Source organism: Humulus lupulus, chromosome 4 (genome assembly GCF_963169125.1).
Source record: "Humulus lupulus chromosome 4, drHumLupu1.1, whole genome shotgun sequence".
Taxonomy (NCBI): domain Eukaryota; kingdom Viridiplantae; phylum Streptophyta; class Magnoliopsida; order Rosales; family Cannabaceae; genus Humulus; species Humulus lupulus.
The window spans coordinates 7,399,062-7,471,150 of NC_084796.1; the positions used below are offsets into that span (position 1 = coordinate 7,399,062).

Here is a 72,089-nt window from a genome sequence, read left to right on the forward strand (position 1 = left end):
CTCGGGTACTATCACCGAGCAATCTAAATCCTTGGAGCAGCAACATGCTGAAGAACTCAAAGCTGCCAAAGCGAAATATGCCAAATAGCTTGCAGCGGTGCTCGAGGAGAAGAATAAATTGACTGAGGAGTTGAGGGAGAAGCAAAATTCTCTGGACAAAGCCATCGAGCAGAGGGACCAGTTCAAGGAGTCTAACCGCGTCAATTACCGCGCGGCTAAACAACTCGAGGAGGACTTGGCTGCGAGTAGACAAGAGACTACAGCCTTGGAGGGCTGGATCGAGGAGCTTGAGAAATCCAATGCCAGCAATTTGGAAAGGTACAAGAATGCCACTCTCTGATGCTTCTACGATTTCTGGAAGCACAACCAGGGTGCCAACTTCAATTACCTTTCTGAGAATGCAAGAAACGCCGAGCTCGCTCGCTGTGCTGCTCGACTGGCAAAGGAAGAAAGAGCGAGGATTCTTGCTTCCCCTGAGATCTCGCTGGCCACTGGGATGGACGGAGGAGAAGCTGATGCTGAAGAAGTGGTCAACCAGGATGCTCCCCAAGATCCTCCAGTCCCTTAGTCTTTTTCTGTTTTTATTTTTATCTTTTTAATTGCACGACTTACGGGTCGTGATGTAAAGACAATATATTTTTTATTACTGCATGGGTTACCTTTACATTTATTTGAACAATTACATATGAGTAGCGACTGCTCGCGGTGTAAAATAATACATTTTGATATTATAATATATTTGCATATTATTATAACATATGTTCGCATGACCGAACTTAGCATAGCACTTTGGTTTAATTTAACAAAATAACAAAATTTTGAAAAATACTCTAAGTACCCTAGCATGCTTTCACTTATTTTGCTCATGTGTTTACATACCTTTTAACGATATGCTTTGCTTACTTGTACCTTATATGCCCCCCAAGTGATCGAGGAGCTTTAGGTCCTTGGTCACTTGCCTTGACCAGAACCTGTTCGAACATTACTGCTCGTAGCAATATGATTAGAATTATAATACAGCAAAACAACACACGTAATGAGAAAATACTTGTAATAAATACAATAATTGGCAAGAAATGACTGGCTGCGCACAGTCCCTTTTATTTCTCGTAATAAATGGACTAAACATGTCTGTACGAGTGATCAATAAGATCTTACACTTATAAACGACCAGTCACATAAAATGACCAACCCTTTTTCAAAACTTATAAAAAGTAAAATTGATACAAGCAAATTCTTTAAGAAGAATTGTTTATTGGTAATACTTGCGCAGGTGTTCTCCATTCCAATAGCGAGGAACGAGATCTCCATTTAAGTGTGCAAGTTTATAAGTGCCTGGGTGAAGGACCTCATCAATCTAGTATGGCCCTTCCCAATTAGGTCCGAGTAATCTAGCAGCTTGGTCGCGGGTGTTTAGAAAAACTCTTCGGTGTACAAGATCTCAAACATTGAATTTTCTTTCTCGCACTTTAGAATTGAAATATTGGGCGACCTTCTGCTGGTACGCAGCTACTCGGAGTTGGGCTTGTTCACGCTTCTCATCGATTGAGTCCAGGGATTCCATCAATAGCTGGCTATTAGAGTCTTGGTCATATGTTAATCTGCGATGCGAGGGTGGATCCAACTCAACAGGCAATATAGCTTCATACCCGTATGCCAAGGAAAACGGGGTATGACCTGTAGCTGTTCGGTGGAAAGTCCTATACGACCAAAGAACTTCAGGCAACTGCTCTGGCCATGCTCCCTTAGTCTTTTCAAGTCTTTTCTTCAAGGTATCCTTTAAGGCTTTGTTAACTGCTTCGACCTGCCCATTCTCTTGGGGATGAGCGACTGAAGAAAAGCTTTTGATAATACCATGCCATTTGCAGAAGTCCGTGAATAGATCACTGTCAAATTGGGTGCCGTTATCCGAGACAATCTTCCTTGGCAGTCCATAACGACAAACGATGTTCTTGACTACGAAGTCAAGCACTTTCTTGGTCGTTATGGTTACGAGTGGCTCGGCCTCGGCCCATTTGGTGAAGTAATCGATGGAAACCACTACATACTTTACACCACCTTTTCCTGTAGGCAAAGACCCGATTAGGTCTATTCCCTAAACTGCGAAGGGCCATGGACTCAGCATTTGCTTTAACTTGTTGGGGGCTGCTCATGGGATTTTTGAAAATCTCTGACACTTGTCACATCTCTGCACGAACTCCATTGAGTCTTCATTCATGGTTGGCCAGAAATATCCTTGCCTTAGGATCTTTTTTGACAAACTTTTCCCCCAACGTGGTCCCCACAAAAACCTCTGTGGACCTCTTTCATCAACTCTTTGGCTTTCTCCTTTGTAATACATCTGAGGAGTGGCAGTGAGTATCCCCTTCGGTACAGGATTCCATCGACCAGGATATACGTAGCAGCTTGTCGCTGAAGGGTCCTGGCTTTATTTCTATCTGCTGGTAGCACGCCGCTTGACGGATACTCTACATATGGTGCCATCCATGTATCCGCTATCTGGATTACCATAGTGGTTTCTGCCGCATGGATGCTTGGTACCGATAGTCGTTCGGCTGGTACTATGTTTAGAGTATCAACATCCTTCGCACTTGCCAATTTTGCCAAAGCGTCCACGTTGTAATTCTGATCACGAGGTACTTGCTGGAGACTATACTTGTCGAACTGGGCTAATAGATCCTTTGTTTTGTTCAGATAGGCAACCATCTTTAAGCCTCACGCCTGGTACTCTCCTAAGACCTGATTCATCACCAGCTGAGAATCACAATAGATGTCAAGCACTTTTATGTTCATATCCTTGGCTAACCGCAATCCAGTGAGTAGTGCTTCATATTCGGCCTCATTGTTAGAAGCAGTGAAGTTAAATCTGATTGCACAATGAAATTGATGCCCTTTTCGGTGTTATCAATATCACTCCTGCTCCTGCGTGGGATTCGTTGGATGAACCGTCTATGAACAATTTCTATGAGGGTGCTTGGATTTAACACTCAGGCTCGTTGGGCTTTTCAGTTTGCTCGCCACCCCTGAGCTCTGTGAATTCCGCGATGAAGTCAGCCAAGACATGTCCTTTTATCGCTGCTCGCGACAAGTAAGATATGTCGAACTGCCCGAGTTCGACTGCCCACTTTAGCAATCTACCTGCAGCCTCTGGCTTTTGCAGGACTTGTCGAAGAGGCTGGTCGGTCAAGATCGTAATTGGATGAGCTTGGAAGTAAGGCCGCAACTTCCTAGAGGCCAAAACTAAACAATAGGCTAACCTTTCGATGGGGGGATACCTCAACTCTGCTCCAATCAGCCTTTTTCTTACATAATAGACAGCCTTCTGCACGCCTTCTTCTTCTCTTACTAGAACATCACTAACAGCGTATTCCATGATTGTCAGGTAGATGAATAGAGTTTCTTTATCGACTGGCTTTGAAAGGATGGGTGGTTGCGCCATATGTGTTTTTAGTGCCTAAAAGGCCTGTTCACACTCATCTGTCCATTCAAATTTCTTATTTCCTCTTAGTAGATTGAAAAACGGAACACACTTGTTTGTCGATTTCGAAATGAATCTACTGAGAGCAGCAATCCTCCCGATTAGGCTTTGGACATCTTTAATCTTTACTGGCGATTTCATTTCGATCAGGGCTTTAATCTTCTCGGGATTGGCTTCAATTCCTCTTGAGTTAACTATAAATCCCAAGAACTTCCTTGATCCTACTCCGAAGGAGCATTTAAGGGGATTTAACTTCATCCTATATTTATTCAGGACGTTGAAGCATTCTTGCAAATCCCTTATATGCCCTTCTGCTTTCTCCGACTTGACCAGCATGTCTTCGACATAGACCTCCATGTTTGTGCTGATTAGCTCCTTGAACATGTGGTTGACGAGTCTCTGGTAAGTCGCACCAGCGTTTTTCAAATCGAAGGGCATCACCTTGTAACAGTAGAGCCCTGTATCGGTTCGAAAGCTAGTGTGATCCTCATCAGGGGGATGCATACTGATTTGATTATACCCGGAGTATGCATCCATGAATGAAAGGATCTCATGCCCGACAGTGGCATCGACCAGCTGGTCAATCCTCGGGAGTGGGAAACAATCTTTAGGGCAGGCTTTATTTAGGTCTGTAAAATCCACGCACGTACGCCACTTGCCATTCGGCTTGGGCACTAGTACGTGATTAGAGAGCCACGATGGATAAAACGCCACCATGATGAACCCATTCTCCTTCAGCTTCTCGACTTCCTCTTTCAAGGCCTTTGATCTATCTTTGTCGAGCAGCCTTCTTTTTTGTTGCATTGGTGGAAAGCTTTTGTCGATGTTCAGGACATGGCTAATGACTATGGAATCTATCCCGACCATATCTTTGTGCAACCAGGCAAAGACCTCCTGGTTCCTCCTTAAGAACTCCACCAGTGCTTGTTTTGTTGTTGTCTCTAAGTTTTTACCGACTTTCACAACTCTAGTCGGATTTTCCTCATTGAGTCGGACCTCTTCAAGGTCCTCGATGGGCCCTACTTCTTCTTCAAAATCCCCAAAGCGAGGATCTAAGTCCCTATCCTCACTTTGGGCAACGCCCTATTTGGTGAGATTATCACCCGAGTGGGCTTGAACATCAGTCGCCATTTGCAACTCCTTTCTGGTGGCATCTCTCGATACACCCTTCTTTGCCTTGGTGATCGAGGTGTTGTATCATTCCCTCGCTTCCCTCTGGTTTCCCAACACGCATCCTACCCCTGCGTCCATTGGAAATTTCATAGCGAGTTGCCATATAGAGGTGACGGCTCGTAGGTCGACCAAAATTGGCCTCCCTATCACAGCGTTGTACGCCGAATGACAATCAACTACTATAAAAGTAGTGAGTAATGTCCTATTAGCAGGTTCAGTGCCTGCTGTGACTGGGAGTCTAATCGACCCTGTTGGGGCGAGCCCCTCTCCGGAAAAACCTTAAATGGTTTGGTTACATGGCTTCAGGTCTTTCACGGACAACTTCATCCTTTCCAGCGAAGACTTGTATAGGATGTTGACCGAACTTCCTGAATCGACCAACACCCTTTTCACCATCATGTTTGAGATCTGTACGTCCACGACCAGCGGATCGGAGTGTGGGAATCGCACGTGCTGGGCATCGTCGTCAGAGAAGGTGATCAGTCCCTCCTCTGTTCGAGCCTTTTTTGGTGCTCGATCCTCAACACTCATCCTCTCGATGTCCTGGTCGTGGCGCAGGGTTTGAGCATATTGTTCCCTCGCTTTCCCACTATCTCCTGCAAGATGTGGGCCTCTGCAGATGGTGAGTAGGGTACCGACACACGAGCTGGCTGTAAAGGTAGCGAGCATTGGCGTGCAGGCGTCGACTCGTTGCCACCTTGAGCCTCTCGCTGAGAACCTCCCGCGGCTCACACAAATCTTCTTAAATGTCCCTGCCTTATCAGGAACTCAATTTTGTCCTTCAGCTGGTTGCATTCATTAGTGTCATGCCCGTAATCGTTGTGAAAACGACAGAACTTCGTAGTATCTCACTTGGAGATATCTTTCCTTATGGGAGCGGGTCGCTTGTAGGGCACACTGGAGCTTGTAGCCTGATACACTTCTGCTCGAGATTCGACGAGGGCAGTGTAGTTGGTGAATCTTGGCTTGTAATGATTTCCCTTGGGACGCTTACTCTCGGAGGTCGAGGGTTCATTATGCGCCCACTTTCCACCATTCTTACCATTGCCATTCCAGTTGCCTCTGCCGTTGCCATTGGGCTTCGACCCGTTGGCGGCTTTGGTGGGTTCTTCCTTGGGCCCCTTGTCTTTTGTTGGCAATTTCCCTTCGTTGGCAATCGCGTCCTCGAGCTTGATGTACCGATCAGCTCAGTCTAAGAACTCCTGGGTACTTTTAACCCCATGCTTTCTGAGGCTACTCCAAAGGGGTGAATGACGCCTAACTCCTGCAGTTAGAGCCATCATCTTGCCTTCATCACCTACTGTTTTAGCTCCAGCTACTGCCCACATAAAACGCTGGACATAGTCTTTCAATGATTCCCCTTCCTGCTGACGTATTTCGACTAGCTGGTTTGCCTCAGTAGGATGTACGCGACCCGCGTAGAACTGTCCATAAAACTCCTTCACGAACATTTCCCAGGATACTATACTCGTAAGAGGGAACTTAAAGAACCACTCCTGGGCAGCATCAGAAAGTGTTGCTGGGAAGATCCTACAGCGAGCTTCTTCAGAGACTTTCTGAATATCAATTTGTATCTCAAACTTGTTGACATGAGATACTGGCTCTCCATACCCGTCAAAATTTGGTAGTGTTGGCATTTTGAACTTACTGGGGGTTTCAGCCACAGCAATCCTCTATATGAAGGGGGTGACTCTCCTTCGATCGTACTCAATGTGGGATGTTTGCCCCCCGACCAGCTGCTGCACCGCCTGGTTCAGGGCATCGATTTGAGCCTGAACAACTTCTAGGATTGTTGGGGACTCTGGTGTCGGGGGAACGTACTCATCGTGCCTTTCTCGGCGATCGTTAAGTATGTCCCTCAAATCATCGTCTCTTCGCCGCTGCTCACTGGCTCCGAGCCGACTAAAGACGTTATTATGCCTGGGCTGCTGTAACGCCCTGGATAGCCAAGACCATTACACTGTGTGTTTATAAAGTGCCATACTTGCTAATCAAGTCATTTAAATAAAATCGTGTTATTGAAACTATAAAGGATCTAGGGTTAAAAGCGTTTTGGTCTCAAAAGCCACATTTTCATTAATAAGCATCATCTGTTACATGGGATCCCAAAAATATTAAGTTTAAAGACCGTTTACAAAAGACACAGGGTTTATATACAACAACCGGCCATACTAAGGCAAAACAAGCGGTTAGGTGATCCCTGTTCTGGTCTACTCCTCGACCGTGGTGGTCGAACCGCTGGCTATGTGCATTCCACCTCGGAGCCCTCCACCTCAGGCTTGGTCCAGCTTTCCTTTGCCTTTACCTGCACCACGTAGCACCCGTGAACCAAGGCCCAGCAAGAAAAGACAACAACAGAGCATAAGCAACCAACAGACAAATCCATAACTCACATTGCATCATAAGTTCTCAAACATGTAATCATTCAGCATAACCAAGTATTCAACATGTTAAGCTCATCAATTCATTTCTCATATCACAACACAAATGATAACTAGGGCTAGCGCTCTCAGGCTGCTCCCTCCGTTATCCCACTGAATCCGACCTAATTAAGCCGAGCTCAGTGAATATTCTCGGCTACCAGTGGCCAAGCCGCGCTCTGTGCGCAAATACCATGTACGGCACTCTTAGTCCGCTTTTACATGTCCCATGGCGTAATACCAATGTTGACACGATACAATTCTTGGGAACACTTAGTCCCATCACAATCATACAACCGGGTGCAGTTTTCTTACCTTTCAGTTCACTAGCTTCCGATGCCCCAAAGCCACGAGCACGGTCCTCTACCCCGAGCCTCTCCAAAGACCTAGTCACAACACAATTAAAACATCCTTTGTCACTAACCAATCCAAAACTACCTCCCGGAACCAATCCCACACTCTCGGAATCCCCCAAATCCCTAAAACAATGCACCGAAGACATCCCCCGAACCCCTGGAGCAAAGGCTCAAAATTGCAAAATCCCATGCTTTAAAATTGGCCTAGCGCCGCGGCGCTGCCCTATAGGGCCGCGGCGCCCAGCAAGTCAGAGAGCTTGCTCTGCCCAGAATCAGCCTCGCGCCGCGGCGCTCCTTCGCGAGCCCAGAAATCTGGGTTTTCCCCTGCGTTTTTCCCGAACCCAAATCACTCCAAATCACCCCAAACTCATACCTAAGCCCCAAAACCAATTCAAAACCCCAAATAGACCATACAACAACCTATAAACATCATAATCTAGCTCAATTACACAACCATTCTCAAAATTCATACTTAAGTTTCAGATTCAAGCACTTAAACCAAAACTTGAGAAAAGTACAAACCATACCTCTAGATTCTTAAGCCATAACAGCTACGAGATTGCAAACATGTTTAATACCCTTACCTCAATCAGAAATTCAACTTGAGCTTCCTCCAATCCAAGCTTTAAACTGAATTTCCCCTTGACAAACCAGCTGAATTTCCATGCAAAACAAGCCATGGCTATCTTTCAATTCCTTCCAAAATCAAATTCAGAACTTAACAAACAAGGACTAAATCCTTACCTCAGTGTAGACCTTGATCTGTGTTTGATTCCACACCCTTAAACCCTTTACTAGTGTAACGACCCACTACTCTAGACTTTTTGGACCATTAACGAAACTATACATAAAAGTTACATTTTTGCGAAAATACCATAATTTATCATAAACTTGTAGAAACAAAGTTTACTTTCATAAAATAAGTAGGATATGGGCACCCATTGTCTTTTTAAAACAAAAATAACTTAAAAACTAAAAAGAGTTACATAGAAAATGCGGAAAATACATTTAAAACCATAAAAACATAAACAATACTACATCCTCGAATCGAATAACGCTCGGCCCCTTGACTCCATTCACCATCGATACACATCCTCTAAGCGTCACGAATCTTTCCGCCTCTAAAGCTTATTTTCCTGCACATAAAACAGAAAGGAATGAGCCTAATGCCCAGCAAGGAAAAATCTAACACATAGTCATAAACATAAACATAATTTCATAATAACGTAAAGACATATCATAACACATAATTCACTTATTATAATGGCCATTATTACTTGGGGTCCCATAGACTAAACAAGCTTATGCCCATGAGATTAGTGGGGTCCTACCAGCTAAATAGGCTTATGCCCACAATCTTTTTGGGGTCTTGTTAGTCAAATAGGGCATATGCCCAAGCCTACAACATACACATCAATAACATATTCATAACATATGAAAACATAACACATAAAATAGCATAAACATAAACATATAGATTCTAGCCTATTTTCCTTACCAAAGTTACCGGGATAAAATGGACTGAGTTGGGACTTTTGGAACACTCCTAAAACCATAATGAAAGAGTGAGTCTAAAGAAAGGAGATGAAATGAAAGAGAATAGGAAGACTAAACCATTAAAAGAAAATATGCTTACCACAACTTAAGTGCTTAAGAACTTGGATTCCCTAACCAAAATAAGAATGAGGTTAGGAAATTGAGTAGAAGACTAAGAGAAAGGAAACATAATACAGAAAGAAACTAGAGTTTTGGTTACCTCAAAGATTTGCAAGATCAATCTAACCTCCACCGAAATACTATAGAACTCACTTCCCAAAGTGTTTGATAAGCTTATGATGTTTAAGCTTATAGTTTTTCCCCAAACCAGGTGTTTACACTCTCACACTCACTTAACACTAGCAGCTTCTGAACTTAGAGCAAATGGTGAATAATGGCTGGGTACTAGGTCCTATTTATAGAGTTTGGGAATGAAAATATCTTGATTTTACTTGAATAAAAATAATGGCTTTTTAGGTGAAAATCATTTGAATAATCGTTCAACAGAGGCTGAAGACTCGTTCAAAAGATGCTGGACTTATGAAGAAGTTTGAATGGCTGAAAGGAAAAGAATTCAAAAACAATTGAACATATGCTGAAGGAGGCGATATATCGCCCCCTGTAGGCGATATATCGCCTGGGCCAGTATGCCCGAGGCGACCGTGCATCGTTTCGTGTTTTCCGTATCTATGTGCTGCGACATATCGCCCCCTATAGCTGCAATATATCGGCACTCGCTGAATATTTAAACACGAAATTACACATTTTTAGCTAAGTTTGAATGGAGTAAACAGCCTTGACTAAGCCCTCAACGTATTCAAAGCTGCTGACTGACCCTATAACATTCAAACTTTACCCTTATTTAATTTAATCCTCCAAAATACTTAATCCTTAATTACCATTCATAACATGTGCTTAAAATCCTATTGGTTGAAGTCTAAACCTTATAATATAATACATATAATCCTTAATATCAGTCACTTTAATCAAACCTTAGGTTATACTTAATATTCTTAAACTATAGATTAAACTTAGAAAATCTATAAGTACTACTATGAGTGTCCAAATAATTCCCGGTCTGAACCAAAAATCCACAGTAACAAAGATAATGCTATAAATACTATCATACTATTATCTATCTTAGCTAAGTAAAGTTCTTGGACTCTACAACTAGCCTCAAAGAACATAGCTCAACTCCTCCTCCACTTTGCCTTCTAGGTTCTTAATTCTCCCTTTTTCCTTCTTGATTTCTCTAGCCTTCCAAACCTTAATTTCATTTACACTTAGCATAAAAGAATCGTGTATATGCATTTCCCTCAACCAAAGCCATCTATACCACTGCCAAAAGACCACCTTATCCCTCCACTAATATCCCTTTCTAACTAAACCTCAAGGGCACTCTTGTCCTTTTACTTACTTTACAATTCTACCACTTCTCCAACAAAACCTGTTACTTTCTATGGTTACTAACAGTTACACAGGTTACCAAATCACCAGTTACCATTATCTCACAAGAACTAAATTACAAAATCCCCGAAGTACCCCTAGGCTCCTCCCGAGCCAGGTATAAAATCTCGTTGCGACTTTTGAGTTATCTAGCTCTCTAGGACCGTCTCGGCACGTGCATCACATTGATATCATCACACCCACATGGTACAAATCACATAACATAATACACATAGTCATATAACATGCTTAAAATCATAATCATGCATCTTAATCATTAAAATCACACATAATTCCCATTATGCCCTCCAGGCACACTAATCAAGGCCCTTAAGCCTTATTAGTGAATTTGGGTCGTTACACCCCTAGTGTTATGACCCGCTGGTCGATCTTCTCTAGGTGGGGGGCTCTTGCCTCCACCTCTTTCTTCATTCCTCCGACCAGCATTTCCTCTGCCAGAGTCGGCTTCATTGTAGCCGTGACCATCTCTAAATCGTGGATGGCTATGGTGCGACCGACTATTCACTCTGTTGCCTCCTTGGGCTGGACCTTCCGAAGCGTTAGGGGGAGGCCTGCACTGGTCAGTGGGTCCCCGTGCATTGTTATGTCGTGGGGGGGCCCTGACCGCAGAGCCTGTCTCGGAGTTCCTTCTATTGGCAGAAGGACGCTGTCCCCTGCTCGGTGGATGTGGCTCTTCATCCCCTGGGCGTCTAGGGCTGCGGGGCTATTACCTGGCCCTATTTTGCCTCAGGCACTGGGGATTGCCTCGACCAGCCTGAGACGGAGGCTGCTGCTCAGGATCCCTAGGTGGGACATCATCCTAAGCCATAGGTGGCTGCTCCGGCCTCTGAGGGCTTACTGGCTGGAGCGGATGACTAGGATTGGGACCTCTTTGAGGTGGCCCGTTTGGTGGCTGATCTGGCTGGGAGGCTGGCGCAGCCTGATTCCTAGCCAACTGGATGGCTGCTTCAAGGGCGGCCATGGCATCCCCCTGTCGACAGTCCATTTCAGCCTGCCTCTCACTCAGCTCTTAACACTGGCATTCTATTTCCCTTTGCTGCGACGCCATTATCTCGGCAGCGCTCTCTTGATTAGCCTTCAGATTGGCCAACTCATCCTACAACACCCCCAGTGTTGCCTTCAGGGTCTCAGAATCTAACTCCTCCTCATCAAACTCCAAATGCGGTTCGTCCTCAGCCACATTTGGGGGAGGAAGCTGGGATAATGGAGCGCCATCGGCCTGTCCGGTCTTCTTGGATGTATTTTCCATTAGATTCTTTCACAAACTCTCAATGAAAGCACCAGAATGTTGACCCTCAAATTAGCCAACAACGCGGAGTCAAATAAACGATAGGAAAATAGCACGATGTTTGAAAATACAATCTAATGGAAAGTAAAGATAACCAAGAATTATAGTGGTTCGGCCCCAAAGATTGGTAATGACCTACGTCCACTTGATACTATTATTAATGTTGAGCTCCAAAGGTGTGATCAAAGTACTAGGGTTCTTGAGTTTCACAAACCTTAGAAGGAGAAACAATACAGACAATGGATAATAGCAATACAATTCTCTTCATATCAGATCAGAAAAGAGGATTCAGAAAAAAGATCCCCCCTTGAGCTATTTCTTGTATATTTATAGGCTCAAGGAGGGTTACATGAGTCAATTAATCATATATTTCCTTAATAAACAGATATTCAGGTTATAATGAAGAGATATTCTCGGATATCATTACAACTATACAAATTTATACATAAATAAACGGGGTATACGACCAGGCTGGTCGTATATAAAACTTGAACCCCGCATATGGAAGTATCGCTGGTTGATAGGCGAGCAGCATCTCTGCCACGTGTAGGCCACGTCCTGAAAATTCTTGCCATGTCATCCACACTTGTTTTTTGGATAAACAGTAGTATTTATTCATAGAGTTGTAATTTAAATTTTCTAGGTTTGGCGATAGGTTTTGAATAGGATATCGAGAATTTGTGTATTGCGTTGATAACCATCAGTCCCTAGTTTGAAGTAACATTATCACGCCTCTTGATTAGATAAGATTACTTTGAACTACAGATTTGGGTAATCCTATTTATAAGGACAATTCTGCTAATTTTTTTTAAATATATTTAATACATAAGAAATTTCAATATTTCAAATAATTACTTAGGTGAACTTCACTTGTTTAGTTGTATGAATACTTTAGATTTTATGTGGTACTTAGCTTTTATTTCTGTATGAATATGTTTATATATATATATATGTACATCACGTTTATATAGTTTGTGAATTTGTTTTATTTTAAGTTTATTGGAATGTTCAAATATATTTATTAATATTAAAATAATTGCAAATTAGAATTAAAAAAATAATTATGAAAATATTTTATAAAAACCAAAATAATAATAAAAATAAAAATATTTTTTTTAGAAAAAAATACATTTAACCTCAGTTATTATGTAAAAACTGAAGTTAAATGGTACCATTTTAACTTCAGTTATTATGTAAAAACTGAAGTTAAAGGGTACCCTTTAACTTCGGTTTTTAAATACTTTTAACTTCACTCAGATTAACTTTAGTTAATATCTCTGCGAGATCCGAAGAATAACAAGCGAAAAAACTGAAGTTAAAGCCTATTTTTGTAGTTGTGTAGAAGAAACTAACTAAGAACAAAAAAGAGGTCAAAGGATGAGACGAGAGAAAATAATAGATAAGGTACAATGTGTAAAGTAGGGTGGAAATTAATGGAACTAATACTACTTTGATGATATTATTTTGTCTATTGAGAAGAAATCCATTATAGTCTCAAAAGAAAAATCAAAACGTGTAAACTAAGTTGGAATAATTGGCTCACTATGTTTAATCTATCGAAGACTAGATAATGAATGAGAAAGTGAATCATTTAACTCAGCCATATAACTTATAAGATTTTTCAACATTATATATAAAGTATAATTATTTATTATCGAAGTGAGTGGAACTATTTTTGTTCAAAAGTCAGGCATATCACACATACACGTACATCTGACGTTAATAGTTTATCTTTGTTTGTCCATTTCTTTTACAAAATTTGACTTAAAACTATAACCTTTTATGCCTTCTTATTTATTCATTTATTTAAATGAAGAAAAAATAACAAGACAAATATTGACAATTTTAACGTTAGTAATTTTTTTAACTCTCAAATCAAATGGCCAATATTTTAAATGGTGCAAGGGAGCACTATATATATTAAAATATTGTGTAAAATTTAACACTATATTTTCCACATACATTAATTAGAGATGATCTTATTAACGGTTAATATGCTGGTAAATTTTAATTAAAACTAGTTTTTTTTATATTAAAATATTTATACTAGTATTAATTGTTCATCTTTTTTAAAAAGAAGAAGAAGAAGAAGAAGAAATTGTTGATTCATGCCTAATTAATAATGATAATAATTGGCATATTATGGTGTGAGGAGTGCCTATATATTGAGAAGAAAAGTCATTAATTGATCACTTTCCCATAAGATAAGGTGATCTCACTAGATGTGTCATTAATTGATGGAGGTCCTTCACATATTTATCAAGAGTGACATTCTATTGGGGAGAACAAAAACAAAAAGAAAGATCAAACAAAAACTGGCCAAAACGTGTTATCACTATTTTGACTAGTTTAAAACTTTTAATGAAGAAACTTGTGGTTCGAATTCTATTATATATAGGTGATAAAGTCATTGATTTTTTTATATATCTTCCTACATGTTGTCTATGTATAATTAATGTTGGGGTGATGACTTTGTTGTGAGAGTATCTATTGAGAAGAAAAGTCTTTGAATCTCATTAATTAGTGATAGGTAGATGTATTTATCAAAAAAAAAAAGGTTGATTTGATAGTAGAGACAAAGTAGGAAAATAATACATAACCAAACGTGTAAAGTAGGGTAGAATAATACTTAACTTCTAAATTATCCACATATATAACTACTTTTCTAATATTATTGTATCAATCTCTACAGCCATTTGTGATTGTAAATCTTTATAATATATATGATTATGTATAATTTATCAAAGGCATGTTTGAATGTTATTGTATAACTAATCAATGACCCAAAAATACTAACGCCATGTAAAGTCCAAGAACTTTACTTAGCTAGTTAGATTGTAGTATTATAGTATTTATAGTATTATCTTTATGACTGTGGATTTTTGGTTCAGACCGGGAATTATTTAGACACTCATAGTAGTACTTGTAGATTTTCTAAGTTTAACCTATAGTTTAAGAATATTAATTTTAACCTAAGGTTTGATTAATATGATTGATATTAAGAATAATATTTATTATACTATAAGGTTTAGATAAGGACCAATAGGATTTTAAGCACATGTTATGAATGGGTGATTAAGGATTAAGTATTTTGAGGATTAAATTTAATAAAGGTAAAGTTTGAATGCTCTAAGGTCAGTCAGCAGCTTTGAATACGTTTAAGGGCTTAGTCAAGGTTGTTTACTCCATTCAAACTTAGCTAAAAATGTGTAATTTCGTGTTTAAATAATCAGCGTGTGCCGATATATTGCAGCTATAGGGGGCGATATATCGCAGCACGTAGATACAGAAAACACGAAACGATGCACGACTGCCTCGGGCATACTGGCCCAGGCGATATATCGCCTACAGGGGGCGATATATCGCCGCTCTCAGCTTATTTTGAAAGTTTTTGAATTCTTTTTCCATTCAGCCTCTTGATAAGTCCAACACCTTTTTGAACGAGTCTTCAGCCTCTGCTGAACGATTATTCAAATTATTTTCACCTAAAAAGCCATTATTTTTATTCAAGTGAAATTAAGATCCTTTCATTCCTAAACTCTATAAATAGGACCTAGTACCCAGCCATTATTCACCTTTTACTCTAAGTTCAGAGGCTGCAAGTTGCTAGGTGAGTGTGAGAGTGTAAACACTTGGGTGGGGAAATCATAAGCTTATCAAACACTTGGGAAGTAAGGTTCTATAGTATTTCGGTTCGAGGTTTAGATTGGTCTACAAGTCTTCAAGGTATTTCTACACCTTAGTTCTTTGGTATTATTTTATTTTAAGTTCTCATAGTCTTCTACTCAGCCTCTAACCTTAATCTTTATTTTGGTTAGGAAATCTAAGAACTTGCACATATGTTTTTGGTAAGTATGTTTCTCAATGGTTTAGTCCTTCCATTCCTTCCATTTCCTTTTCTTCATTAAACTCACCCTTTCATAATGGTTTTAGGGGTGTTCCAAAGTCCCAGCGCAGTCCTCTTATTCCGGTATTTTGGTAAGGAAAATAGGATATAAATTCATATGTTATATGTTTTATATGTTATCTTATGTTTCTTATGTTATGATAAGTGTTATGATATGTATGTTTGTAGGCTTGGGCATATGACCCATATGACTAACAAGACCCCAAATAGATTATGGGCATATGACCTACTTAGCTAGTAGGACCCCACTAATCTCATGGGCATATGACTTGTTTAGTCTATGGGACCCCAAGTAATAATGGCCATTATAGTATGTATATGAAATAAGTGTAATGTTATGTTTTTATGTTTCTTATGAAATTTATGTATATGAACTATGTGGTAGATTTTCCTTGCTAGGCATTAGGCTCATTCCTATTTGTTTATATGTGTAGGAAAATAGCTATAGTGGCGGTAAGATTCGTGGATGCTTGGGGAATGTGTATCGGTGGTTAATGGAGTCAAGGAGTCGAGAGTTCGATTTTCGAGGATGTAGTCCTATTTTATGGTTTTACGTGTATTTTTCTGCACTTTCTATGTAACTTCTTTTATTTTAAATTATGTTTTGTTTTTAAGACAATGGGATCCCATATCCTACTTGATATTTTATGAAAGTAACTCTTATTTCTACAAGTTTCTAATAAAGTTATGGTATTTTCGCAAATGTAAGTTTTATTAAGGATTTGTATGTATAGTTTCGTTAATGGTCCAAAAGTTTAGAGTAGGTGGGTCATTACACGCCAATTTTGCGCAAACCATTCATAACATTTAAAAGGTCTAAAAAATACGGATATAAAAAACATCTGTCGTAATGTGTGCACACACTAAACACATTTACACAACATATTATACAATACAGCATAAGCACCCCCTATGATCATTCAGACTCCTAGGATACCTAGCCACTTATCTCTTCACTAATTCTCACGGTCGCAAACCGTATTAAAATTTTCTATTTAAAGAGCTGATTCTCCTTGTTCATAAGGATCTTCGGGAGATGATTCTATCTAATAAGTCTCACTTCAGGAGGAAGTGAGCGCTCGCTATTCTTTGAAGGGATTTCAAGAGAATCTGTGTTTCATCAAAACAAGAATTGTAGAGAAGAGTACATCAAGGATTAAGGCAATAGTTTCAGAGGGAGTCTTACATTGTTTAAGTCAATGATTTTATACACATTATTTCTTTACTAATTGGTTTATTCTCTGAGCGTGGCCCCATGGATGTAGGTTATCTGAAAGGATTTTTGAACCACGTAAAATTTCTCGGGTGTTGATTTTTACCTGTTTTTCTATTTCTGTTGTAACAGTTGCATAAGTAGTGTTAACAAAACTGACATATGTCGAAACAACTTAATCAGTATTCCGCATTTAATTGAGCTATTTATTTTAAATCACTTGGTAATATTAAAATACGAAATTTCAATTGGTACCATAGCGGGTCACTAAACTCTTAGTGCGATCTTATATATATTTTTTTTCTGTTTGTCTTGTGCCTTGTGAAATATCTTTCTTTTCAGAAGGTGGTTCAATAACACGTCCTCCCTTGTTGAATAACTCTAACTATTCTTATTGGAAAGTTAGAATGAAAGATTTCGTCAAATCATTTGATGAAAATGCATGGAGATCAATCTTAACTGGTTGGACACCACCTACTGAATCTGATGATCTGACAAAGGTAAAATTTGAAATCAACTAACTCTGCCCAATTTTTTGGATTTATTAATTGAACCTTTTTTATATATGTAGCATTTATTCATAGAGTTGTAATTTAAATTTTCTAGGTTTGGCGATAGGTTTTGAATAGGATATCGAGAATTTGTGTATTGTGTTGATAACCATAAGTCCCTAGTTTGAAGTAACATTATCACGCCTCTTGATTAGATAAGATTACTTTGAACTACAGATTTGGGCAGTCCTATTTATAAGGACAATTCTGCTAAATTTTTTAAAATATATTTAATACATAAGAAATTTCAATATTTTAAATAATTACTTAGGTGAACTTCACTTGTTTAGTTGTATGAACACTTTAGATGTTTATGTGGTACTTAGCTTTTATTTCTCTATGAATATGTTTATATATATATATGTGTGTACATCACGTTTATATAGTTTGTGAATTTGTTTTATTTTAAGTTTATTGGAATGTTCAAATATATTTATTAATATTAAAATAATTGTAAATTAGAATTAAAAAAATAATTATGAAAATATTTTATAAAAACCAAAATAATAATAATAATAAAAATAAAAATATTTTTTTTAGAAAAAAATACATTTAACCTCAGTTATTATGTAAAAACTGAAGTTAAATGGTACCATTTTAACTTCAGTTATTATGTAAAAACTGAAGTTAAAGGGTACCCTTTAACTTTGGTTATTATGTAAAAACCGAAGTTAAAGGGCTTTAACATCGGTTTTTACATAATAATCGAAGTTAAAATGTACATTTTAACTTCGGTTTTTACATAATAACCGAATTTAAATGAAACCCTTTAACTTCGGTTTTTAAATACTTTTAACTTCGCTTGGATTAACTTCAGTTAATATCTGCGCGAGATCCGAAGATAACAAGCAAAAAAACTGAAGTTAAAGCCTATTTTTGTAGTTGAGTAGAAGAAACTAACTACGAACAAAAAAGAGGTCAAAGGATGAGACGAGAGAAAATAATAGATAAGGTACAACGTGTAAAGTAGGGTGGAAATTAGTGGAACTAATACTACTTTGATGATATTATTTTGTCTATTGAGAAGAAATTCATTATAGTCTCAAAAGAAAAATCAAAACGTGTAAACTAAGTTGGAATAATTGGCTCACTATGTTTAATCGATCGAAGACTAGATAATGAATGAGAAAGTGAATCCTTTAACTAAGCCATATAACTTATAAGATTTTTCAACATTATATATAAAGTATAATTATTTATTATCAAAGTCAGTGGAACTATTTTTGTTCAAAATTCAGGCATATCACACATACACGTACAGCCGACGTTAATAGTTTATCTTTTTTTGTCCATTTCTTTTACAAAATTTGACTTAAAACTATAACCTTTTATGCCTTCTTATTTATTCATTGATTTAAATGAAGAAAAAATAACATGACAAATATTGACAATTTTAACGTTAGTAATTTTTTTAACTTTCAAATCAAATGGCCAATATTTTAAATGGTGCAAGGGAGCACTATATATATATATTAAAATATTGTGTAAAATTTAACACTACATTTGCCACATACATTAATTAGAGATGATCTTATTAACGGTTAATATGCTGGTAAATTTTAATTACAACTAGTTTTTTTATATTAAAAGATTTATAGTAGTATTAATTACTCATCTTTTTTTAAAAAAATAAAAGAAGAAGAAGAAGAAGAAGAAATTGTTGGTTCATGCCTAATTAATAATGATATAATTGGCATATTATGGTGTGAGAGTAGTGCCTATATATTGAGAAGAAAAGTCATTAATTGATCACTTTCCCATAAGATAAGGTGATCTCAGTAGATGTGTCATTAATTGATGGAGGTCATTCACATATTTATCAAGAGTGGCATTCTATTGGGGAGAACAAAAACAAGAAGAAAGATCAAACAAAAACTGGCCAAAACGTGTTATCACTATTTTGACTAGTTTCAAACTTTTAATGAAGAAAACTTGTGGTTCTAATTCTATTATATATAGGTGATAAAGTCATTGATGTTTTTTTATATATCTTCCTACATGTGGTCTATGTATAATTAATGATAGTAATTAATGTTGGGGTGATGACTTTGTTATGAGAATATCAATTGAGAAGAAAAGTCTTTTAATCTCATTAATTAGTGATAGGTAGATGTATTTATCAAAAAAAAAAAAGATTGATTTGATAGTAGAGACAAAGTAGGAAAATAATACATAACCAAACATGTAAAGTAGGGTAGAATAATACTTAACTTCGAAATTATCCACATATATCACTACTTTTTAAATTTTATTGTATAAATCTCTACAGTCATTTGTGATTGTAAGTCTTTATAATGTTAGATAAAAATAAAGTATAGGCATATGAACAATTCTATATATGTAGGTGGAATTAATATATAGATTGACCATATACAAAGAGATAATCGAAATTGTATACCTACAGCCATTGATTTGGTGAACCTCGATCTAAAAACTTTAGATCTACAAAAAAAAAAAAATAGAACGAGTACTCGTGCTTCCAAGCTCTCATAAACTCTTTTAGATAGAGTTACTAAAAGTCAGAATGAGGAGTGAGCTTGGGGACCGGTACTCTATATTTATAGAGTGAGACCTACCATCAGAGTCTCTGCCACATATTGATATATTCTCTCAATCAGTTGGGATATGCAAAATCGGGTAACAAATAATGTTGACCATTAATTAGAATATTTTATCAATAAATAAAATATTGACTTTGATATATTAAATCAATTAATTGTAACAAATTGATTTTATATACTATTTAAATAAATATTCTAACATTCTCTCACTTGGTTAGCATTTAAATTAATGTATTATTTAAGCCCGACAATTATCCCTGTTAGATAATAAACACATGAATCATGGTGATAGTTCCTCTTTTAATGGTGAGTATTATCTTCCATGTATTACAATATATTTATTACATAACACTGTAATTTATGTGGCTATGTACTTAAACGAATAAACTTTATGTTTATTCAGGTCCTATGAAGATAAATTTTTCCCAAATAAAATTAAGATGCGCATAAATATGAGAAAACATCAAAATAAGAGTTTCATTGATAGTAACTTCAGTTTGTATAATAAATTTACATAAGGGAACCAAGTCCCATGTTCACTACATGATCCTTGAATTTATGAGGTGGCAAACCTTTCGTCATAGGATCAGCAATCATCAATTCAATGCTAATGTGTTGAATGACCACTTTATTTTCTTTAACACATTCTTTCACGGCTAAGTACTTGATGTTGATGTGCTTGCTTCGACTACCACTTTTGTTGTTCTTAGCCATGAATACAACAGTTGAATTGTCGCAGAACATTCTCAATGGCCTAGATATGGAATCTACAACTCTAAGGCCTGAAATGAAACTCTTTAGCCATACACCATGCGATGTAGCCTCAAAACACGAAACAAACTCGGCTTCCATAGTAGAAGTAGCAGTCAAGGTCTGTTTGTTACTCATCCATGATATAGCTCCACCGACAAACATAAACATGTAACCAGAGGTTGATTTACGTGAATCAGTACAACCAGCAAAGTCTGAATCTGAGTAGCCAACTACTTCCAGGTTGTCGGTTCGTCTGAACATGAGTTTGTAATACTTAATACCCTGAAGGTACCTCATAACTTTCTTTGCAGCTTTCCAGTGGTCTAACCCCGGGTTACTCTGAAATCTTCCTAGCATTCCGACAGCAAAGGCAATGTCGGGTCTTGTGCACACCTGAGCATACATCAAGCTTCCAACAGCAGAAGCATATGGGATGTTCTTCATTTCTTTCCTTTTCAAAATCATTCTTTGGACACTGGCTCAAATTTAATTTATCACCCTTAATGATAGGAGCAACACTTGGTGAATAATCTTTCATCTGAAATCTCTCTAAAACTTTGTTAATGTAGGTTTCTTGAGATAGACCTAAGATACCTTTGAATCTATCTCGATGGATCTTAGTGCCAATGACATAAGACGCATCACCCATATCCTTCATCTCAAAGTTCTTTGAGAGAAATTGCTTCACCTCATGTAGCATGTCATATCATTGGTTGCAAGAAGAATATCGTCCACATATAAAACAAGAAAACAAATCTTACTCCCACTGATCTTCTGGTATATAAATTGATCCATGACATTCTCTTCAAATCCAAAAGAAGAGATGACATCATGGAATTTTAAATACCATTGGCGAGACACTTTGTTTTAAACCATAGATGGACTTCTTAAGCTTACACACCAAATTCTCACCATCACTAGAGGAGAATCCCTCTGGTTGTTTCATGTATACCTCCTCCTCTAGGTCACCATTTAGGAAATCAGTTTTCACATCCATCTGCTGCAGCTCTAAATCGAAATGAGCAACTAATGCCAGGATAACTCTGAGGGAATCTTTCTTAGATACCGAAGAAAAGGTCTCCATGTAGTCAATTCCTTCTTTTTAAGTGAATCCCTTAGCAATGAGTCTTTCTTTGTGTCTCTCAATGTTGCCTAATGAGTCTTTCTTTGTTTTGAAGACCCATTTACACCCAATAGCCCTCGCCCCATTAGGCAACTCAACAAGATCCCAAACTTCGTTGCTCTTCATAGAATTCATTTATTCATTCATGGAATTGTATCACAGTTTTGATTCTTTGCTATTCATAGCTTGTGAAAACATTTCTAGATCATTTTCGGCTCCAATATTGTAGTCAGATTCTTGCAAATACACAATGTAGTCAATAGGTATTGTCGATTTTGTTGTCCTAGTGGATCTTCTTAAGGCTACACCAGCATGCTCTCGGGGAGCAGGTGGTTCAGCTTGTTGTTCAACAATTATAGGCAACTCCTGAACAAATTGATCCATTTGAACTTCATCATTGATTTGTGGATCTTCAACAATTGGTTGTGGTGGTTCAACATCCATTTGGACTGCAGGGGTGTTATCAACCACAATTAATCTTTCTCTTGAGGTGGAGGGTTCTGAAGGATATTTCTCAGAACTTAAGTCCTTGGATTGATCACTCCCACTAATCAAGGCATTTTCAAGAAATTTTGCATTCCTTGATTCCACAATCCTAGTGCTATGAGATGGACAATAAAACTTGTAGCCTTTAGACCTTTCAGCATATCCAATAAAGTATCCATTATGGTCCTTAAGTCCAGTTTCTTTTCTTGTGGATTGTATACCCTAACTTCAGATGAGCATCCCCAAATGCTTACATGTTGCAAACTCGGTTTCCAACCTTTCCATAATTCAAAAGGAGTTTTTGAGACTGCCTTGGTTGGAACTCGATTTAATATGTACATGGATGTCTTTAGAGCTTCATTCCACAAGGATTTAGGAAGGTTAGGGTTTCTGCTAAGCATACTTCGTACCATGTCCATCAATGTTCGGTTTCTCCTTTCTGCAACACCATTTTGCTCGGGTGTACCGGGCATGGTATATTGGGCAACAATCCCATTTTCTTGAAGAAACTTTGCAAAAGGGCCAGGTGCTTGTCCATCTTCAGTGTATCTACCATAATATTCTCCACATCTATTTGATCTCACTATCTTAATTTGCTTGTTGAATTGTTTCTCTACTTCAACTTTAAATGTTTTAAAGACATCTAACGATTCGCTTTTGTTATGAAGTAAGTAGATATACATGTAGCGTGAGTAATCATCTATGAAGGAGATGAAGTATTTCTGACCATATGAGTCCATGTCTGGACTACATATATCAGTATGTAAGATTTCTAATAGGTTGGAACTCCTATGGACACCACTTTTCGTAGACTTGGAGGTATGCTTTCCCTTAATGCAATTCACACAAGTATCAAAATCAGTAAAATCTAAGGTATTGAGTACCTCATCTTTCACTAACCTTCTAATTCTATCAATGGAGATATGTGACAATCTCCGGTGCCGTAATTTAGAGGAATTCTCATTCATAACACATCGTTTATTGTCAGCGTGAACATGCACAATGTTATAAGTGATATTGTTTTGTAAATTAAGGCAGTAAAGACCATCAGACAAAATACCATTTCCAACACATTCAGATTTATTATATAAATTAAAAAATTAGTCTGAAAATGTAAAGGAAAAACCAAAAGGTACAAGTCTTGAAACGGAAATCAGGTTTCTAGAGAAACTTGGTACATAAAATGTCTTTTCTAACTTTAAAACAAAATCGCTACTTAAAACTAAATGACACGTTCCAATAGCCTCCACATGTGAGTCCATCTTGTTTCCGGATAAGATGCTTTGCTCACTTCCCACTGGCTTCCATAGGTTTTGTAAACCCTGCAAGGAATTTGAAATGTGAATTGTTGATCCAGAATCAATCCACCATGTGTTGATATTAACATTAGCCATATTAGATTCATAACATACGAATGAAATTGGATTACCTTTGTCGTCCATCCATTTCTTGAACTTGGCGCATTCCTTTGTCACATGTCCATTCCTTTTGAAGAAGAAACACTTGATGGAATCCTTCTTTATTTCGCCTTGTGGAGGCACTTTATTTTTCCCCTTGTCCTTCCTAGATGGTTTGCGTTTCTTCCCTTGGGTGGCCATGTGAGCACTTTCACCTTGTTCCTGCAGGAGCCTTGCTTCTCCTTGAGCACACATGGTTATCAATTCATTGATACTCCATTTGTCCTTATGTGTGTTGTAGGAAATTTTGAAAGGCTCGTATTGAGGTGGAAGATTGTTAAGGATGTAGTGTACCAGGAAGATTTCAGGAATGACTACATCCAGCTTCTTCAGTTGAGCAGAAATGTCCCTTATCTTTGAAATATGTTCTCTAACTCCTTTGACACCAGTGAGTTTTGTGGATGAGAACTGGTGGATGAGGTTGTTGTAAAGTGGTTTGTCCGAAGTGTCGAACTGCTCATCAATTAGTTTGATCAAGTCTTTGACTTTCTCAGGTTGCTCCACCGATCCACGCATTCCCAGAGGAATCTTGGACATAATGAACATGATGTTGAGGCGATTGGATCGCTCCCATTTTTCATATAGTGTGATCTCAGCAGCAGTGCTAGTCGCAGTGATTGCAACAGGTTCGTCCTTCCTTATTGTGTAGTCCATGTCGGTGCAGCCTAAATGAAGAAGAACTCGTTCTTTCCAGATTTTGAAATTGTCACCCCTATGCTCAGGAATTTCGGTAAGGATTTCAACGAAACTAGAGGAGGATGAAGAAGCTGCATGAATAGGATTACAAACTTAGATTTTGAGATTGAGGTTTTTTGAAGTCATGTTTTACCAATGTATAACATGCTGAAGAATGAAATTTATTAAACAAAAATTGCCTGTGGGCAAAATTTTTAATTTGATAAAATTAGATGTATAGGATGATAGATTATTCAAACGAATTATTTGGGATAAATTAAGGTTTGATACTTCTATCTTTATTAAACTTTATGATAAAACAATTAAATTAATTTTCATAAATCCTGTGGGTAAATTAAGAAAATTAATTTAATATATTATCCTAATTGATTATATAAATATAATAAAATCTCTATGGGGTAAAATTATTATATCTATATAATCAATCTTAATTTATGTCCATTATGTGATCCTTTCAAATTAATATATAATTTTATATTTATTTCAAAATATATATATATATAACTTTATATAGTTAAAGATGTTGTGACTACTCCCTAATTATTTAAAATTATATGGTTCACTAGACATTATGTTTTAGGCTCTAGGAAGACCTAAGAATAATTTCGTTATAACATAATAGGCAATCACAAAGAGTAGTGCTCCTAGTGTGGTCGTCCGAAAATCATTAAAAATCGTTCTAGATTGAGCATTTGTCTCAGTTTCATGCGTTCTTATGTCAACCACAAAATTGTTTATGAATTATTCATAATTTTATTCACCCTAAATGTTTTATGAATATTTTATGAATAAATTATGAATATTAATGTGCTAAATATTATTCAACCTATCTTAATGTTTGAATATAATCTAAATATATCTAGCAAAATTATGGAATATACAATGTATTTAAAATTATAAATTCATACATATAAAATTAAAGACAATTATACTTAGAATAAATTTGCATGAATAATAAAAAAAATTATACAAATCAGCATAATTAACTATATGTACGAAAATAAATACAATAATTCTATATATATACTTAATGGCAGAAAAATTCATGCTAAATAAGACAATAAAATCATTTATGGATTTGGTGAATTAATAAAATAATTGCACAAACTTAATTGTAAAATAAAAATGTAATTATATTTTTAAAATAACACAATTATTTAATATTGCATGAATAATGAAAATATATCACCAAAATCAAGTAATTGCACATTTTAATTAATTTCCATGTATATAATATACCAAAATTATATGTTTTAATTAAATTAGCAAAAGAATTAAAAATGAAATTTATTGTCTAAATAAGCATTAAAATCAAGAAAATAATAAAATCCCAAAATAAATCAAAAATATAATTTTTCGGAATTTTCTTCAATTTTTCTTAATTTTTTTTTTTAAATCACCATGGGGAAAACGACACGCCTTAGAATTTTCGTAGGACCCGTCAAACGACGAGTCGTTTGTCTACAGCAAGACCAAAAACAATCATCTTCTTCAGCCAACCGGGTCGTTTTGACCCGTTTTTTTGAAAGCGGGTCACGCGACCCGACTGGAAAACCCCATTTTGACGTCGATTTTCAAGATTTTAAAGCCCAGATCAATTAGAAAACCTTATATGAAGAGATTCATGGGATTATTTTGCATAAACAACAACTAACATCGGGCTTGAATTTCAAAAATAAAATCGGCCATAAACAAGTCCGAACGAAAAAAACCCGATGGAAAACAATGATTTTTACATCAAAATGCATATATTTTTGCCCATATTTGATCTAAAACAATGTCTAAAGAGATTCATGGCATTTTATTGCTTTAAAAGCAAATAGAAACCGAACTTTAATATCAAAGAAAAATTATGGCCATTTACGTGGATGAATAGATATGAAACGTGGTTCAATTTATCCCAAATGAAAAGAAATATAAAACTTAATATATTTCTAATGAAATTAGGATAAAAAAAAAAAGAAACCATCCACCAAAAACAAATAAAATGATCGGTCAAAATAAATAATATATTTATATATATAAGTGTATATGGCCATATGGTATAGGTTTTTATGTCCAAAATTGTTAGGAATGAATAAATCAACGTAAACCCAACAACAAACACAATAAAACACAACCAAAATACAAAAACTGAAATTTAGATATATATATTTATATGTACAAAAATTAAACACATACGTATGTATATATATATATAATTCATGGCAGACAACATAAATCAAGACAGAGGTAAACCATGCTCTTTATACCAAATGTTAAATTAAAATAAAATATAGGCATATGAATAATTCTATACATGTAGGCGGAATTAATATATAGATTGAACATATACAAAGAGATGATCGAAATTGTATACCTCCAACTATTGATTTGGTGAACCTTGATCTAAAAGCTTTAGATCTACAAAAGAAAAAGAAAATAATTAGAACGAGTACTCGGGCTTCCAAGCTCTCACAAACTCTTTTAGATGGAGTTACTGAAAGTCAGAATGAGCAGTGAGCTTGGGGACCAGTATTCTATATTTATAGAGTGAGACCTACCATCAGAGTCTCTACCATAGATTGAGATATTCTCTCAATCAGTTGGGATTTGCAAAATCGGGTAACAAATAATGTTGACCATTAATTAGAATATTTTGTCAATAAATAAAATATTGACTTTGATATATTAAATCAATTAATTGTAACAAATTGATTTTATATACCATTTAAATAAATATTCTAACATATAATATATATGATTATGTATAATTTATCAAAGGCATGTTTGAATGTTATTGTATAACTAATCAATGACCCGAAAATACTAACGCCAATTTTGCGGAATTAAAACCATTCATAACATTTAAAAGGTCTCAAAAATGTGGATAATTTTTTTTTATTGTAATGTGTGCACACACTAAACACATTTACACACCGTATTATACAATGGAGCATAAGCACCCCAATGATCATTCAGACTTTTAGGATACCTCACTACTTATCTCTTGGCTAATTCTCACGGTCGCGAACTGTATTAAAGTTTTGTATTTAAAGAGCCATGTAGAGATTCTCCTCTTTCAGGATGGAATTTTATCACAGAAATTCTTAATAGATACAATCAGTGTTGCCATGAAATTTTTCGAATGGAAAAACATGTATTTTGCAAATTATGTGATAAATTAAGAAGTTCTGGTTTAACATCCACTAGAGGTGTGAACATAGAAGAAGTTCTACTAAACATAGAAGAAGTTGATATCCCTGCAAAGAATAGCGAGTGCTCACTTCCTCCCGAAGTGAGACTTGGATAGAATCCTCTCCCGAAGATCCTTATGAACACGTTCACAATATACACTACCTGTTTGCAAATGACCAGATAGATATCCACAAGTACACTTAGCACTCTCACAAAGATTAAGATGAACAAACTTAATCTCTACAAAGAAAACACTCTTCAAAATAACATTATGTTTACAAATTTCCAAATGGATGAGGTGAAATTTCCAAAGGCCTTGACAAGGTATTTATAGGAAAAGAAATCGTCCAAGTCCAGTATTCTCTGAGATCTTTGTAATCAATTTGCAAACTCCTTTGATTTAGGAAATCTGCCAACCAAATGAATTATGTGTCGACAGAAAAGGAAATTGATGAGTCAGCAACAACATTAGACTTATCTGGCAAAACAAGCATGGTCATTTCTTTTGACCATGTTCATTTTCGAAACCTTCTTTATTCCTGAATGAACATAATCCCTAAAAATATTCTCACAAGATAAAATATAATATTTTACCAATAAAGATTGATTGTGATAAATAAGGTAAAAATTGTATTCACACTAAAAGATATTTTCACTTAAAAAACCAGCCAAATTATGGGATAATATGTTGTTGATTTTGTGCAATTTAAAATATTTTGTCTAAAAATAAAGTTAGCCAATCAGGGTTTTACAATCTCCCCCTTTGGCAACTTGATAGACAAATATATTTTAAGACTTTATTTTGAAAGACCCTACAAAGACAACCAAGTTAGAGCAAAATAGTATTGTAATTACTCCCCCTGCGATAGTTATCTCAATAACAGCACAAACAAGATAATCAATTATCACAATGACAAAATAAACATAGACCAAGATAAACATTTCTCCCCCTTGTTGTCTATCAATAAGCCAAAGGAGAAAAACAACACAAACAAAAGAAGCCAAACAAAAAGACACAAAAAGCATTCTTTTACAATTTATTTAAACTGAAAACAGTGCAGCCAAAACATAGTTTGGGACAGAAGGGATCATTTGGAAGGACCCACATCAAATTGAGACATCATGGTGCGCTGAAGTTGCTCTATGGTCGAGAGACAATTCTGGAGACCATGATCTTATGTCTGAACAGTTTCCAGAGTGGTCTATCGAGCCCCTTTTATCTAATACCACAGATCCATCGAGCAATTTACACTCATCCTATTGAGCTCCTATCAAGTACCTATCGAACCATTCATGTTGTCGCTATCAAGCCTACTATCGAACCAGTATCGAACCTATCGAGCAACTGGTATGAACCCAGAAAAATATCAAACCTATCGAGCAACTGTTATGAACCCAAACAAAAAACGCACAGTATCGACGAACCCATTCCCTTCCATAGATCACAGAGCCCATATTCCAAATGAAACTCATTTTTCTATTGAATAGGGAGTGCGTATTCGAGATCTAACCTTTGATTTGATTGGGAGGAAATCATGTTGCCGTGGGCCAAGTTCCAATTACATTCATTTTCCATAGGTCGCCTGAGATGTTATCGACGGGGGTTGGGCTCGACAGAGGCTGGGGCTTGTCAGATGTTGGGGATCGACGAGGAATGGGGCTTGACAAGGGGTGGGGTTCGAAGGGGTTGGGGCTCGACGGGGGTTGGGTTCGATGGAAAGTTGGGGTTTCTTGTGTGAGAGAGAGAAACCGAGTGTATAGAGAGATGTAAAAAAATTTTGGGTAAAAAAATGGGGAGGGTATTTTGGGTAGATGAGGAATGTTTAACATCCAAATGAAATAGTTAATAGTGATGGTATTTTTTATTTGTAATAATAGACACTATTATGCATGAATAGTGAAATTTCTCTTGAAATATTAAGTTTACAATATGACCATTCAAATTTAAAACTAATATCCAAAAACCAATAACTAAAGTTCTTAGATAATAACATAACATAAAAACAACAACAGCATCTTCAAAGTGCTAACATAGGATCAAAAAATAACAAGAATCTAATTAAATATATTTATATGTAAATATAATATATATATATGTATATATATATTAATTATAATTGGATTGGATATGTTCCTAATTGGATTTTCACAGTTTAATTCGCCACCCGATTCAATCTAATTAACATCCAACTTTTCAAATCCAATCAATTCTAATTTTTTGTAATTGTATTGGGTTAGATTAGTTCAGGATAATTGGATTGGTTTTGATTTTGAACATCCCAGCTCGTTAGTTTTTATTTAAAAAATTATGAAACATTATACATTAAGTTGTAAAATAATTAATTACATAATTTTTTTAAAAAACAAATTGATTGGAAGCCAACACTTTTTCAAATAAGCAACATATTTTGAATGTTCAAAAATTGACTTGGAATGACAAACATAACTCTGCTCCCAAGCTACTGTAATTTTATTAGGGAAATTTCGTGCTTTATGCATAATAACACACACTAATTCAAAAATATGACAAAATTATGTGGCATCTTGAAAATAGGTTTTTTTTAAAATTTTTTTTACTATAATGTCCATCTCATTAACTATTCTCTTTCTCTCTTAACCTATCTCTCACACTCTCCATTTTTTTGTTATAGTTTTTAAAACATAATTGATAGAGTAATTTAAATACTTTAATATGAAATTTTAAAATATGTAATGAGAAATTATTATAGCTTATTTATTATTTTTTTAAAAAAATTTATTTACCTTATTTAGATAATCTTTTAATCTATTTACCTTTTTTTTTAGATGACTTTAATACTAACAGTGTTAGAAAACAATAAAAAAGTATTAAATCTAACATAAATTAACAATTTCTGATAAACTCATCTTTATAATATATAAAGATGTATATATATATATGATATTTAATATTTAATATTTTTTGTTAAGATAATATTATATATACACATAAAATACACACCTAAGATATAAAATATATATGATATGTTAATAATAAAAACATATAAACATATAATATTATTAATTCATATACTATTATTATTGTTGTTATTACTTGTTTATAAAAAAAAAAATAGACATAGTGATGTGACATATAACAAAATGGCATGTATCAAAGCTGGTTAATTAAGCTCAACCAGAAAGTTAAGAATTTCCCTCCTCAGGTTCATCTGATATAGTTAAAGGATGTTGTTCGAAGACAACAATTTAAATACATGCAAACTACGATGGCTCGAAGAAGCCCTGGTCGTAGGAAATCCCTAGATGCAATTCAAACGACCAGATGAGCAACCCGAATTTTACAAGATATTTATTTAACTGTGATTTGAATGTATTTTTTTTTATATTCTTTTATTGCATATCCAGTTGTAACAAACCCGTATTATTTCTGTAAGGCCCAAGACCCACTAGAGACTATAAATAAAGACCTCTCACCACCATTATTTTTCATGCGCACTTTACATGCATAAACTCTTTCAAACTGTATTTTCTCTCTCAAGCTTAATGAAGAAATAACTCAGCTGAATCTTGTTCTTATGATCTTGAGTCTGAGACCTTTGTGATTAATAAAAGTGCAAGTGTACATAAGTCATTATCAACTTTTGGGGCCGAACGACTATATATTTATGTGTTGTACACTTAAGTTCAGTTATTTTATTATTTATTATCATTTACTTGACTCGGTATTATTGACTAAATCTGTGGTCAATATTACTAAATACATTTAATTTTGAAAGGTCATTTTTATTTATTTAAAAATATTTTTTGTCATGCCTTTAAATCATAAATTTTTTTAAAATTTATTTATGTTTTGAATATTTTGTAAAATATAAACAAAAAAGTAAAATACGGACAATTATGTCAATTAATGAGAGATTCCAATATTTATTCCAACAATAAACCAAACATCATAATTAATTTTCAACACTATTCGTATTCTATTCGATTCTATTACTATTACTATTATCGTTACCATTCCTTCCGGTACTAAGTCAAACGTTACGAATTAGTTTTAACGTTGCACTTACGAATTAGTTTTAATGAGGCAATCACAAATTATGGCATTAATTAGTGCATCGGTGATGACTTTAAAGACATTGATTTTTTAGAAAACATTAAAAAAGTATTAAATCTAACCGAAACCAACAATTTCTGTTAAATTCACATTTATAATATATAAAGATATATATATATATATGATATTTAATACTTTTTTATTAAGATAATATTATATATACACATAAAATACACAACCTAAGATATAAATTATATATGATATGTTCATAATAAAAATATATAAATATATACTATTGTTATTGTTATTATTAATTCATATACTATTATTATTGTTATTATTACTTGTTTATCCAAAAAAAAATAGACATAGTGATGTGACATAAAACAAAAAGACATTTCGTTTTGCCTTTTAACGTGGTAAATACGAATTGGTTTCATGGGTGATGACAACATATAATTATATATATATCCACACGTTTCTGTCTTTTTTTAAAGGAATAAGGGAATTGCATGGTCTCTACCAAGATCATAAAAACCATTATTAGTTGGAAAGAAACTCTATGGCTCTTTCATTATTAGTTGTGATTAATGTACTGTTTCATTTTCTGCTACTATCTCATCAACTTGTTAATTCTATGCAGCCTTCTTGCCATGATGAGGAGAGAAATGCTTTGATACAATTCAACAAAAGCTTTAAATTAGATTGTCAGAGTAGACATGATCCCTATTTTCCTGTAGTTGCTGTCCATCCAAAGACATCGTCTTGGGGATCGAATAATGGTACCAACTGCTGCTCGTGGGATGGTGTCGACTGTGATGTGGAGACTGGTCATGTCATTGGTCTTTACCTCAATAGTTCATGTCTCTACGGCTCTTTCCACTCCAACAACACTATCTTTCAGCTTGTTCATCTTCAGGAGCTTCATCTTAGTTATAATAACTTTACTTTCTCACCAATTCCCACTGCCATGGGCTTTTTTCCGGAGTTGAAAATTCTTCACTTGCGTTCATCATTCTTCCAAGGTCAGATTCCATCTCAACTTTCACTTTTGTCTAAGTTGTCTGTCCTTGACCTGTCATATAACACTGGTGGTAACGATCCAGCTGTAGTTGTGAATCTTTTGAAACTTAAAAATCCCAATCTTGGAAGCCTAGTCCAAAACTTGACTGCTTTGGACACTTTGTCTCTAAACTATGTGGACATGGGTTATGAACTAGGTGATTCCTTTGCAAATTTGACTTCTTTGAAAAATCTTGGTCTAGGAGGTTGTGGATTGTATGGGCCTATTCCATCTTCACTTGGTGAATTAACCCAGCTTTCTATTCTAAATCTCCAAGAAAATGATTTCACTGGGTACATCCCATCTTTTATTCAAAACCTCACCCTACTTTCCATCATAAAATTAGATAACAATCAAATTTCAGGGCCAATCCCTTCTTGGTTTGGCAATCTTACTGCAATACAAGCGATATATTTTTATTCAAACAACTTGATTCGTTCAATTCCGCCATCCTTGTTCAAACTCAATAATCTTGTAACTCTCGAACTCTCGCAAAATAGTTTGAGTGGTACATTGCAGTTAGATTCATTTCTTAAACTGAGAAATCTCACTGTCCTTAATCTAAGCGACAACATGATTTCATTACATATTGAAGAACGAGAAAGAGATCCTAACACCACACTTTCAAATTTCAATTTTCTATCGTTGGCCTCTTGCAACTTGAGCAAGTTTCCCGAATTTATTGGTAATCAAGCTAATCTCGAAGTGTTGGACCTTTCCAGTAACAATATATATGGCCAAATTCCCCAAAATCTAATGAACTCAAGTCTTAAACGCTTGGAAGGGATAGATATATCCAACAACTTGATAACAGGGTTTCATAACCATCAAACCATTCTACCTTGGTCTAGTCTGCGTTTTTTAGAAATCCAATGTAACTTGTTGGAAGGACAACTGCCAATTCCTCCATCATCTGTCACACATTACGATGCCTCTGACAATATTCTAAGTGGTGAAATTCCCAAGTCGATATGTAATTTGAGTTCAATTTTGATCCTTGATTTGTCAAACAATAACTTGAGTGGGGAGTTTCCTCGTTGTTCAAGCGGTATGATCAGTGGCTCTATAATAGCTTTGAATTTGAGAAACAACTCTTTCCATGGCACCATTCCTCTTGAATGTCAGCAGCAGGAAAGTGATTTGAGGATGGTGGACTTCAGTCACAATAATTTTCAGGGAAAACTTCAACGACCATTTGCAACATGTGTGAATCTTGAGTTTCTTGACTTTTCTTACAATCAAATCAGTGATGTGTTCCCCACTTGGCTTGGGAGGTTTCCTATGTTAAAAGTTGTTTTAATGAGGGAGAACAAATTTCATGGAGTCATAGGGAAACCTGAATACACTAAGGGTGAGTTTCCAATGCTACAAATTATTGATGTGTCTCACAATTATTTCACAGGGGCATTGCCTTCTGAATATATGCTCTTATGGGATGCTATGAAAGCTTTTAAGGTGAGCAACTTGAAATACATGAACGCATGGGAAAATGTCACCTTTAACACGAGTGGTATTGATATTGGAACCCATTTGTATAATTATTCATCAACATTTTTATTGAAAAGTGTGGAAACAAGCTATGGGAAAATCCCAGTAAATCTAGCAGTCATTGACCTATCGAGCAACAATTTCAGTGGTCAGATTCCTGAGTCCGTTGGAAGCCTCAAGGCTCTCTACTCACTCAACCTTTCAAACAATGCGCTCACAGGTCACATTCCATCATCGTTGGGGACATTAACAGAACTGGAATCATTAGACCTTTCTCAAAACCAACTGTCGGGAAAGATTCCTCAGCAACTAGCAGAGCTAAAATTCCTCCAAAAGTTTGATGTCTCTTATAACAATCTCACAGGTCCTATACCACATGAGAACCAGTTCCACACGTTCGAGAATACCTCATTTGAGGGTAATCAAGGACTGTGTGGAGATCCATTGTGGAAGAAATGTGAAAACTGGCTGCTCCCACCATCATCTGCTTTAAACAAAGATGCTGATTCTAATTTTTCCATTGAACTAGACTGGAAATTCGCTTTGGCTGGACTTGTTAGCGGGCTTGTTATTGGACTCTCTCTTGGGGAGATGGTGATCCCAAGGACGCGGTTGGCATGGTTGATTTACTTCTCTAGAACAAGATTGGCGGAGCTGATGATCAGAAACTAATTAAGTGTGTATGTATCCACAATAGTTGTTGTTCCTATATTATTTCTTCTGCTATATAAGTACTACTGTACAACTAATAAACATATTGGTGTGTTTTTCTTTTGTATAAATTAAATTATGTCCTTCTTCCTATACCCAACTTTTTGAATGGTGACAAAATGTTTAAATCTCATGATCGTGACAAGATGTAACATATATCATTATATAAGAACCACATTTTCTTTTTCCAAAGTTTTTATGCCCCTTCTAATAAGTCATTAATTATGTCATCTGTTTTTCTTTCTTTAATAATACATCTCTACCAAAAAAATATCAGCATTCGTGGGGGGACCAAAGAGATATGGCTCTCCTCTCTTGTCATATAATGATCCATCTCTCATTCTCTCGTACAATCTGAATTGAAAATATACTACTCACATGCAATTATTGTTGTAAAGACTTCCATAATTCAGCTGTTTTTTTAAGTGAAAATTTCTTTTAGGGTGAATACAATTTTTACCTTATTTATCATAATCAATCTCTATTGATAAAATATATGAACAAAGAAGGTTTCGAAAATGAGCATTGACCTATTTTTGTAGTTGTGTAGAGAAGAAACTAACTAAGAACAATAAAGAGGTCAAATGATGAGACGAGAGAAAATAATGGACAAAGTACAACGTGTAAAGTATGGTGGAAATTAATGGAACTAATACTACTTTGATGATATTATTTTGTCTATTGAGAAGAAATTCATTATAGTCTCAAATGAAAAATCAAAACGTGTAGACGAAGTTGGAATAATTGACTATTTATGTTTAATCGATCGAAGACTAGATAATGAATGAGAAAGTGAATCATTTAACTCAACCATATAACTTATAAGATTTTTCAACATTATATATAAAGTATAATTATTTTTATCAAAGTCAGTGGAACTATAATTGTTCAAAAGTCAGGCATATCACACATACACGTACAACCGACGTTAATAGTTTATCTTTTTTTGTCCATTTCTTTTACAAAATTTGACTTAAAACTATAATCTTTTATACCTTCTTATTTATTCATTTACTTAAATGAAGAAAAAATAACATGACAAATATTGACAATTTTAACGTTAGTAATTTTTGTAACTTTTAAATCAAATGGCCAATATTTTAAATAGTGCAAGGGTGCACTATATATTAAATATTGTGTAAAATTTAATACTGTATTTGCCACATACATTAATTAGACATGATCTTATTAACGGTTAATATGCTGTTAAATTTTAATTACAACTAGCTTTTTTATATTAAAAGATTTATACTAGTATTAATTGTTCATCTTTTTTTTTTTAAAAAAAAGGAAGAAGAAATTGTTGGCTCATGCCTAATTAATAGTGATAATAATTGACATATTATGGTGTGAGAGTATTGCCCGAGAAGAAAAGTCATTAATTGATCACTTTCCCATAAGATAAGGTGGTCTCACTAGATGTGTCATTAATTAATGAGTGTCCTAAAAATTCTAAAAATATTTTTAAGGACTTGCATTTATGTGTGTATCTTATCCTAAAAAAGTGTCCTCAACAAGCCTAGGATTTCATATTCACACCAAGCCTAGGAAGCAGCCCTCAACAAAGTCCACACTATATTAACACCAAGTTGGCATGAATCATGAAATGAAATGGTTGAATATATTGACTGTTTATTGAAGATGATAGACCAGAGACACAATTATACCTCATATTCATTTCACACTTTCTTGCACACTAGGCTAGGTAAATACCTAATATATTTAAAAAAAAAAACCAAAACATCTTCTATATTTTTTTAAAAAATAAAATAAATAAGATAATTTTTATTTAAAAAACCATTAAACCAAAAATTTGTTAGAAACACATTTTTTATGTATAAAAATATGTGCATTCTAATTTTAAAATTTAATTATTTTCTTTTAAAAAAAATACATATGAATTTTAATATAATAAAATATTAAAAAATTCTAAATTAAAATTATGATGTATCGCAGCTAATATTAAAAATGTAACCGCTAATAATATTTTTAATTAAAAAAACTATCCAAAGTGATATCACCAGCGAACATACTTTGTCGCTACTAATAACAACACTTCTAGTCCTTGCTGATATAATCGCTCCTAAAAATTATTTTTGTTGTAGTAGTAGTGAATTATTGAGCACTCGTTGAAAGTGTTCCAAAAGAAAAATAAGGCAATGGCTGGTGGTTGGTCATAGTCCACATAAATGTATAGTGGCTGGTGGTTGGAACACTATAGTGGCTGGTGGCGTTGGTCATAGTCCACATAAATGTATTTTAGGAGAGTGAAGGCAGTGGTTGCGGTTGGGCCTAGCTAGCCTAGAAATCAGCCCTCAACAAAGTCCACAATTCCCACCAACTTCACATGAATAATGAAATTGTTGGATCTTAATTTATTGAAAATCAAGATTAGGACTAGAGTCATGGGGCTATTGTTTTATGTTTTTTGTTTTTAAAATTGTGTTTTAAAAAATGAGAACAAAAAATAGTTTTTGTAGTTTTCAAAAAACAACAGATGTTTGATTAATGTTTTCTAAAAATAATTTTTTAGTTTTATTTAAAAAATTAATCAATATATTTACAAAAAGAAAAATCTTTTAAAAATTTGTAATAAATAATGAGATAATATGAAACAAAAAATGATGAAAAATAAGGAGAAATTTTGAGGAAGAAAAATTGAGAAGGGAGAAATTAATACAAGAGAAGGTGATGAGAGAGAAAATGGCGAGATAGAAAAAATGAGGATATAGGAAGTGATGAGAGATAAAATAATAAGATAATAAGTGATAAGAGAGAAAATAAGGAGATCAAAAGTGATGAGAGCAATAGTGATGTTAGAGAAAGTGATGAGAGATAAATTAATGAGAGAGAAAATAATGTGAAATAATAATAATTAAAAATACTATATGTGAAAAATATATTGAGAACTACCAAAAATAAATTTTTGTTATTCTCAATATTTTTTATTTTTTGTAACTTTATTTTTAAAAGTTATTTTCTGAAAATAATACTAAACACTTTTCTTGTTTACAAAAAATATTTTTTAGATTTTAAAAACAAAATACAATTTTTTTAGTTAAGAAACCAAACAACCTCTTAATCTCATATTCATTGTGGTATTCGATTGCTTCATCTCCATTTTGTCCAATTTGCTTATTATATTCCTAGTCCTTGAAAAAGCTTCAATCGACACTATTGATTAACACCAAAGGATGAATTGCAACATTAGTAAAACTAATTCGTAAAAATCAAACTTAAATATTTGATTAAAAACACTAAGAAAATATGAATTAAATAAACGTCGTCATTAATTAAATAAAACAAAATACTTAAATTATGTTTTTTTGACACAATTGAAAGAAACAAAAAAAACTGTAAAAGTGTACATCTCCTCCTCCTCCTCGTGCTACTGAGGATCCTGATCACTTCTTAATTTTTAACTAAATTTAATTCTAATTTTAATCTGAAATCCAATTTTGGATTCACCCAGATTTCAATCACATTAATCCAACTAATTAGTTTGGATTTACCATTTAAAACCAGGTTTCAATCCTCATCTTCCTCTAATTTAAACCTCCAAGTTTTAATCTTCATCAAAAGACACTAAAAAAAACGTAATAACACATGCAACTAATTTATACAAAAAAGTCAAACTATCATCAAAAAAACTTTTGATTTAATTAACAATATGAGCACAAATATTATGTTTGATGATGAATTTCATCAGTGACAAAGTTCTTTATGAACAACACTTACGTTCACTAAAGTATTTTATTATTGCTTATTTTTTTTGGAGTTGAGATTTGTAAAAGGATGACATGCTAAGATTGCCATGACTTGCATTCATGCAACTCCAAAGTATTGGAACATAGCCGTGAGATGAATACAAAATTTAATTAGGACTTTTATCTTCACCCAAAATATGTACCCAAATAAGGTGTTAAAACAGTGGGTCCTAATTTTCATAAATGTGATTAATTAGGTTAAACCACCACATCATTGTGTGTAATATTTTGGTGCATATTTTAGATACATATATCATTACTCTTCTTAGATACACTTTCCAAGTAAATTTTTGAATTTTCAAAAAAAAATTGGGAACTATTTTAAATAGGTGGGACTCGTTAAAATAAATTGTGGTCTTCAATCGATTGGGTTTTCAAAATTATTGAATTTTTTAAAAGTTAAAATGAAGCTATACACGTTAACAACATGATTTAGTCTCAATAAAATACAAAAGAGAAGGAAATTGTTGCAATTCATTCATTCAAATTCATTCAAAATTATTGAATTTTTTAAAAGTTAAAATGAAGCTATACATGTTAACAACATGATTTAGTCTAGATGAAGTTCACAGAAACAGAGAAGAAAACAATGAAAAACTGTATATTGGAAAGAAAACCTCAGAATCAAGAATTGTTAATTGATTTCTGAGGTGAACAAACTCTTTATTTATACTGAGTATTACGAAGCTGTACAAATGAAAAATTCTGTTGCAACAGAAAGCTTAACAGAATTATACACTCAACTAACTAACAACTTGGTGGCTATCATCCCCCCTCAAACAAAAAAGGGTTGTAATCACTTTGAGTTTGTTCTTTAAATAATGAAAACGATCTTTGGGCAGAGACTTAGTCAGAATATCAGCAACCTGGTCAACACTGGGTACATATCTAACAGAAACTTCACCCCTCAAGATCTGCTCACGCACAAAATGTAAGTCAATCTCTATGTGTTTGCAACGAGCATGAAAAATAGGATTGGCAGCAAGAGCAGCGGCACCCTGATTGTCCACCCAAATAACAGGAACGTCTAGGAGCTGAAACTGAAGTTCAGACAACAGTGACACTATCCATTTGATTTCAGCTGCAGCATTTGCAAGAGCTCGAAACTCAGATTCTGTAGAAGATCGAGCAACCACCTGTTGCTTTTTGGCTGACCAGGAAATGAGATTTGGGCCAAGAAACACTGCATAACCTCCAGTAGATCGCCTATCATCTAGGCAGCTTGCCCAATCAGCATCAGAATATACTTGCAAATTCAATCTAGAAACCGGTCTAAGAAGCAGTCCCTCATTAAAAGTACCCTTCAAATACCTCAAAAGCCGTTTACATGCTTCCCAATGGACACTTGTAGGTGCATGAATAAACTGTGACAGCTTATTAATAATAAAGGCAACATCAGGCCTTGTAAGTGTTAGGTACTGTAATGCACCTAAAGTGCTGCGATACAAAGTAATATCCTCAAAAGGTGTTCCTTCAGACAGAGAAAGCTTGTGAACACTGCTGGTGGGATTTGAACAAGGTTTAGCTCCATCTAGATGTAGTTTGACAAGCAAATCGGTGACATACTTGCTTTGGGACAAGTAAATGCCATCCAAGTTTCTATGAACTTCCACACCAAGAAAGTAATGAATTGCACCAAGATCTTTGAGCTGAAAACATTTATTCAGATCATTAATGAGTTGTGTAATAAGGGAAGAATTTGGTCCTGTGATAAGAATATCATCCACATACACCAAGAAGATGATCAAATTATGTCCAGTCCCAAACACAAAAAGTGAGGAATCAGCCTTAGACGCAGTGAAACCCCAGCCAAGAAGAGTGTCTTTAAGCTTGTCATTCCAGGCGCGTGGAGCCTGCTTCAACCCATATATAGCTTTATGCAAGTGGCAAACATGATTTGGTTTAGAAGGGTCTTCAAACCCTTGAGGCTGCATCATGTAAACAGTTTCTTGAAGAACACCATTTAGGAAAGCATTTGATACATCCAGCTGCTTAACTTCCCACTTAAATGTGACTGCCAAGGTGAGCACTAAGCGAACTGTGACTGGTTTAACAACTGGGCTAAAAGTCTCAGCATAATCAATCCCAGGAGCTTGAAGATATCCCTTAGCAACAAGTCTTGACTTGAATCTATCAACACTGCCATCAGGATTCAATTTAATTCTATGTACCCATTTATTTCCTATGAGATGCATATGAGCCTCATAGGGCACAAGTGACCATGTATCATTAGCTTGAAGTGCTGTAAACTCCTTGTGCATTGCTGCCTTCCAATTCGGATCACTAAGCGCAGCTCTTACTGACTTGGGCTCGCGGGGAAGAAGTGACTCAGGGAGTTGATGCTTCGTTGCTAAATAAGCCTTGGGCTTATATATTCCATGTTGAGACCGTGTTGTCATAGCATGAGTTCTCTGTGGTGCAGCAATAGAAGGAACAACAGTCTCAGAACAAGAAGCAGAACCATTATTTGTTGCTGTATTCGAAGTAGGCAGCGACATGGCAGTGGCACTACTGGAATTAGTAGAAGACGCAACAGATGGAGAAGCCACTGAAGGACTAGCACGAACTGGGTTAGTTCGTGAGGCATCACGCGAACCAGATTGATGTTGCTCATGTACAGCAGCAGGAGGCAAAACACCATTAGAGTCAATCGGAGAAGTAGTAGTAATAAACTGTGATGTGGGTACAAGATTAGAGTCACTAGAATGTACCTGCGAGGAAGTGGTGGTGGAAAATGCAGGAAAATGAGTCTCATTGAACACCACGTTTCTAGCTACATAGATTCTGCCAGATTTGTTTTCACAGAGATATCCCTTATGTTTAGGAGAGTAACCCAGAAAAATGCATTCTTCCGATCTATATTTCAGCTTGTGATGAGAATAAGGCCGCAAATGGGGAAAACAAGCACACCCAAAAGGCTTCTGAATTGTGTAATCTGGTTGTTGCTTGAACAAGCATTCATAGGGACTTATGTTGCCAAGAACAGGAGTAGGCATCCTATTTATGGAGTAAACTGCACACTGAAAAGAATGCCACCAGTAGCTCATATCAAGACCGGAATGGGCAAGTAACGTTAATCCAGATTCTGTCACATGGCGATGCTTTCGCTCCACTCTACCATTCTGCTCATGTGTGTGTGGACATGAAAGCTGAAATCTAATGCCTTGATCCATGAGAAACTTCTCAAAAGGTCTGTATTCACCTCCACCATCACTTTGCACTCTCTTGATTGGTAAATTAAACTGCTTCTCAACCAAACTTTTAAATCTGACAAACACTTCAAGAGCCTGAGATTTTAATGTCAGTGGAAAAATCCAAGAGAATCTGCTAAAATCATCAAGAAACAAGATGTAATATTTGTAATTGTCTTTGGACAAAACATGCGAGGGTCCCCAGAGGTCGGTATGAATCAGTTCAAGAGGCTGAGATGCTCTACTAGGCGACAAGGAAAAGGGAAGGCGATGGCTTTTTCCTAATTGACAGGAAGTACAAAACTTCAGATGTTTGAGTGAGTGAGGTATATTGGACTGTGATAATATTTTGGTTAAAGTATCAGGAGCAGGGTGACCAAGTTTGGAATGCCAGAGATTTATATCATCACGTTTTGTAGTAGTAAGGACAGTAGGACATAAAGTATCAATAGGAGTAGACAAAGCATTTTTATTAATGGACAAATCAGTACAAGAAAAGGCTGATTTATCAGCACTGTTACAACACGTAAAACAGTTGTTATTACAAGAGGATTGAACTATGGTTGCTAGAAAACATTGAAACGAGTGGTTGGACAGCTTCGATTGATCATCTCCTAGCAGGTACAAGTCATTCTTGAGCTTCCCTTTGAGGAGGACAGCACCCGACTGTTTGTCATTGACAAAACAACAAGTTTTATGAAACTCAAGGAACACATCATTATCTCTGGTTAGTTTGGAGACACTCACTAGATTCTTTTTGATGGAAGGAACATGTAAAACAGATTGAAGATGTAAAGGCTTAGAAGATAAAGATGGAAGGGTAGTTTTACCGACATGAGATATGAGTAATTTCTTACCATCGCCTACTGCAACAGACTCTTGCCCAATGTAAGGGGTAGCTGAATCAAGATTATCCATAGCAAATGCAACATGATTCGTTGCCCCAGTGTCCACATACCAGCCAGCATCATCACCAAAATAAGGAAGAGTTTGAGTTACTAGACCTTGAGAATCAAAAGCACAGTTCTGTTCTGTCAGATTCACTTGTGGTTGAGAGGAAAATGGCTTCGGGGTCACCCAATTTTTGTCAAACCTGTAATGGAAAACTGGCGCAGTGTGGCCATATTTCATACACAATTGACAGAGGGGTCTGGTGGTGGGAGGAGGACGCACATAGTTGCGAGAAGGGAGTCTTGATTGGCTCGGTGCAGGGGTACCTCGACCAGGCGCAAATGGGTGGCGATAAGGAGCATTCCGAGAGCCAAAAGTAAGATTGGCAGCAATCTTGGAAGAAAGATCCATCATGGACGTGTGCCTTTCAAGTCTAGACTCATGCGACATGAGGAGAGCTTGAACTTCTTCAAGCGTAAGTGCATCGCTTCGAGACGTGATTCCAGAAACAACGGGATCAAACTCCGGTCCCAAGCCATTAAGCAAATGAAGAATCAAATCCAGATCAGTAACAGAGTGACCAGCAATGGCTAAAGAATCACAAATGGACTTAATCTTGTCGACATAGTCAGAGATGCTGAGGTTACCTTTTTGAATATTGGTTAATTGACCTTTGAGCTGTAGTAACCTAGCTTTTGACTGGCTGGAAAATTTTTGCTCAAGAGCTTTCCAGACCGTATATGAGGAATTGTAACTGGAGACAGTTCCAAGAATCGCTTCCGTCATAGATGAGCGAAGCCACGATAGTAACAATTGATCTTTCTTTCGCCATTGTAGATACATCGGATTCGAATCGCCATTGAGAAGTTTCTGCGGAGGATGAAGATCACTGTAGAGTATGTCATCAAGGTCATGACCAATGACCGTGGGAACGACTTGGGATTTCCAAGCAAGAAAATTAGCTCGATCTAGTTTTATTGTGAGAGAGGAAGTCAAAGAATTTGAAAAAGGATTCCAATGGGGAAACGCAGCAGTCGGTGGAACCGGTGGCCACGCAGCAGCAGTCGGTGGAACCGGTGGCCGAGGATCAGGGACACCTACTGGAGACGAGTTGTCGCCGGAGGGGGCCATTGACGCAAGTCAGAGGCGTCTGATACCAAGATGAAGTTCACAGAAACAGAGAAGAAAACAATGAAAAACTGTATATTGGAAAGAAAACCTCAGAATCAAGAATTGTTAATTGATTTCTGAGGTGAACAAACTCTTTATTTATACTGAGTATTACGAAGCTGTACAAATGAAAAATTATGTTGCAACAGAAAGCTTAACAGAATTATACACTCAACTAACTAACAACTTGGTGGCTATCAAGTCTCAATAAAATACAAAAGAGAAGGAAATTGTTGCAATTCATTCAAAGTCTAACCTTACTCAATTTCTTATTGTGGCCTTTACTACCGTATCTACTACATTTTGCGTTCCACAGCTAATTGCTCGCCTAGTGACGGTAGATGTTTTTTCTTTGAACTTATAATTTTTTTCTTCCTTGGACTATTGAACCTGGGATTTTAAAAAATGTTTAAGTGGGGTATAGCAAGGTATATTCAAGAAAAAAATACACAAGGATCATCGAGGCCTAGTGAAGTGTATTCATGTTAAATGTTATTGAAGTCTAGTGAGGCTTAGCAAGGTCTAATTGGTGTGTGTTATGCTATGGAAGCTCAAGCATTTATATCTAACATGTGCTCCTTGAGTATGCAAGTATTAAGAATCTAATTCAATTGTGCTGGTATTGATCATATAATGGTAACCAAAAAGATCATTGAGAAACTCATGTTGCTTGTATAATTTGCTATATAATATAATACAAATGTCATTTCTGATGATGATTTATATTTTACACTACTTACACCACTTTGGAGATTGACTTCCCATGGTAAAACTGTATAGTTGCTTATCTGAACTAAAATGAACAGTTGTAAATTCTGCATCAATCAAATTCTATTGGGAACTTGTCAACAGTTTCTCCTATTGTATAATTTCTTGAAGAACTAATTCTTTTTTGATGTGTTATTAGGATAGAGATAAATTGAAACAATACATTTACTTTGTGATGATTATTACAGACGTATTTACTTTTAGCAAGACATATGTCAGATGTGGGATATTCTAATTCGATTAAATGGGATGACGGTTTCTCATTCTGCATTTGTAACATAATTTTTATCAAATCACACATCGTTGTATAACAGGCCTTCTAATTATTTAAGCGGCTTATTTAAAAGATTTGCGATATAACTAGGAAGACATTTCAAATACCACACATGGGTTACTAGGCATGCCAGTTTGATTCTTAAACGAACAAAACAGAACTTATCAATTGCAGAACTATTTTAGAACAATTTCAGGGAAAGAGTCTTAAAGCTTTGCAAAAAGTTACAAAGCTCATAGACTTGGATTGTACTTAGAGAGGAAAGGAATACACTGTTAAGTATTACAATCAAGAAATGAAAAGTTGTTGCAACAACTAATCAAGAGAGATAAAACAGAAAAAAAAGAATTAACAAGTAAACTGTTTTGAACTAATTTTAACAGTGTACAACTAAGTCAATCCAAGTATAGGCTTATCAATTCTACACTCTTTTCTCACCAATAAGGCTCTCAATAGCTTTTATTGGTAACCATATGGATTACATCAAGAAAAAATTATTTCACAATATCAAATAATTGGAAGAAAAAAAAGAGTTCTATCTTTTTTGATATGTTAGCCGACTGAAAAGGTGTGAGCTAGATTGTTGACAAATAAATTAATATATTCTTTGATGAATGGTTTCAATTTGCTCCTCCATACATATCTGTTTTCTTCTGTTCCATATTTCTAAATCCTTCATCGTTATAAGAATATAAGGTTATTGAATTGAATACTATAACTCTCATTTGATTTCAGTAATAGCTTTAGGAAAAGGGTTGCTCATTGGGGTGTTCTCTACTATGACGATGTAACTTTTCTGTAAAGGCTTTATAAAATCCACCACATGGTAGTTAAGTAATTATACTGATTTATCAATAGCAGTAATATGCTACATATCCTTGTCTGATATAAACAGAGTGTATGAGCTCATGGGTCCCTTGTCTAAAAGAATAACAAAAAAAGTTAATGAACCAAAAAAAAAAAGCTAAATTAACAGACAAATGGTTAAAAATGTCATTTTAATTGAAAGAAAAAAATGTAGTAGCATTGCAGAGTGCATGTAATAATCACTAAATTTAGAATTGTAGTTTTAATCTTGATGATGATGCATGTTATAAATAAATGATCCAATGACTACAACATGGATATCTTATATAGCACATGATTTTCTTAAAATGTATGAAATATACCTCTGTAGTGTGACAAATTTTGTTGTTTATATCTCATAATTTGTATGGCTTGGATAAACTTGCTCAGCTGCCACAATTCTGGCAACAGGAAAATAATAATCATAAGTTGTGGAAATGAATATGATGAACTGAAGTAAAGGGAATCCATATTGCTCACCATGTTGTATTTCCTTGGATTTTAAGGCGAGGGATGCGAGAAACCTTGAGCCAGTCCACTCCTTTATCTCTATGGTACCGTTGTTCTTATAATGGACACTATAAGATGCTCAAATCAACAAGAGAAGCAAAATGTAGCACTTCTTCAGGCAAGCATTGGATTTCATAGCAGTCAGCAGTCAACAGTCCACAACTCTTCCAGTGATGCCACACATCGAAAGGCGTCGCCATTCAGTGATTTGAGGTGGGGGAGATTCTGAAGTGACAGATAAGTCAAAGACGTTGGAAGCAGTCCCCAGGGGAAGGATTCCAACACTATGTCATCACAATCTTCAATGGTCAATGATGAAAGAAAAGCAAGTCTTTGAAGATCCCAACTCGAGTGTTGCGCCACAAGTCTGCTGCATTTTGAAATCAAGAGGTGAATCAAACTTGAGGGGAATCCTGATCCTTGAGGAAATATCTCAACTTCAGGGCACTCCTCAATGAGAAACAAGCCAAGAGATGGAAGCATAGTGCCCATTTGTGCAGGTAGTGACCTCGATTTGTTGCATTGAATAACTTTGATGGAGCTGAGAGAGTGGAGAACAGTGCTAGAATTGTCAACAGGCTCATCTGAAGTAATGGTAAAGGATTCCAAATTTTGACAGTGCCTTACATCAAGAGATTTAAGCTTGGGGAAGTAGTCTAATGGAAAGAACTTCAGAGAATCACAGCTTTCTAGCAGTTGAGCACTGCAAGCTCTCAATGAATTCCAGCTTTTTACATCCCTTGATTTCGAGAGTTTCTAGCATCGTGTCTGTACTTGAGCCTCTTGTTAGTTGCTTGATATTTCCACAACCTCGTAATCGAAGCTTATTAAGGTTTGGAAAGTGATCCAAAGAAAGAGACTCCATAGAATCACTAACCGTGCCATAAATGTCCAAGTTTCTGAGAGAGGTGTAGAACTTGTTCTCTAGAAAGTTCAAATTTCTGCACCCTGAAATTGTGATTGTTTCTAATGTGCCGCTATCAGGTAAGAACTCAGTCAGATTTGGACAAGCACTCAAGTGAAGCTCCTTGAGACAAGGAAAAAATCCTTGCATACATTCTCTGTCATCTCCAACTCTAATACATAACCATTTGTTCCATCTTGGAATTTCATAAAACTTTAAAATTTCTAATTATGGAAACGAGGTACTATGTAGATAATCTTCACCATAAAACTCTAAACCTATTGTCTCCACACCATGAAAACTTATAATCTCAAGCTCGCGAAGAGAAGGTAATTGTCCCAACGGTGGCAGGGAAGGACAATGCACGTTGTAGTTAAGATGAACAGATACTATGCTCAAAAATAAAGAATCTCCAACGCAGTTTGGAAAACTTGAACCTCTGAATGTACGAATGGTTAGTTTCTTCAAATTTCTTTGAGGCTGCAGCGCCTCAACCATGCGCTCTTCCTTTCTTATATCGGTAGTTTGGCCTTTCCATTCCAAAGCTAGCTCACTGAGATGCTCCATCCTTATCTTTCAAATTAGCCTTCAAAACATCCTGAACATTATCTGTATTATGAAGCCTTGAAATAAGAAGTTTTCCCTGCAAATGATGGAGCTCCCCTAACTCTTTGATGCTAGCAAAACCAGGTTTTCTCTCATTATCACTAACTTTTCCCAATACAAAATTAGTTAATGTCTGCAAATTTATTAGTCTACACCACTCCTGTGGCATCATTTCTAAAGGTGAGAAACTAGTGTCGAGGTGACGCAAGTTATTGAGCCTCTTCATATTCTTTGGCAACTGAGTAAGTTTATCACAGTTGGAAAGCAACAAGGTTTGCAAATTTTACAAAGAGCATACTGAATCAGGTACTATTTCAGTCGAAGATAAGTTCAAATACCGTAGATGTTTTAGCTTACCAATCGAGTCAGACAGCTTGAAAGATCTAAATACAGAAAGGACTCTCAAGCATCCTAGAGTTGGCAATACTTCATGCAATTCCAAATCCAATAACACTCTTCCTTTAATTGTTAGAAGGGTATGCAGTGATTCAGCTTTAGATAAACCAGCAACTTTCTCAATGTATGTCATACATGACAAATGACGAGTTTTGGTTGCAAGATTATCTAAGGAATTATCATCATCCAATCTAAAGCAGAATTCACCTGCTACAAATGAAGCTAATTTATGTACAAGGTCATGCATAAGAAAAGTTGTTGTACCCTTACTTGATTTATGTTGACTTGTCTCTTGAAAGAATGATCTTGATATGAGATCTTCAAAGTACTGCTCTCCAACCTCCACCATTGATTTCCCTTTCTTGTTTTGCAAAAGACCTTCTGCCATCCACAACAAGATGAGTTGTTTCTTCTCAAATTCAGAATCTTTGGGAAATATTGAGCAATAGGTGAAACATTGCTTGATGTTTGAAGGTATGTAGTAGTAACTCAACCATAGAGCTGGAACAATATTGTGTGTCTCATACAACTCCCATACATCACTTTTGAGACAAGTGATTTCACCGCTAAAGGTAGGCCTTTACACTTTTTCACAATCTCATGTAGTTTTGAATGAGCATGACCAATGTCTTCCTCAAAGGCTTGGTCAACAAATATTCTCCAGCAATCTTCATTGGATATTCCTTGTAGCTTGTGTACTTTTCCAGTGCTCATAACTTGTGCAACAACCTTGTTACGAGTTGTCACAATGATCTTGCTTCCACGTGCACCAGATTCAAAATTACTTTTTAGAAAATCTCATTTATTATAATTCTCATTCCAAACACCATCAAGAACGAAGAAAAACTTCTTCCCCCTCAAAGCCTTCTTCAACTCACATTGAAGCTCTGACAAATCATCAATATCGCATTTTTCAGAAGTAACCTTTTGAAAAATCATTCTCATTATCTTGCAAACATCAAATTCTTCTGATACAGTAACCCATACTTTGAGCTCAAAAGACTCAGCTATAAGCTGGCGATCATTGAAAACAAGTTGAGCAAGAGTAGTTGAACAAGTTGGGAATCACAGACATACACCCTTTAACATCATCTAGCAGCAATGACTTAAGGATGGCTTATTTTTCAGCATCTCTACCATAAACTCTTTCTCTCCAAGGAGATGGTAGTCTCATCAAAGATCTATTTGAAACATTTTCCATCAAACCAAGCTCATATTTTTTATCGACAAGAAAAATCAACTTCTCAAGAGTCCTCACTTTCTCAGGTTTTACAGCTTCATCGAACTCGTTGAATGAAGAAGATGGAATGAACTTGACCAGCATACTGGTGGTGCCACCACACTCATCTTGATGATCAGGCTACTCCATCTTGCATCGTAAGGCTTCATTGTCTATCTTATCAATCAAGTCATACGCTTCATAAACTGTGTCTTTAAGCTCAGCAAGCCAATCCCTCACATTTCGATCTCGAATAAGCTTCTGCTCAACATCACTAAGCAGTGCATTGGCTGACTTTAACTTGATCTTGAACTTGTCAAGTAGCTCAACAATAGGTTTCTTCTCATGAAATAAGTCTGCAAGCTCTTGAGAAGCCATTCTTTGAAATATCACTTGGAATGTGGAAGAGAGAAAAGCTTCACATACCAACTCTACTGCTCGCCCTTAGAGAAAATAATAGGACAAGAATCAATGAGAGAGCTCAGGTTTTGGTGTGATTTTATGAACCTTTGTTTTCGAAATGAAGCTCTAAAAGTTCTTATTTGTTTTCCTCACTTTTTGCACATTTGGGGAAATTTTAATTTTACAATATTCACAATATTAATAATATTATATATTATCATAATTAAAATGATTGCATGTGAAATTAAAGGATTAATAAAGAGTTATCTTCCCTTTCAATAAAAAAATAAAAATAAAAAGACATCATCAATACACGACATGGATCAGAACCAAAGGGTGTTACACGTGGTGCTTTATATAGACAGCAATCCAATATTCCACCTTTTTTTTTCTTGTTAAAGATAGAAAAGGTGCCAAACTAAGGAAAAAAAATGATTCAGAAGTGAATGTGAATGGACTTTATCTTAAAGAAAATGTTGATTTTTCTAGCCAAAATGAACATAGATCAGGCTGTCTTCAATTATGAAGAGCAATAATTCATAATATTAATAGTGGAAGTGGTCTATGTCTTTTAGGAAGTGGTGTCTTTCTTTTACTCCACCATGCATTATATGCTAAAAGAAGATGCAATTATGTCGTTAATTTAATAATAAACAGAGTATCAAGATCAAGAAGAATAAGAATAAGGCTCAAATCAACCCACATGAATCATGAACTGCCAACAATTTTATCGTGAAATGCCGCAAGAAAATTGTGTGAAGATGTACCCAAAAAAAAGGTATGATACAGTAATATTTGACAAGGATTTATATTGTCAAAGAAGATGGGATATTTGTGGTATGCAAAACAGGCTCAATATTAAGATCTTACTATAAAAAAATTTACATTGACCACCAATTGGGAAATGACCATTCACTAAAGAATGGCATAGAAAGACATAACATGTCGAGTACGTAAAAAACTACAATTCTTTCTAGAAGAATATTAATTAGGAGGAATTTGAACAAAACAAAAATCATCTTGAACTCCCTTCAAATCATAACACTTGCACTTTTCCTCTCGAAAAGTGACTCACAAACAAGACTTCTCCTGAAGCTTGATGACAAAAGTCCAAGTGTGTTCAACCTGCACAATTAACACAAAGAAAACAATACAGAAGTACACTGTAATAAACCACTAAGAACTTGCTGGACTCAAGTTCTTCACATAACAAAAAATCTCTCTAAAACTTGAAAAATATTTGGAAAATAATATACCAAGAGAGATGATCAAAAACCAACAACTTAAGGATGATTATATACTGTTTAGAATCCCTTTAGGTCGTGGAAAACAAATCAGAAATCAAACAGCCAATAAATGAAAAATCTTCAAAAACAGGAAAGTCAGAATCTGTTCAAACAGACTGGCAATCCGTTCAAACAGATTCATTGAACCTGGACAGTTTTTCAACCCAGTTTCCTTAAATAAATAAGGAAACAATATATCCTTTATGACTGCGAGTTGTACACGATTTCTGGGCAATCAAATCAGATAAATAAAAATAAATACTAATAATTTCCCATTCAAGAAAAAGGATATTCTTTTATAGGAAAATATATATATTTATTTCATTGTCACATAAATAAAAATCTGAATATATAAAGACATATTTCACCAAAACAAGAAACTACTTATTTCGAAAATGCCCTTTTAATTAATTTTGTCATTATTATCAAAAATACCAATAAAGGATTTTCCAGAACAAAACAAAAATCATCTACTTATGAAAAGCAAGAGTAAAGTGGATGATGCAGTTGTGTTAATCCCCAAGAAACTTCCTCTTCTTTGATGTATTCATATAAGGTCGGATGACCCATTCAGTCTACTGTTCCTAACTTTATCTGCAACACCAAACACAAAACCCCAATACAATAAATTATACATTAGATAGACCTGTGAGGCTGTAATTGTACACTTCCTAGAAATAAATAAACTCCGGTCCAGCTCTAGGGAAGCTTTTGGTTCAAATAAATAATTTTTTTTTTAGTTTTGCTCTGTCTAATCTAGAGAGCTAAATATCAAACAGCATTGATGCTTGTTAAGCTTCTCCGCAAGCTTTATCTCCACTGGTTGTTGCCAGAAACACAACACCATTTACAACAGAGCACTAGCTCTCAAACTCAGAACAAGAACAATAATGTATCTTTGAAACTCTTGTGTCTTTATTGTAATGAATTGGAATCGTTACATAATAATGCATTACAATGTCTATTTATAGACTTGGTAACATAACAGAAAATACGGTCAGCTAGGCTGACCAATCCTATGTAACTAAAGTCTTGGTCAGATAAAATGAGACTGACCAATAACTAGACACAATCTAACAATTACTAAGAGTAGCAATTAAACTAACAATGCTTCAATCATCCAGGATGCAATATAATACATGCTATGTATTTGTTTTGCTTTGTCTAATCTAAAGAGCTAAATATCAAAGAGCATTGCTGCTTCAATCTCCCCGGATACAATATAATACATGTAATGTATACCAATCTATTTTTTTTAGCATCCTAAAATTCTGCAACTCGAGGTTTGAAATATTTATAAACATTTCAACAACTATTTAGAGTGTGAACCTGATGATGCAATTTGCAGACTATGCATACCACTATACCAACCTTATTAAAGTATTCTTAAAGCATCTTAATTACCTGGAAAAGCCGCAACTCAAACCGAGGACCAATCTCCTTGAGCTCAACGGACTTTGGACCGGCCTGCTTCTCATAAATATGATGCCTATAATTATGTTATATTGATTAGCTAACTTGTATTGGAATGTGACACTAGGCTACAACAAGATCCATATTCCATCTGATTATGTGATAGAACAAACCTAAATGAAATATAGTCAGACTGATTGGCAAAAGTAATTATGCGTTTTGTTTCTGGCTTTGGAGGAGGAAAGAGATGCTTCAAAATATTAGCTGCCCTTTCACCCACCTATAAACAGTTTAAAGTATACCAACCAAAAAACATGTTAGTAATTCGGTAATGATAATAAATTAATATACATGATATGACAGTATAATCTTCAACAGCAAAACTCAACCTGGATCTCCGGGAAAAAAAAAGATGATGAAGGATAGAAATCATTAGGAAAAAGAGAGGGTTCTTAAAAGATTTTTTTTTTTTTTTTGGATTGCTATTATCATCTCTCTGCGCAGGTCTACCAGCCATGCTAACAATTAAACCAATTTCTCAATGCATAGCATATTGATCATGTATAAGCAAGATAAACTGAGACAAGTGACTACTGAGATATGATACCTTAGTTGTGAAATTGTTAAGAATCAAATGAGGGTAAGCCTGAGGCATTGTTCCCATGGCTTTCTTGTCCTTAATGTCATGTCTTGTAACCTACAGGGGAAACCAAATTAATGCCCAAAAATAGTTAGGAGAGAATAAACAAACTAGTAAACATGCAAGTACGTAACAAAGTCCACAAGACACTCAAAAGAACTGTGCATATGTATATATATTTAGCAATATCTCTCTTTCATTCTCTGAGCAATATCACTTCTCAAAATATCAAATATCTCTCTTTCATTCTCTGATTAATATCAAAGTTTATATGGCTTTCCCACAAATTAACCATACATTTGCTACTGTCTGAATTTCTTTCCTTCTCTCCTATCCTATATCATTTGTCTTAAACAATTTGACGAACTTGTAAAACAAAACTGACTTGAGTACGTACCACATTGAGTAATTGGAAATAAGCAGTTGGGCCAAAAGGCAGATGGCTTATAATTAAGCCATCTGGTACTCCACGATGCTCATGGACCAAAATAACATCAGTGAAGTCATGAGCACCCGGTTATGTGTTTGTGATGGGATTAAGAGCTCCCTATATCTGTATGATGTCATAGATGGTATTATGTCATGGAACATGTGATAAACGGCCAAGGGGTGTCGTAAATAATACTTGCGCACAGGGCCTGGCTCGGCCACTAGTAGCTGAGGACAGCTTAATATTCATTGAGCTCGGTTTAAGCGGGCCGGAGTCAGTGGGATAAATAGAGGGTGCGGCCTAAGGGCGCTAACCCTAGTTATCATATGTGAATTGATTAATGATATGAGATGATGTACTTGGTATGCTGAATACTTGAACAACATGAATGTCTGAACTGTTGAGTATATGTTTATACTGTGTGAGTTATCTGGTTGTTATCTTAATGATTATGCTCTGCTATTGTGTTTTCTTGCTGGGCCTTGGCTCACGGGTGCTACGTGGTGCAGGTAAAGGCAAGGGCAAGTTGGACCAATCCTGAGATGGAGAGTTGCGGGGCTGAATGTACATAATCAGTTGATCGGCCGCCACGGCCGAGGAGTGGATCGGGACAAGAAAAGCTTAATTGTCTGTTTGGCCTTAGAGTGTCTAATAACTGTATTTTAATCCCAAAATTTTGTAGACTGTCTTTTAACTTTACTACTTTTGCGATCCCATGTAAGGAAAAATGTTTGTTTATAAGTAATGAAGCTTTTAAGACCAAAATCTTTTAACCCTAGCTCAACTGTAGTTTCAGTAACACATTTCAAATTAAATGACTTTATTAGCAAGTCTTGCACCTTTATAAACACACAGTATAACAGTCTTGGCTATCCAGGGCGTTCCAACCTCTCTCATGAATCTTTGAATGTAGTCTTTCTGGGATTCATCTTTCCCTTGTTTGATGTCCGCTAACTGATTGGCATAAACTGGTTGAATATGCCCAGCACTAAAGACTTTACAGAATTCCTTCCTGAACTGCTATCAGGAAGTGATGGAACCAGGTTTGAATTTCCAATACCATTCTTGAGCTAAGTCAGAAAGAGTGGTAGGGAATACCCTGCACCTATAATCATGCTCCACACCGAGTAACTCTATCTGATCTTCGAACTTCCCAATGTGTCATACTGGGTCCTCTTTCCCAATGTATGTAGAAAGTTTTGTGGTCTTGTATTTTTGTGGTGGTTGGGCAGCTCGGATCTTGGTACTGAAAAGACTCCCACTCCTATGAGCTAGCTCAAAATCTGAAGGTTTCTTTGTTAAACCTTGAACAGCCATAACGAGTGCATCTATTTGAGCATGCACTGCTAGTGGTGTAATGCCCCGGATTCCCTATTATGGTTAATGGCTGGATTAGTAGGCCGGGAGGGCCATAACTGCTTAATTATGCCATTAAATGTGTTTATGCATGTCTATGAGAATTATATTATAATATGATGTTAAATGCATGCATGTGAGTCCACATTTGTTTACAGGGGTATTCTGGTAATTTGGCCCGTTGAGGGTATAATTGAATACTTGTTTGTATGATAATGATATATTGTGAGACCACATTATAATGTGGATTGGTTCGAGTATTTCGACATGAGACGATCTTTGAGCATGATTTATCGGTTTGGTCATAACAGGTTTGAGCTCGGGGCTCGGGGTGAGTCTCGGGGAGATATTAAAGGTTATAGCGTTACCAGGGATTTTAGGGTAACGGGTTATGAAATATTGGTGTTTGAGGATATTGAGATTAGCGGGAATTGGGAAGCGTTAATTATGATTAACGGGTTTAGCGGAATGTACCAATTTTGCCCTTGGGGTGGCTTTGGAGGCTTAAGATGACATAAGGGGTATTTTAGTCTTTTTGGAAGGATATATGTGACTAAGTGACTTAGAAGGCTGTAGAATAAAACAGAACAAAAACAGGGGTTTGCCTCTCCCTTACCCGTACCTCATCTCCTTCATTGCTCCTTTGGTGGTTTTGTGTTCTTGGTGATAATTCAAGCTAGGGAAACTTAAGGGCTGGGTTGGAGACTTGTGTTAGCTTGTGTGGAAGGTTCAAGACAAGTCTCAAGGTGAGTTTTGGCCATTAATCACAGCTGGTACTCTGTTTTTGTTTATAGTTTTTAGTTTAAGGATTTTGATGTGGGGAGTGAGGATTAAAGGGAGTTTTTATGTTGTTTTGATTGGGGTTTAATGTGAGTGAGCTAAGGTTGTTATTTGGGGGTTTAATTACATGTTTGGAGGAGGTTTTATGATGGTTTGAGAGGCTGGTTTGAGAGAAAAATGCACAGGGGGAAAATCTGGTTTGTGCGTGGGCTAGTTGCTGAACTGGGCTGGGTGCCGCGGCACAGCTTTTGGGGGCCGCGGCCCAAAAGGCCAAATTTTCTAGAAAGTGGTTTTTAGCTTAGGGATTCAAACCATAGGCCTCGGGATTGGACCTAGTACTCGGTTGGGTAGTATTTGAGGTCTCGGGGGCTGGGTTTTGGTTTAGGAACCCTCGGTTATCATTTTTATTGATGAATCCTATATTTTGGTTATGACCAGGTGACCGTCAAGGAATTTAAAGTTTGATCGTTCTCAGGGGTCATTCATATTATAATACTCACTCGAACCAGAGGTAAGAAAATGGTGTTTGAGTACAGTTGCACCCTGTATAGGTATATGACATGCGTGGTTTGATACTTGAGGCATGTTGGTTGATATATGTGGACTTGGATTGCATATTAAATGCTGTTGAGCATTGTTTACCTGTTTGGGACACTGACTAGTCAGGGACCGACTCTAAAGTCGAGAATCTTGCATTGAATGGCTCTATAGCATTAATGCCAGACCGACCCTAGGGTCGAGGAACTTATAAGCGCTTGCCTGGCTTACAAGCAGATGAATATAGCCAAGGTATATGACCCCGGTGACTGTTTGTCACATGGCTAGGGACGTTGTCCATAGTTTCGACTCTAGAGTCGTGAGGAAGGTTATGTTGGTGACTAATCACCATACACCTGTCCTAAACAACTTATGAATGATTCATTTCTCAGTTAAGCCCTGGTGACCCTATCGTCACATGGCTAGAGAGAGCGATGCTCATTATTGTGACTTTTGGCTATTGTCACCTATTTGTTGGACTGATAGTCCTGAATGGTTATTACGATCGTTGTTGATATTATATCATACTTTATTGTGTTTTCTTGCTTGGCCTTGGCTCATGGGTGCTATGTGGTGCAGGTAAAGGGAAGGAAAAGCTTGGCCAACCCTGAGTGGAGAGCTTGGGCGATGTGATGTACATACAGGGCCGCTTGACCGCCACGGTCAAGGAGTTCTCAGAGGGACTAGGGGTTTACCCTATTTTTGCCGCTTAGGCCGGCGGGGGTTGTATATTTGGAACTGTAGCAACTCTTTTGTAACATAACTACTTGTAAACATTTTAAAAGGCTCATGAGCAGTTTATTTACTTAATGAAATGTACCCTTTCCTTTTTACTGTTTTTACACCTTAACCCGTTAATGACGCTTAGATCACGTTTTTAACCAAAGGACTCGGGTAGCGGGTCAAATTTCTGGTTCACCGTTCACCGTAACTGTTCTGGGGTAACCAGGGCGTTACAAGTGGGATCGTTGCTCAAGGTGTGGTAGGTGTCACTGGTACCCCCTCTTGAGTGCTGGTCCTTCTATTGATGACCTCCCTCAAATCCTGAGGTTGCGCATCTTTCCCCAGCCTATCGAACATAGTATTGGTGTTATTCATCGGTTTTTTTCCCTTGTGAGACTGAGGGTGTAGGGGTGGTAGGTCTGCCTTGCCCTTGTCAGTGCGACCCTGCCCCTGAGCCTCTCCTCTTACATGAATTTGAGACTTTGAGCGGCCATTTCCATTCCTGTCACGCCTCTTAGATGTTTGACCCTCATCTCCGGTGTTGTTTCGTCTGTCCCCCTGGGAGAGGGTCTTCGGGCTGGTAATACTCCCACTCTGAGATGAAGTGTTATTTTTCTTAGTCATGGAGGAGGTAGTCTTGGACTGTGCTTCTACATGTTGTCTCTGGGAAAGTGGTTCTGAAAGTGTCCTTGGGGTCATACTCCTCCCCTGGGACTCTCTGTTACTGTTGTCTCGCATTCCTGCTGCTTTGGCCTGAGTCTCCCTCATCGCCTGAGCAGCAGCTTCAATGTTAGCTCAGGCTAACTGAGTAGGCGCCTCCAAGGCCACAACAACCTCTTAGTGTCTTAACATTTTCCCAGAGGTTTTTATCGTGCATTATCCACCACGATCTAGAGAAACAATGAAAGACCCACTATCTCATAATCATGGGGAGGTGGACACGTATCTCCACTACCTTATAATCATGTACTAAACCACGATCCAAGTATGATTGGTCATGTAACAACCCCTGGGTACTATAAATAAAGGACCTAGGGCTTCATTATGAAAGAAAAGGCTCTTTTATGGACTTTTGGACTCTTTTCTAGATCTCTTTTTCTGAAATTTTGGGAGAAAAATCTTTCTGTCGAGTAAACTCATTAGTTCGTACTTGTAATTATCGATCAAGTAATTCAATACTAAAGACTAAGTGGATTAGGTTATTACTGTTCATCAAAACAGGGCTGAGCTACTATAAAATTTCTCTGTGTTTATTTGAGATAATCGTACTCTGTCGTTTATTCTGTTTATTTCGTTCAAAAGGTGTCGTATATTGTACATACGACCGTTGGCCAATTTCACAGGTCAACATGGGTCATTAAGAATATTGAGGATAGAGGATGGTTGGGATCTTTAATTGGGTTTGGTGGTTTTATCCCTCAAGTTGTCCAGGAATTCTATGCTAATCTTAATGATGAATTGTTTGATAGCAAGTCTTTTATGTTTGGTCAAGTTTATGTTCGGGGCCATTGGTATTTATTTAGTGCTGCTAAAATTGCCAAGGTACTCAATGTGCCTTCTCTTGTTACCAATGATGCGGTGGATTTCAACAAATAAGGTTTTACCTGAATTGGTGGGACATAATATGGTTTGGGAACAACACTCAGTTCTCAAAGTGATTGATCTTACTCATTACTATACCGTGCTTGACAAATTTTCCATCAACAATTGGATTCCCACCACTCATTCATCCACCATTAACTTTAAGGGCTTGGGATCAATCCTACTACCCAGTTTGGTAGGATTCGACGGCCCGGAGGCTAGGACTCGGTCCGGAAGTCTTTATTTACTCATTTTTTAATGAGATTTTATATTATGGTTGTGAATAGGTGATCGCTATGGACTTGGAACAGAATCGTGCTTAAGGGTCGTTTATTGGTAACCTGTGCTTGGACCAAAGGTAAGAAAACTGCACCCAGTATGTAGTGCATGTGATGCATGTGATACATGTGATTATGGCATGACATGAATGTTGAATATGGAATTGATCAGAGCTCGAGTCTCTGTAAATGTGCATTATCAAAATTATGATGGTGATTGTTGATGAAGATTGTTTAATGCCTTATATCTGGATATTTGACTTATGATATATGCATGTTTGCATTACCTCATTGAGGAAGCACTGACTTATTAGTCAAGAGCGGCAATAGCGCATCAAGCGCTGGTCGATATGAATAGACCTAATCAAGAAGAACATTATATGCTTGTTCGACCCCATAGTCGAAAAAAACTAAAGCGCTTGGCTAGTCTAAGGCTAATTACTCAGAGCCAAGGCTAAAAGGCCCAGGTGAGTTGATGGTCACATGGCTTAGGGCACATGTCCCTAGAATGACTCCATAGTCATCTATTCAAGGCACAAGACCACATGTTTACTCCATAGTCATCTATTCAGGGCACAAGACCCCAGGTTGACTCCATAGTCATCTATTCAGGGCATAGGACCACAGGTTTACTCCATGGTCATCTATTTAGGGCACAGGACCCTAGGTTGACTCCATGGTTGTAACGCCCTACCACCTTAGAGCCGTTACTAAGTGGGTTTAAAATGTGCAATTAGCTCGCTAGACGAGGTTTTAGTAATAAAAGTGTGATTAAATAGGAATCTAGTCTGTAATCTTTAAAAGTACTCTATTTCGTTAAAAGTTTAAGAGTTTAACATTCGGGATCCCAAAATGAGATTTGTAAAATATTTACAATTCAAAACAAGTTTACAGATGACTAATTATCAAAAACATAGTTTAATACAGCCATTTCTCAAAATGCCCCTAACCAAAGCAGTCGGGCAAGGGAAACATGTACGCACCACCCCCACACTCTCCATACTCATGGCTGGTTAACTTTCTCTTTACCCTTACCTGTAACACAGAGCACCCGTGAGCCGAAGCCCAACAAGAAAACTCATACAGCACATAACATATGCATATCATATAATCACTATAGCAGATAACTCATATCTAATCAGACAATCCATAAGATTTAAACACATACACGGCCATGTCGTCCCAGAAGCGTTACCAAAGCCTGGGATCTCGGTCTACACCATAAGGATATCCCATGTATCCATTGGGGTCTCACCCTAACCACGAGCACTCCATGTGCTAAGTGGTATTCCCGGCCCCACTGCCGTTCTCGACCCTTCGTCGTTCCCCTTGCTATTACCACATTTAGCATTCCCAAATAACAATCAAGTATAAAATCATTCATTTAGAGCTACACCCTAGCAACGATACAATCTAGGGCCGCGCTCTGCAACAATACTATGGGCCCAAGCCCTGCTCTACGGGTGCTACAGTTTTCTTACTTGTATCCTGAGCTTTTCGATGCACCAAGGCCGCGAGCACGGTCCTCTAACCCGAGCCTCTCCGGAGACCTAGTCACAACACATATAAAACATCCTTTAATACGAACCAATCCAAAACCACTTCCCGGGACCAATCCCACACTCTTGGAATCCCCAAATTGCTAAAACAATTCATCGGAAACATCCCCCAAACCCCCGGAGCAAAAGCTCAAAATTGCAAAATTCCATGTTCTGAAAATAGCCTAGCGCCGCGGCGCTGCCCTAGAGGGCCGCAGCGCCCAGCAAGTCAGAGAGCATTCCCCTGTCCTGAAGCAGCCTTGCGCTGCGGCGCCCAAGAACAGGGCCGCGGCGCTCCTTCGCGAACCCAGAGATCTGGGTTTTCCCCGAGCCAAAACACTCCCAATTCAACCCAAACACATACCTAAACCCCAAAATCAATTTAAAACCCCTAAATAAACCATTTAACAACCTATAAACATCATAAACCAGCTCAATCATAAGAATCACACCCAAAATCCACCCTTTGGTTTCAAATTTCAGAAACTCAAACCAAGACTTGAAAAACTTAACCCATGCTTCAATATTCTCAAACCACACCAGAAATGAAAATTCAAAGGTGATAAAAACTCTTACCTCGATCAATAACTCAGTTGAGCTTCCTCCAATCCCAGCTTTAGACCAACTCCTCTTGATTATCAAGCTGAATTCTCATAAAAACCAGCCATAACTATCCTTAAATTTCCATTCTTACTTTCTAAAATCAAGCTTAAAACTCAGTAAAACAGGAGCAATTCTTACCTCAGAACAAATCTTGATTCTTGTTTGGCTTCAATTACTTCAAACCACCTTAATTCCTCTCCTAAATCTCAGAATTCCCAACTCCCTTCCTTTCTTCCTTTTCTTCTCTTTTCCTCTAGGTTTTTCCCAATTTCAGCATAAACAAAACATATGATATTCCCTTTTTCCTTCAGCTAAAGTAATCTAAATCCCTGCCAAATTACTATCCTATCCTCCCATAGTTATCCTCTCCTAACTAAACCTCAAGGGCACTCTTGTCCTTTCACTTATATTACAATTCTACCATTTTTCCATCTAAACTTGTTACTCTCAGCAGTTACTAATGGTTACTCAGGTTACCCAATCACCAATAACCATTAACCACAAATTCACAACTCAACTCATGAAATTCCCCAAAGTACCCCTAGGCTTCTCCCGAGCCGGGTATCAAATCCCGTTGTGACTTTTGAGTTATCTAGCTCTCTAGGACCGTCTCGGCACGTGCATCACATTAATAACACCACACCCACATGGTACAAATCACATAATACCATTAACCCATTTACGCCCTCAGCAGGCTAAGATTACCAATTTACCCCTAACATACAAACGGGGTCCACATGCATATTTATACCACCTAAACATGCATTCTAGTCACATATTCATTCAAATTCATATATAAACATGTTAACTCACTTATTGCCCTCCAGGCACGCTAATCATGGTCCTAAACCTTATTAGCAGATTGGGGTGTTACAATGGTCATCTATTAGGGCAAGGGACCCCAGGTTGGCTCCATGGTCATCTATTCAGGCCGCATGGCCAAAAATAACTACAGGTCATCTATTGAGGGCATAGGAACCCAGGTTGACCCCATGGTCATATGATTAGGGCTACAAGTCCCAAAATGATCCCATAATCATTTATTTGTACTTGCCTGCATGCATGAATAGGGTTATTACTGCTAGTCATGCCTATTATGATTTGATGACATGTTATCATCTGCTTATGAGCATGTTTGAGTTTTTTTGCTGAGCCTCGGCTCACGGGTGCTATGTGGTGCAGGTAAAGGTAAAGGAAAGCTAGACCATCCTTAAGTTGGAGAGCTTAGGTGAAGATGTGTACATATGTAGCTGCTCGACCACCACAGCCGAGGGTTTAATGAGGAACTAGAGTTAAATCCTATTTTTCCACTTAGGTCGGCTGGTTGTAACTCTTTTATTGTAATTAACCTGTAAAATGTATTTTGGGATCCCAATGTATACAGTAAACGTTTTAGTGAAACGTTGTATCTTTAACCAAAATTGTTAACCCTAAATCGTTAATCACACTTAGTTACACGATTATGGCCAAATGACTCATTTAGCGAGTTTAGCACTGTTTAAAATACATAGTGTAACGATCCCTGGGTAGTAGGATGTTACACAACCTATCTCTCACACTCTCCATTCCTCTCTCTACTATGGCGACACCACCACCACTACCTCACCATTGAAGCTCTTTTTCTCACTCAAAAATCGTTTATCTCTATCATTTCTCCTTTGGTTCTCTACCCATGACCATCCTTTGGATTGAAGCACCATTGAAGCACCTACCCCCATTAACACCACAATTGAAGTACCCATTGAAGGGCTCGTCAAAATTGTGTGTTCTACATACAAATTTTAGGATTTTACATGATCTCGTCTTATAAATCTCGTAAAAATACCAAAATTAAAACAAATCATCTGAAACAGACATTTGAGTGAAAAGATATGAGCCTCCAAAGTTTAATTTCGTCAAATAATTTCAACGCAGAACCTCGAAATTGCATCGAAAAAACATCATTTTGGCTAAAAATCAAGTTTTCATGATTTCATCGAAAGAGCGTCGAAACAACATCAATTTTGTATCGAAATTGCATCGAAAAAGCATAATTTTGGCCAAAAATCAAGTTTTCATTATTGCATCGAAACAACATCAATTTTGTATCGAAAAAGCATCGATTTTGCATCAAAAAAATATCGTTTTGACCAAAAATTAAGTTTTCATGATTGCATCGCAAGAGCATCGAACCAACATCGATTTTGCATCGCTTTGCATCATTTTTCACTCGAAGTTCCAGATTTCACGAGATACTGCAAAATATCCTAAGATATTTATGTAGTCGATATTTGAATGTACTTTTTATGTATTATTTGAATTTGTGATTAGTTGTAACAATCCCACACTACACATGTAGTGCCTAGATTAACTTGTAAGGGCCCATAGCCGGTTAAGAGACTTTATAAATAAAGATCTCTCTCAGTCATTATTTCTAACTTAAATTTGTGCGCATTTTACATACAAAACTATACCGAATTTTATTGTTTTTCTACCAAGCTTAAGAAACTCAGTTGAACCTTGTTTCTCCTTGATCTTGAGTCTGAAACCTCTTTGATTAATAAAAGTGGAAGTGGACGTAGGTCATTAGTAATTCTTGTGGTTGAACCACTATAAATTATTTGTATCGTTTTACTTGATTTCAGCTCGTTTAATTGATTCCTATCATATAATTTGACTTTGTGTCGTTGATGAAAACGCTGATCAATAGTAACTATTGAAAACTCTTCCATTTATATATACTAAGTATAAGTAACGTGCAATGCACGTTTGCTTAGTTTTATTTAAAAATTATTATATTTTTTTAATTATCATTTAAATTTTAAATAAATAAACAATGTCATATATTATAAAAAAACATTGGCTAAAGTCTTAAAAGAAATAAATAATATCATAATTTTTATTCAACAATATCATTAAACCAAGAATTCGTTAGATACACACTTTTTACATATAGAAATATGATGCATTCTAGTTTTAAAGTAAATAATTTGATGTTGTTTAATAGTTTTAATTTTGGTGTTCATAATCATTTAAATTTTAGTATTTTTTATGCTTTGATTTATATATTATATATGATAATTTTAATTATTTAATTGAATTTTTTAAAAGCAAACACAGAAATTTATATATAAATATATTATTCAATTAATGGCTAGAACAATTAAAATAAGTGATTTCTCATTAAAATACTAAAGGACAAAATAACAAATATGTACATTTATGTCTTATGTCAATATTGCACATATGCTTTGATAAACAAAATATATTAAGTGACAATACAAATAATTAATAAAAGAAAGAAAAAAAATTAAACACATAAATATTTTTTTGTTATAGTTTTTAAAATATAATTGATAGAGTAGTTTAATACTTTAATATGAAATTTTAAAATATGTGATGAGAAATTATTATGGCTTATTTATTATTATTTTTTATTTTAAATTTATTTACCTTATTTAGATAATTTTTTTAAGGGATATTTGCGGCATAAGTACCCAATGTTTGGGTTTTGTACGCGGCATAGACCCAATGTTTATTTTTAGTAGCAAAAGTACCCAAAGTCAGTAAAACTGTAATTCCGTCAGCCTCCTCCGTTAGGTTCCGTTTCGTGATGACTGGAGCAACACATGTCACTTCGTGATTGGTCAAACTCAATAATATTTTAAAAATAATTATGATTTGGACCAATAAAAACGTGACACGTGTCTGCCTAACGGAGGAGACTAACGGAATTACAGTTTTACTAACTTTGGGTACTTTTGCCACTAAAAATAAACATTGGGTCTATGCTGCGTACAAAACTCAAACATTGGGTACTTATGCCGCAATTATCCCTTTTTTTCATATATTTACCTTTTTTTAGATGACTTTAATACTATCAGTGTTAGAAAACAATAAAAAATTATTAAATCTAACAGAAACTAAGAATTTCTGTTAAACTCACATTTATAATATATAAAAATATATATATGATATTTAATACTTTTTTGTTAAGATAATACTATATGTACACATAAAATACACACCTAAGATATAAATTATATATTATATGTTCCTAATTAAAATATATAAACATATACTATTATTATTGTTATTATTAATTCATATACTATTATTATTATTGTTATTATTACTTGTTTATCCAAAAAATAGACATAGTGATGTGGCATATAAAAATGGCATGTATCCCGGCGGGTTAATTACACATTAAATGGCATGTTGTTCGAAGACAACAATTTAAATACATGTGTTACACCTAATTTTCGAGAATAGAAATTATGATCTCGAAAGACAGACTCGTAAAATGTAAGCTCGAAATAAGCAAGTGCCATGTTATCAGTATTTACGAGGATTGGGTTTGACAGTCTCGCTCAGCATTAGGATGACGACAAAATTGGTGAGCTCGAAACTATGTGCAGCCTCGCGAAGATGTTTTAAGATTACAAGTTAAGCTCGAAGCTATAACCACAAAGGGTTCAACACTTGTATAAATTCCTGATTTGTTCTTGTTGGTGATTGAGTATCATCAGTCAAGATGTTTCGAGTCTAAGCGTTGCGAGCTCGAAGGAGATGGTCTCAGTAAAGTTACTTGCTAAGGACGGAGCTAATCAAAATGACGAGCTCGTGATGTTGGTTGGTCTCGAAAGTATGTATGTTATATGTTCGAGATCGGTAATCGCGAGGTCGATAATCTAGTTTGAATACGGTTGTGTTTTAAAATCCCTATTTCGTGGGGATTTGTTGTAATTTGATAATGCATCCCGATTATCATGAGATATTATGTAATTAATGCATTTATTTGTGTTTATTTGAAATTTGAATTATAACTTATCGAAAGAAGAGGGAAAATATTTTGTAAACCAGTCTATAAATAAATTGGAGAAATTCATTTGTAGGGACACTGAAATTGATACAAGGAAGACTCTGCTAAAATTGCTTTCTAAAAGCTTTGAGTGGAATCTATCATTCAATATTATTGACTCGTGGACTAGGTAGATTTTAACTGCTGAACCACGTAAAATATCGTGTGTTTTTCATTGATTTTCCTAATTCTGTGTTTAGTGCTCTTCTATTCTAAGTTGACGAAAAACGACATCAACAATATGCAAACTACAATGGCTCGAAGAAGCCCTAGTCGTAGGAAATCCCTAGATGCAATTCAAACGACCAGAGCAACCAGAATCTTACAAGATATTTATTTAACTGTGATTTGAATGTATTTTTTTATATTCTTTTTTTGCATATCCAACTGTAACAAACCCGCATTATTCCTGTAAGGCCCAAGACCCACTAGAGACTATAAATAAAGACCTCTCACCGTCATTATTTTTCATGCGCACTTTCCATACATAAACTCTTTCAAACACTATATTCTCTCTCTCAAGCATAATTAAGAAATAACTCAACTGAATCTTGTTCTTATGATCTTGAGTCTGAGACATTTGTGATAAATAAAAGTGCAAGTGGATGTAAGTCATATTTATATGTTGTGTACTTAAATTCTGTTATTTTATTATTTATTATCATTTACTTGACTCAGTGTCGTTGACTAAATCTGTGATTAACATTACTGAATACATTTAATTACGAAAGATGATTTTTATTTATTTAAAAATATTTTTTTTCCGTTCCTTTAAATCATAAATATTTTTAAAATTTATTTATATTTTGAATATTTTAAAAAATATAAACAAAAAAGTAAAATATGGACAATTAAATCAATTAATGACAGATTCCAATGTTTATTCCAACAAGAATTCAAACATCATGATCAATTTTCAACACCATTCTTACCACTCAAACATTACGAATTAGTTTTAACGTTGCACTTACGAATTAGTTTTAAAGACTTTCTACCGTTTGGTTTTTGTCTTTTTTATGTTTTTAACGTGGAAAATACGATTTGGTTTCATGTGGTGATGACTCGTTAGTATTGGGACGTGGAAATGATGACAAACTGTTGGTACACATCAAGTTGAATAAATGGAGATAACATATATAATTATAAATATATATATATATATACATTTCTGTCTATTTTTAAAGGAATAAGGGAATTGCATGGTCTCTACCAAGATCATAAAAACCATTATTAAGTTGGAAAGAAACACTATGGCTCTTTCATTATTAGTTGTGATTAATGTACTGTTTCATTTTCTGCTACTATCTCATCAGCTTATTAGTTCTATGCAGCCTTCTTGCCATGATGAGGAGAGAAATGCTTTGATACAATTCAACAAAAGCTTTAAATTAGATTGTCGGAGTAGACCTGATCCCTATTTTACTATAGTTGTCCATCCAAAGACATCGTCTTGGGGATCCAATAATGGTACCAACTGCTGCTCGTGGGATGGTGTCGACTGTGATGTGGAGACTGGTCATGTCATTGGTCTTTACCTCAATGGCTCATGTCTCTACGGCTCTTTCCACTCCAACAACACTATCTTTCAGCTTGTTCATCTTCAGGAGCTTGATCTTAGTTATAATAACTTCACTTTCTCTCCAATTCCCACTGCCATGGGCTTTTTTCCGGAGTTGACATTTCTTAGCTTGCGTTCTTCTTTCTTCCAAGGTCAGATTCCATCTCAACTTTCACTTTTGTCTAAGTTGTCTCACCTTGACCTGTCATATAACACTGGTGTTAACGATCCATCTGTAGTTAAGAATCTTTTGAAACTTAAAAATCCCAATCTTGGAAGCCTAGTCCAAAACTTGACTGCTTTGGATACTTTGTCTCTAAACTATGTGGACATGGGTTATGAACTAGGTGATTCCTTGGAAAATTTGACTTCTTTGAAAACTCTTGGTCTAGGAGGTTGTGGATTGTATGGGCCTATTCCATCTTCACTTGGTAAATTAACCCAGCTTTATGCACTAAATCTCAAAGAAAATGATTTCACTGGGTACATCCCATCTTTTGTTCAAAACCTCACCCACCTTTCCTTAATAAATTTAAAGAACAATCAAATTTCAGGGCCAATCCCTTCTTGGTTTGGCAATCTTACTGCAATACAATACATATATTTTTATTCAAACAAATTGATTGGTTCAATTCCGCCGTCCTTGTTCAAACTCAATAATCTTGAAGATCTCGAACTCTCGCATAATAGTTTGAGTGGCACATTGCAGTTAGATTCATTTCTTAAACTGAGAAATCTCGCTTTCCTTGGTCTAAGCTACAATATGATTTCGTTACATATTGAAGAACAAGAAAGAGATCCTAACACCACACTTTCAAACATCAAGTTTCTATCGTTGGCCTCTTGCAACTTGAGCAAGTTTCCTGAATTTATTGGTGATCAAACTAATCTCGAAATGTTGGACCTTTCCAATAACAATATATACGGCCAAATTCCCCAAAATCTAATGAACTCAAGTCTTCAACGCTTGGAAGAGATAGATATATCCAACAACTTGATAACAGGGTTTCATAACCATCAAACCATGCTACCTTGGTCTAGTCTGCGTGTGTTAAAAATCCAATCTAACTTGTTGGAAGGACAACTGCCAGTTCTTCCATCATCTGTCATACATTACGATGCCTCTGACAATATTCTAAGTGGTGAAATTCCCAAGTCGATATGCGATTTGAGTTCAATTTTGATCCTTGATTTGTCAAACAATAACCTGAGTGGGGAGTTTCCTCGTTGTTCAGGCGGTATGATCAGTGGCTCTATAATAGCTTTGAATTTGAGAAACAACTCTTTCCATGGCACCATTCCTCTTGAATGTCAGCAGCAGGAAAGTGATTTGAGGATGGTGGATTTCAGTCACAATAATTTTCAGGGAAAACTTCAACGACCATTTGCAACATGTGTGAATCTTGAGTTTCTTGACTTTTCTTACAATCAAATCAGTGATGTGTTCCCCACTTGGCTTGGGAGTTTTCCTCTGTTAAAAGTTGTTTTAATGAGGGAGAACAAATTTCATGGAGTCATAGGGAAACCTGAACACACTAAGGGTGAGTTTCCAATGCTACAAATTATCGATGTGTCTCACAATTATTTCACAGGGGCATTGCCTTCTGAATATATGCTCTTATGGGATGCTATGAAAGCTTTTAAGGTGAGCGATTGGAAATACATGAACGCAGGGGAAAATGTCACCTATAACACACATGTTATTGGTGGTGGAATTACTTTGTATAATTATTCAACAACATTTGTGATGAAAAGTGTGGCAACAAGCTATGGGAAAATCCCAGCAAATCTAGCAGTCATTGACCTATCGAGCAACAATTTCAGTGGTCAGATTCCTGAGTCCATTGGAAGCCTCAAGGCTCTCTACTCACTCAACCTTTCAAACAATGCGCTCACAGGTCACATTCCACCATCCTTGGGGACATTAACAGAACTGGAATCATTAGACCTTTCTCAAAACCAACTGTCGGGAAAGATTCCTCAGCAACTAGCAGAGCTAAAATTCCTCCAAAAGTTTGATGTCTCTTATAACAATCTCATAGGTCTTATACCACAGGAGAACCAATTCCACACATTCGAGAATACCTCATTTGAGGGTAATCAAGGACTGTGTGGAGATCCATTGTGGAAGAAATGTGAAAACGGGCTGCTCCCACCATCATCTGCTTTAGATAAAGATGCTGATTCTAATTTTTCCATTGAACTAGACTGGAAATTCGCTTTGGCTGGACTTGTTAGCGGGCTTGTTATTGGAGTCTCTCTTGGGGAGATGGTGATCCCAAGGACGCGGTTGGCGTGGTTGATTTACTTCTCTAGAACAAGATTGGCGGAGCTGATGATCAGAAACTAATTAAGTGTGTATGTATCCACAATAGCTGTTGTTCCTATATTATTTTTCTGCTATATAAGTACTACTGTACAACTAATAAACATATTGGTGTGTTTTTCTCTGGTATAAATTAAATTATGTCCTTCTTTCTATACCCAACTTTTTGAATGATGACAAGATGTTTAAATTTCATGATCGTGACAAGATGTAACATATATCATTGTATAAGAACCACATTTTCTTTTTCCAAAGTTTTTATGTCCCTTCTAATAAGTCATTAATTATGTCATCTGCTTTTCTTTCTTTAATAATGCATCTCTACCAAAAAAATATCAGCATTGGTGGGGACCAAAGACACATGGCTCTCCTCTCTCGTCATATAATGATATCTCTCGTTCTCTCGTACAATCTGAATTGAAAATATACTACTCACATGCAATTATTGTTGTAAAGACATGATTGACTAAACAAAATATTTTAAATTGCAAAAAATAGCAGCATATTATCCCATAATTCAGCTGTTTTTTAGGTGAAAATTTCTTTTACGGTGAATACAATTTTTACCTTATTTATCACAATTAATCTTTCATTGATAAAATATATGAACAAAGAAAGTTTCAAAAATGAGCATGGTAAAAGAAAATGATCTATTTTTGTAGTTGTGTAGAGAAAAAACTAACTAAGAACAAAAAAGAGGTTAAAGGATGAGATGGGAGAAAATAATAGATAAAGTACAACGTGTAAAGTAGGGTAGAAATTAATGGAACTAATACTACTTTGATGATATTATTTTGTCTATTGAGAAGAAATTCATTATAGTCTCAAAAGAAAAATCAAAACGTGTAGACTAAGTTGGAATAATTGGCTCTTTATGTTTAATCGATCGAAGACTAGATAATGAATGAGAAAGTGAATCATTTAACTCAACCATATAACTTATAAGATTTTTCAACATTATATATAAAGTATAATTATTTTTATCAAAGTCAGTGGAACTATTTTTGTTCAAAAGTCAGGCATATCACACATACACGTACAACCGACGTTAATAGTTGTAGTGGACAAAATTCGTATACTTGAAAAATAATAGTCCAACAAGCAGTCAGTCAGCCCAATAAGCTATCTAACTAGCCAAGAAGGCCCAAAGCCCATGTAAAATAGGCTCGCATATACAAAGTACCATCCAATTACCCAAAACCATACCCGGACCCGAATTCGGATACACTCAGTCAGCCAGGGACCTTGAAACAGTCAAGGCTCCCATCACGTTCGCCAAGAATCTCGGAATAAAACCACTTGGAGCGAGTCAAGCGAAGGAGAAAGACGGAGGAGGACGGAACGAGGAGGAGGACAATAAATAAGACCATCAGAGGTTGAGAAAAGGCATCAAATAATCACTGAACTTTCTTTACTCTCTAATTGAAACGAAGGCTACTCTATTTCTGAGCAATCCAGTCAAGCAAGACTAATTAGTCAGTCTGATTGGACCTGACCTAGTCGCTTGACTCCTCCGTCATCGCCACCGTCACTCTGACCATTTTACGACTCCTTCATCCATCATCATTTCGACTATTTATATCTTAATTTTATTACTTTCTATTAGCTCTCGTTACAACCCGACTGACTTGAGCGTCGGAGTCCCTTTGGCTGACACCCCACCGGTGCTCCCAATTGAACTCTCGTCTCTCTTCTTTTTGTTATTGACAGGTTGCTGGTGCCCATCTAATCAATTGTAGGAAATCACCTCTACAATTTGGCGCCCACCGTGGGGCCCTAGCAATCAAACGATCAACAAAGAGATCAAAAAGTTCACTTGAGAGCCATGTCAGACGTGACTGAGACACCCGATCTGTCTGCTCAACTCGCTGCTCTTACTGCCCAGATGAATGAAGAACGCGAGAAAATGAGGAGGCTCGAAACTGAAAATGCTGACCTGCTCGTACGAATGGAGGCCATGTCCTCTCAAGCCACCGAGGCTCAGCCATCCCGCTTCCGAGGCCCAGTCAGCCCTATGCAACCTCTGGGAGACCTCACTCCTATCTCTAACAGTGATGGACCGAATCAGACAGTTCCATCACCCTCGGTAAGGAATTATCAAACTCCACCCACCATGTCTAACATTCAAAATTATGTTGTCAATACAGGCGAACAGGTAACCATGACTGAACATGGACATTCATCTGCGCCCGGATCACAGCAGATTCCGGGAATCAGCCAGCCAGCCGGTGCAGCTGGACAGCAACAGATTCCAGGAGCCAGTCAGCCAGCCGGTGCAGCTGGACAGCAACAGATTCCAGGAGCCAGTCAGCCAGC

General features: G+C 36.2%; 3 protein-coding genes, 1 long non-coding RNA gene and 1 pseudogene across 4 annotated transcripts; 3 read left to right on the forward strand and 2 right to left on the reverse strand.

Moving 5' to 3' along the window:
* Positions 1 to 15,254: 15,254 nt before the first annotated feature.
* On the forward strand, positions 15,255 to 16,273 carry LOC133828807 (uncharacterized). Its single transcript, XR_009891326.1, has 4 exons — positions 15,255 to 15,444; positions 15,537 to 15,566; positions 15,652 to 15,696; positions 16,060 to 16,273. It is a non-coding gene; the product is annotated as an uncharacterized LOC133828807 (long non-coding RNA).
* Positions 16,274 to 32,151: 15,878 nt separating this feature from the next.
* Positions 32,152 to 35,129, forward strand: LOC133829842 (receptor-like protein 49). Its single transcript, XM_062259654.1, has one exon. The coding sequence runs from the start codon at positions 32,238 to 32,240 to the stop codon at positions 34,896 to 34,898; it is 2,661 nt and encodes an 886-aa protein (XP_062115638.1). The 5' UTR covers positions 32,152 to 32,237; the 3' UTR covers positions 34,899 to 35,129.
* An 11,366-nt stretch (positions 35,130 to 46,495) lies between these two features.
* LOC133831828 (putative disease resistance protein At3g14460) lies at positions 46,496 to 49,584 on the reverse strand. The gene is made up of 7 exons (XM_062262240.1): positions 49,405 to 49,584; positions 49,108 to 49,274; positions 48,788 to 49,017; positions 48,163 to 48,686; positions 47,813 to 48,102; positions 47,129 to 47,454; positions 46,496 to 47,010 (listed from the first exon to the last, which is right to left on the reverse strand). Exons 1-7 carry the CDS (start codon positions 49,582 to 49,584, stop codon positions 46,496 to 46,498), a joined length of 2,232 nt encoding a protein of 743 aa, XP_062118224.1.
* A 2,041-nt stretch (positions 49,585 to 51,625) lies between these two features.
* LOC133831829 (uncharacterized) lies at positions 51,626 to 54,967 on the reverse strand (annotated as a pseudogene).
* A 12,121-nt stretch (positions 54,968 to 67,088) lies between these two features.
* On the forward strand, positions 67,089 to 70,011 carry LOC133829843 (receptor-like protein 48). Its single transcript, XM_062259655.1, has 2 exons — positions 67,089 to 67,794; positions 67,840 to 70,011. Exons 1-2 carry the CDS (start codon positions 67,089 to 67,091, stop codon positions 69,795 to 69,797), a joined length of 2,664 nt encoding a protein of 887 aa, XP_062115639.1. The 3' UTR covers positions 69,798 to 70,011.
* The last annotated feature ends 2,078 nt before the right edge of the window (positions 70,012 to 72,089 follow it).

What these genes read in the sequence shown, in the direction of transcription:
- LOC133829842 (XM_062259654.1), top strand. Translation starts at nt 32,238, where the DNA reads ATGGCTCTTTCATTATTAGTTGTGATTAATGTACTGTTTCATTTTCTG.
- LOC133831828 (XM_062262240.1), bottom strand. Translation starts at nt 49,584, where the DNA reads ATGCTGGTCAAGTTCATTCCATCTTCTTCATTCAACGAGTTCGATGAA. An exon ending in CATCTCCTTGGAGAGAAAGA is followed by an intron (nt 49,275 to 49,404) that starts GTTTATGGTAGA and finishes AATGATCGCCAG; the next exon opens with CTTATAGCTGAGTCTTTTGA. An exon ending in AAGGCTTTGAGGGGGAAGAA is followed by an intron (nt 49,018 to 49,107) that starts GTTTTTCTTCGT and finishes TGCACGTGGAAG; the next exon opens with CAAGATCATTGTGACAACTC.
- LOC133829843 (XM_062259655.1), top strand. Translation starts at nt 67,089, where the DNA reads ATGGTCTCTACCAAGATCATAAAAACCATTATTAAGTTGGAAAGAAAC. An exon ending in GGACATGGGTTATGAACTAG is followed by an intron (nt 67,795 to 67,839) that starts GTGATTCCTTGG and finishes CTCTTGGTCTAG; the next exon opens with GAGGTTGTGGATTGTATGGG.